We start from the raw sequence: 72,089 nt of genomic DNA on the forward strand, positions 1-72,089 counted from the left end.
TCTCTGTTGAGTTTTTGCCGAGTTGATCTATCTAGTGGGAGAGTTGTGTGTTAAAATCCCCAACAATTAATGTCTTTGGATCTATGTGGGATTTGACGGATAGTAGTTTTTCTTGGATAAATTTGGGTGCTCCATTTTTTGGCGAATAGATATTTAGAATTGTAATATCCTACTGAAGGACAGATCCCTTAATTAGTATGTAGCAACCTTCTTTATCTCTACTCACAAATTTTAATTTGAAGTCTATTTTATCTGATACTAGGATTGCAACTCCCGCCTGTTTATAGGGGCTGTTTGCTTGGTAGATTTTGTTCCAGCCTTTAACATTGAAAATGTGTTTGTTTTTACGGGCAAGATGTGACTCCTGAAAGCAGCAGATAGAAGGATCTTGTTTTTTAATCCAGCTAGACAGTCCATGTCGCTTAATTGGAGAGTTAAGTCCGTTAATGTTGATAGATAGGACTGAGAGGTATTTGGGAGTTCCTGTCATGTTATCCACCTTCCTGAGGGCTGTGAAAACTGGGTTCTTCCTATGGTTCTTGGATTCTCAGTTTGGGTGCAGTTTCTTGGCCTTTATTGTGGTCTTGTTGGTTTTCTATGTGTAGGATATCTTTAAGAATCTTTGGTAGGGCTGGTTTGGTGGAGATGTATTGTTTCAATTTTTCTTTGCTATGGAAGGTTTTTATTTGGCCTTCAGTTATAAAGGAGAGTTTAGCTGGGTACAGTGTTCTTGGTTGATAGTTGTTTGTTTTTAGGGCATGGCTTTTCTTGCTTTGATTGTCTCTGCTGAGAAATCTGAGGTGATTCTAATTGGTTTTCCTTTATAGGTGATTAATCTTTTCTCCTTGACAGCTTTAAGGATCTTTTCCTGGGTCTGAGTTGATCCTGTGTGGATTATAATGTGACTGTGGGATGTCCTATTCTGGTCTGATCTATTTGGAGTTCTAAAAGCTTCTTGTATCTGCATAGGCCTATCTTTTTGCATGTTTGGGAAGTTCTCTGCTAGGACCCTGTTAAACAAATTTCCTAGACCATTAACTTCTGTTTCTAGGTGCTCCTCTACACCCATTTTCTTTAGATTAGGCCTTCTGATGGAGTCTTCCAAGTTTTGGATAGATCAATCGTATTTTTTGGACTTGGATGTATGTTCTTTCTCTATAATAGCTAGGCTGTCTTCAATCCCTGAGGTTTGATCTTCTGCATGGTCTAACCTACTGCAAGACTTTCTACTTTGTTTTTTATTCCTTTTCTTTCTAATTGGTCATCTTTGATGGCTTCAAATTCTTTATTGAAGCTTTGTTTTAGATCTTGTATGAACTTCTTTACTTCCTTAATTTGGTGTTCAGTGTTTATTCTCAAATCACTTATTTGATTGGTTATGGTTTCCTTGGACTGCCATTCCTTCTGTTGGGTTCCAGTCAGCATTCCCTTTGTGTTCACCCTGACTTCCTTCAGCTCTTTGTTAATAGATCTCATGGATGTCTTTAGTGATCTTTGTGTATTCTCATCCTGCTCTCTCATTTCCTGTATTACTCTTTGCTTAGCTTCCTCCTGCTCTCGTTCATGCGATTCCTGTAGTTCTCTTTGAGTGTTCTCAGCCTGCTCATGCCATTCCTGCCTTTCTCTTTGAGTATTCTCAAGCTGCTCATGCAAATCCTGTATCAGTTTTTGAGTAGCTTCCTCATGCTCATGATATTCCTGTATAAACTTTTGGATTGTCTCCTCTCTCTGCCTATCACGCACATACAGAGTCCTTTGTATGTTTTCAATCTTTTCATTTATCATGTTTGCCGGCAGTGTTTGTAGAGCTATTTGGGAACTCTTCTCTGGACTATTCATTATCTGTTCTGTCCCCTGATTATCATGAGTGGGAGTTGAGATACCCGGACTTGCCATTTTTTTGTGTTTTTCTGGCTTACTCTGCCCTTTTGGGATGAAAATAACACCAGTTTTGTGCTAGAACACTATTGGAATGCAAGAATCAACCAAAGTCTGTATTTGCACAGTCAATAGTCTGCAGATACAATCTAGGTCAACAGATACATCTATTCAACATCAAACAACTATATATTAATGGGCTACGAACTGCAAAGAAAAATTTGGTAAACCAGAAATTATTATGTTTAGGGAAGAAGGAATACAGTGATGTGGGAAGGCACGGGGAGAGTTAACTTAACTAATTCCTAATCTCAAAGCAGGAAATAGGTTGGATAGGATGACAGTAGTGAGAGAGAAAAAAATAAGAAAGAGAAAGGGGAAAAAAGAGACCAGAAAAAAAAGAAAAGTGATAATTAAAAATATTATGCAGAAGCAAAAACAAACTATTCAGAGAAGAATGTTAATATAATGAGAGAAGGGGAGGGATAAAAAGGAGATGGGAAAAACTTAAAAATAAAAATACTTAAAATATTACATAGGTATAAAGAGGTGGTACTGCTATTAAGGAATTTAAGTCTCAGGGGTTTTGAATTGAGTAATAAATTTGTGGATTAAGTGTGTACACAATGGGGGATAGGGTCTAATAGTTAACTATGGGTGAATCTGAAGATGTGCAGAACAACAATTAAGTCACATAAAGGAGAACGAAAGAGAATAAAAGGTGAAAAGGATAAGAAAGAAAGAAAATAGGATCAGAAGTTCAGTAGAGCTAAACAAGAAACAAAAAGAACTTTTTAAAACAAAAAAAGAAAAAAAAGAAAGAAAAACGGACACACACATATACCCCTAAAATAAAAAGTATAAGAGGAAAAAAAAGTTATTTTAAAACAATTTTTTTCAAAAAAGGTAAAAATTAAAAATTAAAAAAAATTTTAGAAAAGAAATATTTTTTTTTTTTAGTTTAAATTTTATTTTATTTTATTTGAGAACCTACTGTACAGAGGGGTTACAATTACATGGGCAGGATAATGCATACATTTGTTACCAAGCATTGCAGCTTCCTCCTTTGTTTACCCTTCACATCCCTTCCCAGCCTCCCCCCTCCCCCCCACCCAATCATACCCCCTCTACCAACCCCACCGACATTGTAAAGCTGGTTTTGACATGACATTTTGTACTTCTCATTGTTGCAACAGGTCCACCTGAATCCTTAAACGACTTGTTTGTCCCCATCTCCTCCACATGTTATACTGACATCAAATATAGTGAAAGCGGGGGTTACACTGTGGGGGAGGGACATACAAAGCAACAAAGAAATAATCTTATAAATGCGTTAGAAACACATGCATGAAAGAAACAAAAACATTAAAATACATATTTGAGGGTTCGTTTTCCTAACATCACATTATCTGACCTTTTCCGCTTGACTCATACCTATACTAGATATTGCAAATAAGGGAAACCATGGGACCTATGTTTCTTTGGGCCTGGCTTACTTCACTTAATATAATATTTTCCAAGCCTTTCCATTTCCTAACAAATGGGGAACTCAACACCAGAAATATTTTTTTTAAAATAAAACACACTAAGAAAAAGAAAAAACAGTTCTTTGATTTTTTGGAAGAGGTGGGAAAAATCCGTTATCTCCCTTGTGTCCGTAACCAGCCTCTTGTTGGAGTCTCTGGTCTGCTTGTGGTGTTTGATTTTCTGGGGCTTGGTTGGTTTCTGAAGTCTGTTTGTTTGAACAGGCAGAAAAATGCTCTGCTTTACCCTGGATTTTGCAATCGTCCTCCCAAGTCAGTTAAATGGGAGGGAGATCTGCTTTCAGTATCACAAAAGAGGGAGATGGCTTTTTCTTCAAGTTTGGAGATGCTGTGATGAGGCTAGGTTCTGGGTAGAGTTGAGGCCTTTCAGCAAACAGTAGCTTTTCCCGGGGGCTAGTTTGTGAGAAATTCACAGAGCCCAGCCTGGAGCCATTCTCAGGGTTTATGTTTACTGAATTTCAATTGATTGTCCAGGCTGCTAAAGGGAGGGGTAGCTTCTGGCTCTCATTACCCAGTGAAGAAAGCCACTCCTGGGCTGGCACCCGAGCTGGGTGACTTTTCCCTGGGTGGAGCTGAGTCTGGCAGGTCAGTTTAGGTTCTTGTGACCTGCTAAATGACTCTAGTTTTCTTCCAAGACCTGAGTTGGAGCCAGCAGCTCCGCTGAGCTTTGTCGGTATCCAAGATGGAGATCTCCGGTACTGGGGAGGGGAAGGGTATCCTTCCCTCCTCTGCTCCCTGGGAAGGAGTGAGGACGTTAGGCTTCTACTCACGCCAAGTCTTGGTTCCTGGGTCGTCTCTGGTTTGTGAACTGCAGGATGAAGATTTCTGCTCCTTGTCGGTTCTTGCTGATGTTGAGTAGAATCCCCTCGCACGCCCGTCTGGCTCCTTCGTCCCGGACTCTCTGTGATTCAGATATGGCGGCTGCAGTCACCACCACCACCACTGCCACTGCCGCGCCAGCTGCTGGCAAGTGCTCAGGGCTGTCTCCTTGCCTGTATGTTTTCTCTCTGGCCTAACTCTCTGTCCTGTGAAGACACACTTGGTGTGATTCTCTGGCTTAGGACTGTTCACTGGAACTCTAAAACTGCTTTCTATGCGAGAGCTTGTTTAGCCTCCAGCTTCTCCTCCGCCATCTTCCTGGAACTCCCTCTTATTTTTTTCTTTCTCTAAATTTAGGTCTTAGCTTTCTTCTGCCTGTTCCTTTCCTTCAATGCATCCCTCTACTCTTATTTTCTCCTACTCCATTTTACATTATATCTCTCAATCTTCTAATTCACCTCAACTTCCTTTTCCTTTATTTCTGGTCCTTCACTACTTATTCCTTTGCTTTAGTCCACTGATTCCTATTTGATGGTTGTTGATCTAGACCCTATCTGTATCCATTTGGACAGTGTCAAAGTGGATTATTGTGTCATCCTTTTGGTTCAGATGCTTTAAAGCTCATGACAGATTTGTTCACTGATTTCAACTATATAGATATAGATGTAGATATATTTCATACTTTGGAAGAACAATACCCCTCCCATAACAAAGAAAAGGAGAGGTCAATAGGAGAATACCTATCTCCTATTTCAAACCTCTAAAATCTGTGCAAATATAGGGACTGGGTTGTTTTTTTTTTGTCTTAAAAGTGTGTTTTGTGGTGGTACTGAAATTGCTTTCACATCCTAAAAGGAATGATACAGTTAAAATACCTGCCTATGATTGTTAACCCTTAAAGTCTGTGCAGCTATAGGTTCTGGGTTGGTTGTTGTCTTAAAAATGTTTCCTGGTATGGTAGTGGATTTGCTCTCATTTCTAAATAGGCAGAACTATCCATAGAAACACAAGAAAAATGGCAAGTCAAGGAACCTCAACTCCTACTCAAAATAAATAGGCAACAGAGCAATCCATACAAAACCTAGAGGACAGTTCTCAAGCTCTACAAACACTACTTGTAAACATGCTGAATGAAAAGACTGAAAGCCTGCATGAGGCTATACTTGAGCATGATGAAGCTAATCAAAGATTAATTAAGAGGAATTCATGGAATCCACAAACAAAAAGCAGTATTAATTCCAACCAAAGGGGCCGGGAAGGTGGCTCAATGATAGGGTCCTTGTGTAGCATGCATGAGGCCCTGAGTTCAATTCCTCAGCACTGCATAAGGAAAAAGAAACAAGCTGCAAGTGGTGCTGTGCCTCAAGTGGTAGAGCGTTAACCTTGAGCTGAAGAACTGAGGGTCAGCGTCCAGCCCAGAGTTCTGGCCCCATGCCCCCCCAAAAATGAAAAAACCAAAAGACAAAACATAATTCCAACCAAAGGAAAGCAATGAAAAATACATCAGATTCATTTCAGAATCATAGCAGAGAAATTCCTGAACATCCAAATGATAGGTCCATTCAGATAAAAGAACTCTTTGGAACCCCAAACAGACAAAACCAGAGTTGGACATCCCACCACCACACTGTGACCTGTACAGGATTTATAAAGAACAAGCTTAAGCTGGGGTTTGAACTCAGGGCCTGGGTACTGTCCCTGAGCTTCTTTTGCTCAAGGCTAGTGCTCTACCACTTGAGCCACAGTGTCACTTCTGGCTTTTTCTGTGTATGTGGTACTGAGGAATCAAACCCAGGGCTTCATGCATGCTAGGCAAGTACTCTACCACTGAGCCACCCTCCCAGACCAGAAAATACTTTCTTTATGCCAACAATTATATTTTAAGCAACAAAACCCCAGAAAAACTTTGTTGGAGACACACTTTTACACACACACACACAGATACACACAGACACACAGACACACACACACACAGACACAGACACACACACACACAGAAAGGCACATTCAGTAAGACTTCAAAACGTCAATGTTGTAAAATTGCAGCATATCTGAATCTGAGTAACTTGTTTTGTGCTCAATCCCCACAACTCCACTCTAGGTCCTTTGGTGGTCAATTTGATATTCTAGTCTCATGGATGTTCCTGCCTGGGCTAGCTTTTAACCTGTATCCTCAGATGTTAGCATTCTGAAAATTAGAATGATAGACCTGAGACACTGTCTCCAGGCCACTGTGGTGTTTCTGTCATCCTACAAACAGCAAGGATGAAGTGAGCAGAGTTGGATCACCACCATGGTCTGGTCTTCACTTCCTCTTACAATGGATCATTCTTGGTATAACAGGAGTGAGTGATCCATCGTGAAACCATTCTGTTATTCTTCATGAGCAAAAATGGGCAGAGGGTGGGGTAGCTGAAGGACAACATCACAAGCACACCCTTGGATTTGTTCAATTTCTCCAGCGTGTACAAGGAATACATAGTCACGATGTTGTTGGAGCAATGGAAGAACAAGAAGCAGCTGACCAGCAGTAGGATGGTGTGGGTGGCTTTGTTCTCAGGTGCTGGCTGGGAGGCAAGGCTGGGACTGTGGAGGTGCCGGGCTCTGCGGTGGTGTTGGTAGAGGAGTGTCACCATGTAGAGGCTGGGGGCCACCATGAGGACTAGGGACAGAGCATCTCGCAGCACAATGGAGCTGATAATGGGCGTTTGAGTGTCCCTTCCAAACTTCGTTTGACAGTAGGGATGAGAAAATCCCCGGGTCATGACAGTGGAATTGCAATTGGATTCCACAGTTTTGATAATGTGGAAATAGATGATGGAATTCAAGATCCAGAAAGAAAACAGTGAGGGGAGGATGCAGAAGGAGGATTGGCTTTTCAGCCAAGCACACTGGGCCGGGGTGCGGCTGATGGTGAGGGCCTGGAAGGTGCTCAGGAAGGTCGTAGTGCAGGCAGACAGTCCCCGCGTGACCCTGAACAGGAACAGCACCGCCTTACACATGGCATCATCCCAGAAACACCGGACTCCATACGAGGAGACGATGAAGGGCATGGACTCAAAAATGATGGTCAAGGCGTTGACCAGGGTCAGGTGCATGAAAACTATGGCAATGGGCTTCTGGAGATGAGGTTTGCACACGGAGTTGTATGTGTACAACAGGAAGAGGACACAGTTCCCCAGGATGCCCAGACATACCTTAGACACAAAGAAGAGCCTGAACACAGTTTCTCCTGCCGTGTGTATCATGGTGTGTGTGTTTCAGAGAGAGAGAGATAGAGAGAGAGAGAGAGAGAGAGTGAGAGAGAATGAGACATAGAGAGTGAGAGAGAGAGAAAGAGAGTTTGTATGTGTGTGTTGCTGAGAATCAAAGCAAGAGTGCTGCCCAGGCATGAAGGTGAGAAAGCTCTAGACAACAGTGTGAGTCCCGCAGGCGGTAATCTTCATGGTGCTCCATTTCTTTATCACGTAAGCCAGCCTTAGAATGAATGCCAAAAGTTAGAGTGTTAAACATTGATTTAAAAATAGTTTCTTTTTTGGGTTTTTTTCATACTGCTTATGAAATAGTAACTCAGGGCCTGGGTACTGTTCCTGAGCTTTTTTACTCAAAGCTGGTGCTATCCCAGGTAAACCACAGCTCCATTTCTGGCTTGTTGGTGGATCACTGGAGATCAGTGTCTCAAGGACTTCCCTTTCTGGCCTGACTTTGATCCTGTATCCTCAGATCTTTGCCTCCTGAGTTGTTGGGATTACAGGGGTGAGCCACCAGGGTCTGGCCCATTCAATTGTTTTAAGTGGAGTCTGGGAAAAATGTTCCATTTGCCAGTTCTGGAGGGTTGAAAGTGTTCTGACCTCGGTATTTCAGACATGAATGTTCTGTGACCATTGAATCTGAGATGTAGGGCCTGGAAGGACCTGGGGAGACACATGTTAGAATCTGGAGGGAATTCAAGGGCACCACACTGGGCTGGGGTGTTAGGAAGGAAGATCACTGGCTGTCTCTTCTGTGGTCCCTGGGGCTCCATCATAGTCGGCAGTGGATGGTACAAGGCCCACCGGGAGCCCGTGCATCTGAGTGACTTCACTTTTTGTAAAATCTTCATTTTTTGAACACCTGTTGCACAAATAGCACATCCATGTAAAATCCCTGTGGTGATGGCTACAACATGACTTTTGGTTTTTTGTTGGTCATGGGATGAACTCTGTGCCTGGGTGCTGTCTCCACTCATCAGCTCAAGGTGAACACTCTACCACTTGAGCCACAGAGCCACTTCTGGTTTTCTGTGGTTCATTGGAGATGAAACTCTCACGGACTTTCCTGCCCGGGTTGGCTTTGAACCTCAATCCTTAGATCTCAGCCTCCTGAATAGCAAGGATTCCAGGTGTCAGCCAACGGTTCGCAGTACAATATGACTTTTTTCATGGTGTATAGAGATACTAGAAGGTAAATATCTAACCAATATTTTGTGTACATATTTTTCTGTCAGTCATGGGTTTGAACTCAGGGCCTGGGTGCTGTCCCTGAGCATCTCAGCTCAAGGCAAGCGCTCTACTGCTTGAGCCACAGCACCACTTCCGGTTTTGTAGTGGTTTCTTGGAGATATGAGTCTCCCGGACTCTTCTGCCTAGGATGGCTTTGAACTGTGACCCTCTGATCTCAGCCTATGAGGAGCTGGGATTACAGTTGTGAGCCACCAGTGCCTGGCTTATTTTCTGTACGTTTGAGAGTTTTTCCCCTGTACCTTTCTCACTCATTACTGTTCTTGTGTTTTCTCTCTCATCACATAGAATCCTTTGTTCCTTAATAAACTTGCACTGAATTAAATTAGTATCCCATTTTTCCTGACCAACTCTTTAAGAACATTGTTCAACCCATTCTTCTGAACAATCTCCTGCACAACAACGATTCACTCTGGCCCTCTTTGCTGCTGCACGGAAGTATTCTCACCATTTCTGGCCAGAAGCAACAGCCAAATTGTTGAGCATGACAACTCTGTGTGTTGCCCTCCTCAGCATCCATTGTGCCTTCCAGAGACAGTTTAACTTTCATAAATTAGAATTCTGAGGAATTATGATATTGGCTATGGTTCACAAATGTTCATCATATTCTCATATTGCAATATGTGTTATATTTCTTATGTAATCAGGATCTTTCCAGATTGTCTTTTTCTACATGTGTCGGTCGTGGGGCTTTATTCTGGGTCTGAGCATGGTCCCTGAAAAATTTTCCTCAAGACCAGTACTCTATGAATTGAGCCACAGCTTTGTGTCTGGCTTTTTGGTGTATAATTGGAGATCAGTGTGTCATGGACTATCTTGCGTAGGCTGTCTTTGAACTGTCATCCTCAGATCTCAGTTTCCTGAGTAGCTAGAATTACAGGCATAAACCACACACCCAAATCACCTTTTAAGAAGTGCTTGCCTTTTCTCTTCTGCTATCTCTAAACTTTTCAATTTAAATAGCATGACCTCTAGAACTTTCTTTCTTTTCTTTTCTTTTTTTTAGGTCCCGTCGTGGGGCTTGAAGTCTGGGCCTGGGATCTGTCCCTCAGCTCTTCAGCTCAAGGCAAACGCTCTACCACTTGACCCACAGTGCCACTTTTGGGTTTTTTCTTTTTGCTTATGTGGTGTTGAGGAATCAAACCCAGGGCCTCAGGCATGCAATGCAAACACTCTACCACTGAACCACCTTCTCAGCCCCACTGTAGAACTTTCTAGTGAAGCTTGTTATTTTATATTTTCCCTTCTTATTGGACAGAAGAGCAGTGTGAAGTAAGAGTATAAAATGCAGCTCACTAACAAAGAACTGACTTGGGCTGTGTATTTTCCATAAGGCTCTCTGCTCTGATTCTCATTCGATGCCCCACTGGGCAATTTTAGGACTCACATTACTAGGATCAACCATTGCAATGCATTATTTTACACAAAGACTTTAGTAATTAGCAGAAATAACAGGGGGAAAAATGAAAGATAGAAATGATATAAATAATCTTGATAAAGGCAGTTCATATTCTTGAGCACTGTGCCATAAGAAACCGCACATCCAGCCTTTCGTAAATGCCATCTTTCATCCAGTCAGAATAAAATTCCATTTATTCTCTCTTAGACACTGTTGAAGCCAATCCACTGCTCTGAGAAGCCACAAGGGTGCAGAATTGTTTCAGCTGAACAACATTTCCCAACACAATTATTGTGCTATACAAATGGAATGAAAACAGCCCCAGAAAAACGATATCTCCACACATTGAAAGATAAAAATCTGAAAGATAAAAATCTATGAAAACTTGCTGCTTTGAAGATGCACTATGAAATTTCTGCCACAGAAATCAAAGAGATGGTTCAGACAAAAAGATCAAGAGAACAGTGTCAGAAAGTATCCCCAACATTACAGACAGGGTCCTGGGATGAGGACAAGGAGAGCAGACAGCCCTTATGTGAGAAAACACAGAACAAGTCAGCTCCTTGTGAACAAGCCCACGTTTAACATATCCAACACTCAATGTCCCATCAGATGGGGAAATGTTCATCATGAAAGTAGTATCTGGCAAGCTAATTTAAGATGGGAATTTTAGAGATAGCAATAGAGAAAACACAAGCCCTTGTGGAAAGAAGATTTTTTGGCTCACCTGTTATTCAGGTGGCTGATATCTAAAGATATCTGAGGATCCCAGTTCTAAGCCAGCTCAAGCAAGGAAAGTTTGTGAGATTTGTGTCTCCACAGAATCACCAAAAGCTGGAAGGGGAGCTAGAGCTCACATGGTACAGTGTTAGCCTTGAGCAAAAGTATTTAGTGACAGAGATCTAGCCCCAGGACTGGCACATAATCACACACACACACACACACACACACACACACACACACACACACTTACACACACAGACCATGATGTTGTGAGTTCCTTTGTAAATACATTTGAAAGTACTCCTAATATGCCTAGAAGATGGAACTTACCACAGGTGAGTTGGCAGTTGTACAGGACTCATCTTGAGGGAACCTAGCAGTGATGTGCCACAGCGGCTGAAGTGTGAAAACGGGAAAGAATCAAAAGCAAGCAAATGCCTGAACGAAAAGCGTGGCATTGAGGGAAACAAGAAAGATGTGTATTCCACCGCAAACACAAGTGAGAGAAATGAAGATGGGCCAGTGATGCACACTTGAAATTCTAGCTACTCTGGAATCTGAGATGTGAGGATTGGGGATTAAAGCCAGGGAGAGCAGGAAAAGTCCAGGTGATGCTTATCTTTACAAAAACTAAATAAGTAAAAAAACCCCCAAAATTGGAGCTGTGGCTCAAGTGGTAGAGAACTAATCTTGGGCAAAACAGCTAAAAAAACATATGTGAGCACCAAGGCTTGTCTTCAAGCCCTAGGACTGGCACCAAAACGGAGAGAGAAGTGAATCTGCAAACCACAGCTCATCCTGGGATGGGCAATGTTGGGCTTTCACCCCACCCCTGGCTCTGAACCAAGGTTCAGAGTTGCAAAATCCTTCCTCTGGCTGTCTGGACTGCAGACACACAGAGTGTCTTTATAAGCCTGGCTTGATCATGTATGCCCATATTAACTAGAGGAGGACGAGGTGGGGGGAAGGTGTCCCCACGGTGTTTGCTCACTTTGTCCCCTGTTGCAGTCACTCTGACCCTGTTTATTTCTTGTCATCATGATGGACCAGAGCAGTCAGGTGCCCTGTCCCACGTGCACAGCATGTCTCCTGATGCAGGTCTGTCTGTGCTCCCAGTCCCAGTGGTGTCAAGGAAGTCAAATGGAGACGCTAAGCACTCATTCAAAGTTACTTCTCACACCACTGGTAGGAAATAACCTGAGCACTGCAGGGCAGAGTTCAGAGAGCACTGTGCCCTCCACTGGGAAGCACTGAGCCCCCAGCATTCATGGCTTGGCACTGAGCTCCATGGGGTCTCTGTCTTGGCTCACTGATTGATCACCCAAAATTGGGATGTCGTGATCACAATGCGTCCTTCTTTGTATAAAATGGTGAGCAACACAGAAAGATAGAAAACGGGGGCTGGGAAGGTGGCTCGGAGTAGGGTGCTTGCCTTGTGTGCATGAGGCCCTGGGTTCGATCCCTCAGCACCACATAAGCACAAAGACAAAAGCCAGAAGTGGTGTTGTGGCTCAAGTGGTAGAGTACTAGCCTTGAGCTGGAGAGCTGAGGGATAGTGCCCAGGCCCAGAGTTCAGGCCCCATGACCTGAACCCCTCACCTCTCCAAAATAGAAAGAAAGATAGAAAATGAACTAGAATTGTGTTAAGTGTTAACTTATCCCTGGAAGACGCTGTCTTTAAGGAGAAATGAAATTGCGGGTCGCCAGTGGCTCACGCCTCTCATCCTAGCTACTGAGGAGGTTGAGATCTGAGGATCTTCGTGCAAAGCCAGCCCGGGGAGGAAAATCCATGAGACTCTTTTCTCCAGTAAAACACCAGAAAACCGGAAATGGTGCTGTGGCTCAAGTGGTACAGTGCTTTCCTTGAGCTGAAGAGCTGAGGGACAGTGCCCAGGCTCAGAGTTCAAGCCCCATGGCTGACAAGAGAGAAAGAGAGAGAGAGAGAGACAATGAGAGAGAGAGAGAGAAATGAAATTAACATGCATTTGTACTAAACCCATGTGTGTGTGTGTGTGTGTGTGTGTGTGTGTGTGTGTGTGTGATTGCTGAGGCTTCAACTCACGGCCTGGGTGCTGTCTGTAAGTATTTGTGCTCAAAGCTGGTTCCCTACCACTTGAGCAACAGTTCCAATTCTGGCTTTTGGGTTGCTTATTGGATATAAGACTGCATAGGCTGCCTTCAAACCTTGATTCTTAGATCTTAGAAACCTGAATATCTAGGATGACTAGTGTGAGCCACTGGCATGGGGCTCATGATTAGTATATCAGCTTGGAGAGCAGTTTCAGTGAGATTGTTATAATCACTGCTACTCAGAGTGTTTGTTTTTGTGCATAGAAAAGCTTCCAATAAGTATATATTTAGCTTTTTGCGTGCTGCTTTGCCATTAGAGTTCATGTAGCCCAAAAGCGTCATTCAATTGGAGTTTTTCCTGTTTTATGTACAGGATCATAGTATCTCCAAATAGGATTAATTGCTCTTTTGAGTCTATTTTGGTCCTTTTGGTTTTTTTTTTTTTAAATTTTATTTTATTTTATTTGAGAACATACTATACAGAGGGGTTACAATTACATGGGCAGGATAATGCATACATTTCTTACCAAGCATTGCAGCCTCCTCCTTTGTTTACCCTTCACCTCCCTTCCCAGCCTCCCCGCTCCCCCCCACCCAATCATACCCCTCCACCCTCCCCCACACCGACATTGTAAAGCTGGTTTTGACATGACATTTTGTACTTCTCATTGTTGCAACAGGTCCACCTGAATCCTTAAACGACTTGTTTGTCCCCGTCTCCTCCACATGTTATATGACATCAAATATAGTGAAAGCGGGGGTTACACTGTGGGGGAGGGACATACAAAGCAACAAAGAAATAATCTTATAAATGCGTTAGAAACACATGCATGAAAGAAACAAAAACATTAAAATATATATTTGAGGGTTCGTTTTCCTAACATCACATTCTCTGACTTTTTCCGCTTGACTCATACCTATACTAGATATTGCAAATAAGGGAAACCATGGGACCTATGTTTCTTTGAGCCTGACTTACTTCACTTAATATAATTTTTTCCAAGCCTTTCCATTTCCTAACAAATGGGGAAATGTCATTCTTTCTGATAGAAGCATAGAATTCCACTGTGTATATATACCACATTTTCTTGATCCATTCATCTACTGAGGGGCATCTGGGTTGGTTCCATATCTTAGCTATGGTAAATAATGCTGCAATAAACATAGTTGTGCTGGTAGCTTTAGTGTGGTCTTGTTTGTAAACATTAGGGTAAATGCCCAAAAGTGGGATTGCTGGGTCATAGGGGAGCTCTATGTGAAGTCTTTTGAGGAACCTCCATACTGCTTTCCAAAGTGGTTGAACAAGTTTACATTCCCACCAACAATGAAGTAAGGTTCCTTTCTGTCCACATCCCCTCCACCATCTGTTGTTGTTAGAGTTCTTGATTTTTGCTGTTCTAACTGGAGTGAGGTGAGATCTCAGTGTTGTTTTGATTTGCATTTCTTTTATGGCTAGGGATGTTGAACATTTCTTCATGTGTCTATTGGCCATCCTTCTTTCTTCTTCAGAGAAGCTTCTCTTTAAGTCTTTCACCCACTTACTTATTGGGCAGTTGTTTCTTTGAGGATTTGTTGTTGGGTGGTTTAATTTTTTGAGTTCCAAGTATATTTTACATATGAGACCCTTGTCCGTTGTATGGCTAGTAAAGATCTTCTCCCAATCCGTGGGCTTTCTATTGATCTTGCTAGCTATGTCATTTGCCCTGCAGAAGCTCTGCAACCTTATGCAATCCCATTTGTCCAACCTTTCTTTGATTTGTTGTGTTTCTGGGTCTCTATTCAGAAAATTTCGGCCTGAGCCAAGGAGACCCAGGGTTTCTCCTATTCCATCCTGTAATGTTTTCAGAGTGCCTGCTTTGACTTCAAGGTCTTTGATCCATTTGGAGTTGATTCTGGTGCAGGGTGATATATAAGGATCTAGCTTTAGTTTTCTACATGTAGTTAACTAGTTTTGCCAGCACCATTTACTGAAGAGGCTGTCTGTCTTCCATTCTATTGTTTTAGCTCCCTTATGGAAGATTAGATGGCTATAGGTCTGTAGGTTCATTTCTGGGTTTTCAATTCTATTCCATTGGTCCTGAGGTCTGTTCTTATGCCAATACCAAGCTGTTTTGATTACTATGGCTTTATAGTAGAGTTTGAAATTTGGTATTGATATTCCTCCAGCAGTGTTCTTTCCGTTGAGGAGCGTTTTTGCTATTCGGGGTCTTTTATTGTTCCATATGAATTTTTGGATTGCCTCTTCTATTTCCTTGAAGAATGAGGGTGGAATTTTGATAGGTATTGCGTTGAATTTGTAGATAGCCTTGGGAAGTATTGCCATTTTCACAATGTTAATCTTTCCAATCCAGGAGCATGGGAGTTTTTGCCATTTTTTAAGTTCTGTGTTGATTTCCTTTTTCAAGATTTTAAAGTTTTCATCATAGAGGTCCTTCACTTCTTTAGTTATGTTAATTCCTAGGTATTTTATTTTTTGTGGGGCTATTACAAATGGAGTTGCTTTCCTAATTTCAGCCACACTTTTCTCATTGTTGGCATACAGAAAAGCCATTGATTTTTGGGGGTTAATTTTATAACCTGCTACATTGCTAAAGTTTTGAATCAGCTTGAGTAATTTGGGAGTGGAGTCTATGTGATTCTTTAAATACAAGATCATGTCATCTGCAAAGAGGGAGAGTTTTATTTCTTCTTTCCCTATTTGGATCCCCTTTATGTCTGCATCTTGTCTTATTGCTGTAGCTAGGCATTCTAATACTAGATTGAAGAGAAGTGGAGAGAGTGGGCATCCTTGTCTTGTTCCTGAGTTAAGAGGAAATGGCTTTAGTTTTTCACCATTGAGTATAATGCTGGCTGTAGGTTTGTCATATACAGCCTTTATTGTATTGAGGAATGTTCCATGGATTCCTAATTTTTCCAAAACCTTCATCATAAAGGGGTGTTGGATCTTGTCGAATCCTTTTTCTGCGTCTATTGAGATAACCATGTGGTTCTTATTCTTGCTCCTGTTGATGTGATGAATAATATTAATTGATTTGCGTATATTGAACCAGCTTTGCATCCCTGAAATGAATCCTGTTTGATCGTGGTGTATGATTTTTTGGATGAATTGTTGAAGTCGGTTGGCCAAAATTTTGTTGAGAAGTTTTGCATCAATGTTCATCAAAGAAATGGGTCTATAGTTCTCTTTCTTTGATGAGTCCCTGCCTGGTTTTGGGATGAGGGTTATGATGGCTTCATACAATGTGTTGGGTAGTGAGCTTTCTCTTTCAATTTCATTGAAGAGTTGGAGGAGCATTGGTGTGAGCTCTGCTTTGAAAGTCTTGTAAAATTCCTCTGTAAAACCATCTGGGAGGTCTCTTATTGCTGTTTCTATTTCAATGCTTGATATGGGCCTGTTAAGATAGTTTAACTCATCTTGATTTAATTTTGGCATGTCAATATTTGCTAGGAAGAGGTCCATTTCTGTCAAGTTCTCAAACTTATTAGCATAAAGTTTTGAGAAGTATTCCCTAATAATGTTCTGAATCTTGGTTGTTTCCATGGTGATGTTTCCATTCTCATCTCTGAGTTTATTAATTTGGGTGTGTTCTCTTCTTTTTCTGATAAGATTTGCTAAGGGTCTCTCAATTTTGTTAAGTTTTTCGAAGAACCAATTCTTTGTTTTGTTGATTCTTTCTATAGTTTTTTTTGGATTCTAATTCATTTAATTCTGATTTAATTTTGATTATTTCTTTCCGTCTACTGGATTGGGGTTTATCTTGCTGCTCTTTTTCAAGGAGGTTTAGATGTGTCATTAAATTGTTAGTTTCAGATCTCTCCAATTTGTTGATGTAGGAGCTCAGAGCTATAAACTTGCCTCTGAGTACTGCCTTTGCTGTGTCCCAGAGGAGCTGGTAATTTGTGTGTTCTTTTTTGTTCAATAGCATGAACATTTGAATTTCCTTTCTAATCTCTTCCATGACCCACTCATGATTCAGCAGTGTGTTGTTTTGCCTCCATGTGATACCGGACTTTCTTTGGTGGCTTTTGGTGTTGAGTTCTAATTTTATTCCCTTGTGATCAGAGAGATTGCAAGGTATAACTTCAATGTTTCTGAATTGAGACAAGTTTGCTTTGTGGCCTAAAATGTGGTCTATTTTAGAAAACGTTCCATGTGCTGCTGAGAAAAACGCGTATTCTGATGCTGCTGGGTGAAATGTTCGGTAGATGTCTGTTAAGTCTAGTTGATCTATGCAGCTGTTTAGATCTGCGGTTTCTCTGTTGAGTTTTTGCCGAGTTGATCTATCTAGTGGGGAGAGTGGTGTGTTAAAATCCCCAACAATTAATGTCTTAGGATCTATATGGGATTTGAGGGAAAGTAGTGTTTCTTGGATAAATTTGGGTGCTCCATTGTTTGGCGAATAGATATTTAGAATTGTAATATCCTCCTGAAGGAGAGATCCTTTAATTAGTATGTAGCGACCTTCTTTATCTCTTCTCACGAATTTTAATTTGAAGTCTATTTTATCTGATATTAGGATTGCAACTCCCGCCCTTTATGGGGTCCGATTGCTTGGTAGATTTTGTTCCAGCCTTTAACATTGAAAATGTGTTTGTTTTTGCGGGCAAGATGTGACTCCTGCAGGCAGCAGATAGAAGGGTCTTGTTTTTTAATCCAACTAGACAGTCTATGTCGCTTAATTGGAGAGTTCAGTCCGTTAACATTAAGAGATAGGACTGAGAGGTATTTGGGAGTTCCTGCCATGTTATCTACCTTCTTGGGGGCTGCGAAAACTGGGTTCTTCCTATGGTTCTTGGATTGTCAGTTCGGGTGCAGTTTCTTGGCCTTTATTGCGGTCTTGTTGGTTTTCTATGTGTAGGACATCTTTAAGAATCTTTTGTAGGAGAGTTCTGGGAAGATGCCGGAGGAGAACCTGGAATCTGAATAAGCTCTTGCATAGAAAACAGTTTCAGAGTTCCAGTGAGCAGTCCCAAGCCAGAGAATCACACCAAGTGTGCCATCACAGGACAGAGAGTTAGTCAAGAGAGGGGAAGCCAAGCAGACACAACTGAGCGCCTGCCAGCAGCTGCCGCTACGGCGGCAGGGTAGCGGCGGCGACCACCGCCGCGGGGGCATACCTGAGACACAGTCCTGGACGAAGGAGCCAGATGCAGCGGACGAGCGGATTCTGCTCAACACCAGCAAGGACCGAAAAGGAGCAGAAAACTTCATCCTGCACTTTGCAGACCAGAGACGACCCAGGATCCAAGACTCGGCGTGAGTAGAAGCCTGACTTCCTCACTCCTTCTCAGGGAGCAGAGGAGGGAAGGCCACCCCTCCCCCCCCCAGCACCGGTGATCTCCATCTTGGATACCGACAAAGCTCGGAGGAGCGGCTAGCTCCAGCTCAGGCCTTGGAATAAAACGAGTCATTTAGCAGGTCACAAGAACTTAACGGCGAAGTGACCTCACAGACTCAGTTCCATTCAGGGAAAAGTCACCCAGAATAGAGACCCAGAAACACAACAAATCAAAGAAAGGTTGGACAAATGGGATTGCATAAGGTTGCAGAGCTTCTGCAGGGCAAATGACATAGCTAGCAAGATCAATAGAAAGCCCACGGATTGGGAGAAGATCTTTACTAGCCATACAACGGACAAGGGTCTCATATGTAAAATATACTTGGAACTCAAAAAATTAAACCACCCAACAACAAATCCTCAAAGAAACAACTGCCCAATAAGTAAGTGGGCGAAAGACTTAAAGAGAAGCTTCTCTGAAGAAGAAAGAAGGATGGCCAATAGACACATGAAGAAATGTTCAACATCCCTAGCCATAAAAGAAATGCAAATCAAAACAACACTGAGATCTCACCTCACTCCAGTTAGAACAGCAAAAATCAAGAACTCTAACAACAACAGATGGTGGAGGGGATGTGGACAGAAAGGAACCTTACTTCATTGTTGGTGGGAATGTAAACTTGTTCAACCACTTTGGAAAGCAGTATGGAGGTTCCTCAAAAGACTTCACATAGAGCTCCCCTATGACCCAGCAATCCCACTTTTGGGCATTTACCCTAATGTTTACAAACAAGACCACACTAAAGCTACCAGCACAACTATGTTTATTGCAGCATTATTTACCATAGCTAAGATATGGAACCAACCCAGATGCCCCTCAGTAGATGAATGGATCAAGAAAATGTGGTATATATACACAGTGGAATTCTATGCTTCTATCAGAAAGAATGACATTTCCCCATTTGTTAGGAAATGGAAAGGCTTGGAAAAAATTATATTAAGTGAAGTAAGTCAGGCTCAAAGAAACATAGGTCCCATGGTTTCCCTTATTTGCAATATCTAGTATAGGTATGAGTCAAGCGGAAAAAGTCAGAGAATGTGATGTTAGGAAAACGAACCCTCAAATATATATTTTAATGTTTTTGTTTCTTTCATGCATGTGTTTCTAACGCATTTATAAGATTATTTCTTTGTTGCTTTGTATGTCCCTCCCCCACAGTGTAACCCCCGCTTTCACTATATTTGATGTCATATAACATGTGGAGGAGACGGGGACAAAGAAGTCGCTTAAGGATTCAGGTGGACCTGTTGCAACAATGAGAAGTACAAAATGTCATGTCAAAACCAGCTTTACAATGTCGGTGTAGGGGGGGTTGGGGGGGTATGATTGGGTTGGGGGGGGCGGGGAGGCTGGGAAGGGAGGTGAAGGGTAAACAAAGGAGGAGGCTGCAATGCTTGGTAAGAAATGTATGCATTATCCTGCCCATGTAATTGTAACCCCTCTGTACAGTATGTTCTCAAATAAAATAAAATAAAACTTAAAAAAAAAAAAAGAAAAAATCAAAGAATCTTCTGTAGGGCTGGTTGGTGGAGATGTATTGTTTCAATTTTTCTTTGCTATGGAAGTTTTTATTTGGCCTTCAGTTATGAAGGAGAGTTTAGCTGGGTACAGTATTCTTGGTTGATAGTTGTTTGTTTTTTGGGCATGGCATACATCATTCCAGGCTCTTCTTGCTTTGATTGTGTCTGCTGAGAAATCTGAGGTGATTCTAATTGGTTTCCCTTTATAGGTGATTACCCTTTTCTCCTTGATAGCTTTAAGGATCTTTTCCTTGTTCTGAGTTGATCCTGTGTGGATTATAATGTGGCGGTGGGATGTCCTATTCTGGTCTGGTCTATTTGAGTTCTAAAGGCTTCTTGTATCTGGACAGGCCTATCTTTTTGCATGTTTGGGAAGTTCTCTGCTAGGATCCTGTTAAACAAATTTCCTAGACCATTAACTTCTGTTTCTAGGTGCTCCTCTACACCCATTATCCTTAGATTAGGCCTTTTGATGGTGTCTTCCAGGTGTTGGATAGATCTATCATATTTCTTGGACTTGTCTTGGATGGTTGTATTTTCTTTCTGTATAATATCTAGGCTGTCCTCAATCCCTGAGATTCGATCTTCTGCATGGTCTAACCTGCTGTCAAGACTCTCTACTTTGTTTTTTATCTCTTTTCCTTCTAGTTGGTCAGCTTTGATGGCTTCAAGTTCTTTGTTGATGCTCTGTTTTAGGTCTTGTATGAATTTCTTTACTTCCTTAATTTGGTGTTCAGTGTTTGTCCTCAAATCACTTAGTTGATTGGTTATGGTTTCTTTGGGCTCCCATTCCTTCTGTTGGGTTCCATTCAGCATTCCCTTTGTGGTCTCCCTGACTTCCTTCAGCTCTTTGTTAATGGATTCCATGAATGTCTTTAGCGATCTTTGTGTGTTCTCTACCTGGTCTCTCAATTCCTGTATTACTCTTTGATTAGCTTCCTCCCGTTGGTGGGATTCCTGCAGATCTCTTTGAGTGTTCTCAGCCTGCTCACGTCATTCCTCCCTTTCTCTTTGAGTATTCTCAAGTTATTCACGCAAATCCTGTATCAGTTTTTGAGTAGCTTCCTCACGCTTATGATATTCCTGTATAAATTCTGGGATGCCTCCTCTCTCTCCCTATCACGCTCATACAGAGTCCTTTGTACGTTGTCAAACTTCTCATTTATCATTTTTGCCAGCAGTGTTTGTAGAGCTATTTGGGAACTCTCCTCTGGATTATTCATTATCTGTTCTAACCCCTGATTATCAAGATTGGGAATTGAGATACCCGGATTTGCCATTTTTCTTGTGTTTTTCCGGCTTACTCTGCCCATTTGAGATGAAGATAGCACCAGTTTTGTGTTAGAACACTATTTTAAGGCAACCATCTACCAAAGTTTGCATTTGTACAGTCAATAGTCTACAGATACAATCTAGTTCAACAGATACATCTATTCGACATCAAACAACTATATGTTAAAGGACTTCGAACCGCAGAGAAGAATTTGGAAAACTAGAAATTATTAGGGTTAGGGAGAGATGTGGGTAAAAAATAGGAATAGATTGGTGTGGGGAGGCACAGGGAGAGTTAACTATGTCCTAATCACAATGCAGGAAATAGATTGGGTAGGATGCAAGTAGAGAGAGATAGAAAAAAAGAAAGGGAAAGGGCAATGAAAAGAGACCAGAAAAAAAATAGAAACGTAAAAATTAATATTATTATGGAGATTAAAAGACCATCTATTTAGAGAGGAATGTGAATATGTTGAGAGAAAGGGAGGGACATAGAGGAGATGTGAAAAACTTTAAAAAAATGCTTAAAATATTATATAGGTATAAAGAGGTAGTACTGCTATTAATGAATTTAAGTCTCAGAGGTTTTGAATTGAGTAATAAGTTTGTGGATTAAGTGTGTACACAATGGGGGATATTGTCTACTAGTTAACTACGGGTTTATCTGAGGATGTGCAGGACAAGAGTTAAGTCACATAAAGAAGAACAAAAGAGGAAAAGGTGGAAAGGACAGGAAAGTGAGAAGAAAAGATCAGAAGTTCAGTAGAGCTAGACAAAAAACAAAAAGATAATTAAGAATGAAAGAAAAAGAGAAAGAAGACAAGAAAAGAAAGGAAAACACACATTCACGTATTCCTAAAATAAAAATTATAAGAGGAGAAAAAAAAAAGTTACTGGAAAACAATTATTTTTTCAGAAGAGGCAAAAATTAAAGATTAATAAATGTTTTAGAAAAGGAAAATTTTTTTTTATATATATAAGGTAACAAAAAACGAAAAAAAAAACAAAACAAAAAAAAGAAAAAAAGAAATGAAGAAGAAGGAAGAAAAAGTTCTTTTTTTGGGGGGGGGGAGGGGGGAGAGGTGGGAAGAGTCCTGTATCTCCCTTTTGTCTGTAACCAGAGTCTGGTTAGAGTCTCTGGTCAGCTTGAGGTCCTGTGGCTTGATTGGTTTCTTAAGTCAGTTTGTTGGAACAGGCAGAAAAATGCTCTGCTTTACCCAAGATTTTGAGATCCCCCTCCCAGGTTAGTATACTGGGAGGGTGATCTGCTTTGAGAATCACAAAAGAGGGGGATGCAGTGATGAGGCTAGGTTCTGGGTAGAGTTGAGGCCTTTCAACAAACAGTAGCTTTTCCCTGGGGCTATTTTGTGAACAAAACTCACAGCACCCAGCCTGGAGCCATTCTCAGGGTTTCTGTTTTTCAATTGATTGTGGTGGCTGCTAGAGGGAGGGGCAGCCTCTGGCTCTGGTTACCCGGTGAGGAGAGCCACTCCAATGGCTGGCGCCTGAGCTGGGTGACTTTTCCCTGGATGGAACTGAGTCTGTGAGGTCACTTCGCCGTTAAGTTCTTGTGACCTGCTAAATGACTCGTTTTATTCCAAGGCCTGAGCTGGAGCTAGCCGCTCCTCCGAGCTTTGTCGGTATCCAAGATGGAGATCACCGGTGCTGGGGGGGGGGGGAGGGGTGGCCTTCCCTCCTCTGCTCCCTGAGAAGGAGTGAGGAAGTCGGGATTCTACTCACGCCGAGTCTTGGATCCTGGGTCGTCTCTGGTCTGCAAAGTGCAGGATGAATTTGTCTGCTCCTTGTCGGTTCTTGCTGGTGTTGAGTAGAATCCGCTCGTCCGCTTCAGCTGGCTCCTTCGTGCCGGACTCTGTCTCAGGTATGCCCCCCCATTTTGGTTTTTTTGACATTGCTTTGGTTAAAGGTCCAGGCAGTAAGTAAATGGCATCAGAGATGGAGAGCCTACATGGCCTCCTTTCTCCCTTATGCAGACGTTTTCAGGTTTCCTCATTTAGTACAGGGTGAAGTATAGATGATCACACAGAGCCTTTGTGATGTGGAAACGCGCCCTCCTTTCTCTTTGTAGTTACTTTGGCGCTTTTATTATGAAGTGATGGTGACTTTTCTCCCAGGGGTTTTGTGCATGCATTGATATAATCATGTTATTTGTGTTCTCTTTTATAAATGGTTTTTAAGGGGTGCAGTTGATGTTAGTTTGATTTCAGACTCTGTCTCTTTAATAGCTATATTATTGATTTGTGTATATTTATTTTGTTGTATCTTATTTATTTTTTAACCCTTAAGTGGTTGTGCAGAGGAATTGTTCAAAAAAGTTTTACATGGCCGAGCGCCAGTTGCTCAGGCCTGTAATCCCAGCTACTCAGGAGGCTGAGATCTGAGTAACATGGTTCAAAGCCTGCCATAGAAGGAAAGTCATGAAACTCTTTTCTCCAGTTAACGACCAGAAAACCTGAAGTGGCACAGTGGCTCAAGTGGTAGAGTGCTCCCTTTGAGCGGAAAAGCTGAAGGAGAGCACCCAGGTCCTGTGTTCAAGACCCACGACCAACCAAACAAAAATTGTACATGATGACAATGAGTCTTGAAGCTTCTCACTAGTTGTACAGTTCATTTTCCACCTAGCAGTGAATCTCACTGCTGCTTTTATTCACAATTCATCCTGCATTTTGGGAAGACTATCAGTACCTCTGTCTTCTCATACATTACACTTCTGCATAAGTCACTTGTATACTCCTTGCTATTTTTGGTAGATTCTAGTATGTCCACAAAATTTATTGAAGCTGGACACTGATGACTCATGCCTGCAGTCCCAGATACTTTGAAGGATGAAATAGGAGGATCACAGTTCAAAGCCATCCTTGGCATGAAAGACAGTGAGATTCTCCACTCCAATTAACCAGCAAAAATCCCAGATAAGGAGCTGTGGCTCGAACGATGGCAACAACAGTTCAGGAAAAGCATCCATGTCCTGAGTTCAAGCCCCAGAACCAGCACAAAACCAAAGAAACAAAAGCAACAACAACTAAAAACAAATCCTTAGTGAAAATGCTCCTCCAACAATTTCATAAAAGAGAGTGAAGTCTTGAGAACTCAGCCTATAGAAGCAAAACATGCTACCAAAACGTGTTAAGGCCACTCTCAGTATCAAGGAACTCAGAAAATGATTAATAAATGTACTTGAGATAACACACATACAAAAGGCTCAGAAATGCGTGTGATAACGTATTAGAAAGTTCACACATGATGAGCAAGTTGATTTCACTGCAAGGGTGCTAATGGCTCAACATACACAAACAGGAAATATAGAAGTCCATGAAGACAACTAAGTGTTGAAAAATACTCACAGGGGAGCCAAGGGAATATACAGACTTATAAACAGGAAAATAATAGGGGAAATAGACTTCAAACAAGGTCCAAGGTCCAGTGGTAGGACAGAAGGCTTGAGGAACATCAACCAGTGAGCAAAAGGGTCTGTTGCTGAGTTAGTTATATTCTCTGACCAAAATACAGAATAAAATAGCCAGTCCCTAGTGGTCTCCAGGCTAGAAAGGGCCCCTGTTCCTTAGGATACTTCTACAGAAAGGGGGTATAACTGTACACTCAGGTGCTTACTCTCTCCACAGCACAACCCTGGAAGGTCCAGTTTGTTCTCTGAATCAGAAGCACTGATCTTCCCAATTGTGTTCCAGTGTTCCGCTGCCTGTCACAGGGTAGCCTCCCCCGGAAATGGTAGGACCTAAGAGTATTGGCTATAATATCCTGCTTTGCCATTTGTTGAATCCTTTTCCATTGATTATATCCTGCTTTGCCATTGGCTGCATTCTTCTTCATTCACTAAATTTTGCTTTGTCATTGGTTGTATCCGTTGACTTTTTTTTTTTTTTTTGGCCAGTCCTGGGGCTTAAAATCTGGGCCGGCGCAGTGTTCCTGAGTATCTTTTGCTCAAGACTAGCATTCTACCACTTGATCCACAGCACTACTCCTGGTATTTTCTGTGACTAATTGGAGATTAGACTCTCACACACTTTCCTGACCTGGCTGGCTTTGAATTTCAATCCTCAAATCTCACCCTCCTGAGTAGCTAGGATTTCAGATATGAGCCACCATTGCCTAGCTCTGGCTGTATCCTTTGCCACTGGATACCTCCTGTTTGTCATAGGTCACATTCTGCTTCCTTATTGGCTGAATCCTGGTTTGTCAATGGATGACTAGCATTCATAGGGTGATCTACTAAAATTCCTTATAACAAACAGCACTGTTAGTAGAAATAGAATGCAAGGAAGAAATGGATTGTTCAGCAGCTGTCTTTATAAAAACAAAAACAAGTCATGTTTAGAAGTGTACAAAAAATGTTTTTCATCCCTACAATAATATTTTAAATAAACATTATAAAACCTTTGTGTATGCGTGCACGCGCGCGCGCGCACACACACACACACACACACACATATGGAAACGTGCATCAAGTAAGACTTCAAAGCTTCAATGTATTAAAATTCAGGCATATCGCTGGGAATGTGGCTTAGTGGTAGAATGCTCCCCTAGCATGCATGAAGCCTTGGGTTTGATTCCTCACTACCACATAAAGAGAAGAAGCTGGAAGTGGTGCTATGGCTCAAGTGGTAGAGTGGTAGCCTTGAGCAAAAGGGACAGTTCCTAGGCCCTGAGTTCAAGCCCCAGGATTGTCAAAAACAAAAACAAAAAAAATCTGGCATATCTGCATTCAAACTACACTTCAAGTGCTCAATACTCACACAATTTTTTCCCCATATACAGTACCAGAATCTTCTCTGCTTTTAAACAAAGATTTTGGCTGTCTAATCAGCCACTGAATGCTTTCCGACAACTGGTAATTGTCATCAATGAGAGGAAGGTGCTACATTAGAAAGAATTTTATTATACTTCATAAAGAAACAAGGGGACAAAATTGGGCAGCATGATAAAATACAAATGATCATGTCCAACGTTGGTGTTTTCTCTACTGTGTAAAAGAAAAAACATTCACGATGTTGTTGGAGCAACAGAAACACGTGAAGCAGCTGACGAGCGGCAGGGTGATGTGGGTGGCTTTGGCTAGGCTAGGTAGCGAAGGCTAGGTGATGGCTAGGTAGCGATGCTGGGACTGTAAAGGTACATAGCTCTCTTGGGGTGTTGGGAGAGGGGTGTCAACATGTGGAGGCGGGTGGTGAGCATGAAGATTACAAACATAAGGTCTCAGAATAAGAAGATGCCATGATCTATTTTCTTCTCTCTGTCAAGTATGACAATATGCATTGGAAAACCCAGAACCAACAACAGTAAAATGACTGGGCTTTCAGAGCCTTAATGACTGGGACCTACAGGAGCATAGTGGCAACCCAGAAGAAGGGAAAGGAAGGGGAAATCCACACTGAAGATTTAGATTTAAGCCACACGCACTGGACACAGCTGGAGCTGATGGTGTTGGCTTGAAATGCACTGAGGAGCGAGGTGGTACAGATGGAAAGCGCCTAGGTGACTCTGAAGAGGTACACCACCACCTTGCAGCCCACATCATCCAGAAAGTGCTAGACTGTGAAGGACACCATGATATCTGGCACCATTGTGAACATGGTGTTAGGCAAGTTGATCATAGTCAGATGCATCAAGATGGCATTGCTGGGCTTCTTTAGATGACGTTGGAATAAAAACATGTACAGATAGAGCATGGAGGGCAGGGAGTTCCCCATGACACCTATGTACAGCTGGGCTATGAAGAAAAGCTTCATATTGATTCACCCGAGAACATCACTGATAGTTTTTGTGATGTTTTGATATATAGACCAGCCAGACAGTTGATACAGGAGAGAAATATCAGTGCACTGGTTATGGATCCATTCCAAATTGAGCTTCAGGGAGAATGTGCAGAAGATGAAGTTCTCTTTCAGGCCCAGGGGTGACACTACAGGAACAGGATCCCAAGACTTCCACAGGATCTTAGGGGACAGTAACGTCTGCGATTATGGCAACGTGTTGTTCATGATATACTTCCTAGTTCCTCAGTGAGGAGGAACTGTGGGCTTGTGTGACAAATTTGCATGTTAAAAGGAGTTTCCTTTGTTCTTCGGATTGGTGTGTGTGCCGCCTGTGTGTGCGTGTGTGTGTGTGTGTGTGTGTGTGTGTGTGTCTGTGTGAAATCCTGGGGCTTGATTTTAGGGCCTAAGTTTTATCCATGAACTCTTTTTTTTGTATTGTTCAGTGCTAATAGCTACATTTCCATCTTTATGCTGGTTCTTTGGAGATAAGTCTCACAGACTCTTCTGAATGGGCTGGCTTTGAATCCTGATCTTCAAATCTCAATTTTTTTTTTGTCAGTCATGGGGCTTGAAGTCTGGGACTGGGCACTGTCACTCAGCTCCTTTGCTCAAGGTGAGCGCTCTACCACTTGAGCCACAGCAGGATTTCTGGTTTTTGTGGTGGTTAATTGGAAATATGAGTCTTACGGACATTCAGGCCTGGATTTGCTTTGAACCATGATCCTCAGATCTCAGCCTCCTGAGTACCTAGGATTACAGGCATGAGCCTCTAGTGCACAGACAGAGACTCTCATTTTTAAAACACATCTTATCTCGAATACAAAGCAAAGCAAAGGAACAAGTCCTGAGTCCAAGCTCCAGCACTAGGAACAAAATTTATAGCACCCTAGGAATGTTTCGAAGTGCAATAGTTCCTATGGTAAAATTCCACAGTGGGGGAAATTACTGGGTAAGGAATCAAAATCTGCTTCAAAGGAGGAGTGTGCCAAACACTCCAGAGGTGGAAATGCCTTCCTGCTTTTCTGAAAAACTCTGTGGAGCCTTGTATTGACTCTGCTTTTATTTTAGCCTTGCCTTGATAGAAAATGCAATCAGAATAACACAACCAAAATGACAGGAGACAAATCTATTTGTAGAGGTAAAAGACAAAACCAAAATCGCCACTAAGTCAATGTAAAAATGAATCTCCCACTATGATAAAACACTAAGGCAACAGAACAGGAGATTAAGATTCAAACTAGGGATGGGCCCAGCATGCTCTTGTGGGCCAAAGAGAGCCAGCCTGGTGACTCATCTCACCACCCCACCTCTTGGCGGCTCCCAGGCTACCTCATCCACAAGCTCGCCACCTGGCCTGTGGGGACCACTGGGAAGGCGAGGACAAGGACGTCAAAGGTAACTGGAATGATGATGATGATGATGATGATGATGATGACTATGATGAAGAAGAGGAATCAAAAGAAGCAGCAGAAGTAAAACCAGAAATAAAAAATTCAGGAAAGAAAGAAAAATAGAGTAGAAAATAAAAGAAAAAAGAACGACAACAGAAGAAAAGGCAAGAAGATATGAAAAGGAGATGAGAAGAACCTGAAGAACCTCAAGTGCTAACACCAGAAGAACAATTAGCAGATAAACTGCGGCTACAGAAACTACAGGAAGAGTCAGATCTTGTACTGGCAAAAGAAAGGTTTTGTGTGAATGATACAGTTTGTGGGATAGATGCTATGAACCCATCTTCAAGAGATGATCTCACAGAATTCGGGAAGTTACTAAAAGATAAAATTATACAGGATGAAAAGTCATTCTATTATGCCAGGCTCTTGAAAGCCTTAGTTCGAGATATGTGAATTTCGTTGGAAATTCATGACTTGGCAAAGATGACCAAATCATTGACTGTGCTTTATGGTGAGAACACAGAAGCAAGAAATGCAAAGCAAAGACAAAAAGAAGAAGATAGGCGTGCTTCCTGGAGGGGGTTAAAGGCCATCTTGGAAGATGATCTGGCAGATGCTGGGGTTTTGATGGAGGATATGTACAAGACAATGAAGACTTCATGTGACAGTTTCTCTCTCCTACTGTCTTCTTTCTGTTGCCCACAATCCCTTCAACATGTAGCACAACTTCTTTTCCTTTCACTTCTGCCAAATGGGACAATCAGAAGTGCCCTATCTTTGGTGCTGGTTATTTAACCCCTTGACTGTTAGTTGCTAATATGCCAATAAGGAAACTTGGATCTTACTGCCCAGGGGTTAAAATTGGGAACTTAAGTTGCTACTAAATCATAGTTTAAAAACAAAACAAACCTAATAATGTTGTCATTTTTGCTGTCTAATCCCATAGCAGCAGTCACTAAATTGGAAACAAAGGTTGCAACATGATAAAAAATTGTGTGATATTTACCAGCACAGTTCAGTAATACAGCTTTAACCATACCTCCTTGAAGGACTTCATACTTGTCAAGAAAAGCAGTTTGCAGCCAGGGCATGTGGTGTGCATCTGGTATTCAAATTGCATTGTCTAAGAATTGAGCGTGAGGATATTAAGTTCATTGTGAAGAAGATTATCTCAGAGTGAAGATACTGTGGCTGAAAAGTACTGGTTTGATACTTAAAATTTTAATGACCAAAACCACCTCTGAAGCTGAAGAAGGTAAACCTCTCCGTTATCACAGGACAAGTTATGGAATCTCAGTGTACAGACTAAATTTTTATTTATCAGACGATTTCTATGAGGGAGGGAAACTACCTGTTTTTATTTGCTTGATTCAAGTGTCTGAGAAACAAATCTCTTGTCTCCTAGACTGCAATGAAATAACCTTTTTGTTTTGGTCGGTGGTGGGGCTTGGGTGCTGTCCTTGCGCTCTTCAGCTCAAGGTGCATGCTCTACCGCTTGAGCCACAGCACCACTTCTGGTTTTCTGGTGATTAATTGGAGATAAGAGTCTCATGGACTTTTCTGCCTGGGCTAGCTTTGAATTGTGATCCACAGATCTCAGCCTCCTCAATAGCTAGGATTACAGGTGTGAGCCATCCACACCCTACTTGAAATAACTTTTAACAGGGTTTTCGTATTTCTTTGTCTTTATAAAACATGTTCAGCAAGCTGCGTGTTAGGTAAATTGTTATTTAACAATTATGACATCTGCAATGTTTTATACAGTAACTAATTTAATAAAATTACTACTGTGAGGATGTAAAAAAGGAAAATTCAAGCTAGGCATAACATCACCCATTTCCCATATTCAGTGATGACAAGAATAAAAGTGAGGAACATGCCAGAGTCCCTCAACAGATCCAGAAAATTGATCATGCGATAGGTTCAGTAGGTGTAAGTGATGAACATTTTTATCATGAAGAAATGGCAAGGTTATCCTTGCCATGATAAAGAAAATATCTATGATTTCCAGACATATTAGGTCTCTGGGTAAGAATGTCAGGTAACTACTGAAAAACTTCCATTGTGGTTGGATGAGTACAATGACTTTCTGTTTGGACAGTGTGATTGTCCATTATGAAAATTAAAATGTGAACAAATATAACAGTGGTACTCAGTAGACTCTGTGGATAATGCAATATGAAATTTGTGGGTGGTAATGGGATGAATAAACTTGGAGGAAAGGGATAACATTGTCAAAAAATAAATATACTGATTACCTGAGTTGTGAAATGGTAACCTGTCTGTACATTACATTTATAATGACAATAAAAAATAATAATGAAGCTTGACACCAGTGGCTCATGCCTGTAATCCTACTCAGGGGACTGAGATGTGAAGAGCGAGGTTCAAAGGCAGCTTGGGCATGAAAATCTGTAAGACTCTTATCTCCAAGAAACTACTCAGAAAACCAGAAGTGGCCTGTGGCTCAAGTGGTAGAGTGCTTGCCTTGAGCTGAGGGACAGCACCCAGGCCCAGAGTTCAAGACTCATAACTGACTATATATATATATATATATATATATATATAAATGATAATTACAATGATAAAAATTGGGAAGAATGCAATACTAATTTATATCATTCACAGAACCCATAAGTTATAGGACAGACATCTGATATGGAGCTGGGTGTGGGTGGCTCAAACACCGGAGATTCTAGTTATTCAGGAGGGTGAGAGCTGGGGATCATGGTTGGAAGCCAAACTTGGTAGTGAAGACTGTGAGACTCTTATCTCTAATAAACTATAACACAAGCTGGAAGTAGAACTGGGGCTCATGTCATAGAATCCAAGCTTTGAGCATGACAGCACGGGGACAGCACCCAGGCCCTGACTTCAAGGGCCAGCACCAGAATAAACAAACAAACAAATGACATCTGTAGATCACTCTCTATGTTATGAGTAAAGTATTTTTAGGGCTTTCCTGGGTCACTGCAGAAAGTCAGTCCCAGTTAGGTTTCTGTGTTCCCAGATGAAAGCATTTGTGTAACTTCATTTCAAATCACAACACCTATAGCAGACAATAGCCAGGGGAAATGGAATAATGAAAAGTTTTCTGACCTCTTCCTACCTCATGGTCTTCTCAGGGCTGAGAGCTGGCTCACAAGGCCCAGCTTCCTTGAGGCATTCTGGCATCCTGGAAAGGCTGAGTCTGGCCAGGCTGGACTATAGAGAAGGCTTGGGATAAGGAGGCTTCTCGTCATTGATATCTGGACGTCAATCAGCGTCACCTGCTGCCTGGCTGGCATTGTTTAGTGGGCATCCACCATGTCTTCCCACAGGAGCTGCAAACCACTCTCCCAGGGGTCAAGGAGCAAGCACTAAATTTATTAATTAGATGAACACATTTGCCATTTGAAGACGTGTTTTTTTTTTTTTAATCTAAGTCATACTCATCGGAAAGTAAACTTCAGGGTGCAGTTGGTTATTAAACTTTGACTCTCAGAGCCCTGGACCCAGAGTAACAAGTATCGATGGGCTCAATTGCTCAACCAAAGGATAGAGAGCTGCAGATGGATCAAAAACAAAAGACTCAAGGGCTGGGAAGGTGGCTCAGTGGTACAGTGCTTGCCTTGCATGCATGAGGCCCTGGGTTTGATTCCTCAGCACCACATAAACAGAAGAAAAAAAAGGTGGAGAGCGGGGAACCAAACTCAACCATTTGTTGTCTCGCAGAAACTCATTTAGCAGACAAAGAAAACTACAACTTCAGTGTGCAAGTACAGAAAAAGATCCTTCATGGGGCTGGGAAGTTGGCTCAGTGGTAGAATGTTGTCTTGCATGCATGAGGCCCTGGGTTCGATTCCTTAGAACCACATAAACAGAAAAAGCCAGAAGTGGTGCTGTGGCTCAAGTGGTAGAGCGCTTGCCTTGAGTTGAAGAGCTGAGAGTCAGTGCCTAGGCCCAGAGTTCAGGTCCACGACTGGCAAAAACAAAAAAAGAAAAAGAAAAAGATCCTTCATGAAACTGAATTTTCTTCAACACTAACATTCTACCACAGAACCACTTAGAGTTTTTTTCTGTGAGTAATTGAGCTTCGAGTCTCACTGACTTTCCTGCCCAGAGTGGTTTAGAATGATGGTCCTCAGAGCTCAGAGCTGTGAGACTCCTATCTCCAGTTAACTACCAGGACACCTGAAGTGGCGCTGTAGCTCAAGTAGTAGAGTGCTTGCTTTGAGCGGAGGAGCTTAGAGACAGTGCCCAAGCCCAGAGTTCAAGCCCCATGACTGACAAAAAAAAAGAAAAGAAAAGAAAAGAAAAAAAACCATCTGTAAATTGCCATCAGTGGCTCTCTCCTATATCCTAGGTACTCAGGAAGCTAGATATGAGGATTATGATATGAAGCCAACAGACTTCAAAATCTGTGACACTCTTATATCTCATGAATTACCAAAGAAGCTGGAAGTGAAGCTGTGGCTTATGTAACAGAGTCCTAGCCTTGAGCACAAAAACTCAGGGACAGTGTCCAGGCCCTGATTCAAGCCACAAGACAGGCAATTGATAATCAAATAAACATACATGCATGCATACATACATAAATCACATCTGTAGCTCAATCAATACCTTATAAATAAAAAAAAGTTTACCCTTTCCTGGGTTATTGTAGATGAAGTCAATCAAGAAAACATTGAAGTTTATACGTTCCATTCAGGAAACATTATTGCAGCCCGGTTTCAAATCTCAACATGTATAGCAGGCTATGTTATAAGGTATGGGTAAGAGGATAATGAAGTCTTCTTACTTTTTCCTACCTCATGTTCTTCTCAAGGCTGAGAGCTTTGCAATGCTCATTCACAGGGCACAGCTTCCTGGAGGCAGTCTGGCATTGTGGATAGGCTGCCTGTGCCCAGCCTCAACTATGTACCATATCGGGGTGATGAGGCTTCTCCCAGTGGACGTCAATCAGTGTCACCTGCTGTCTGGACGGCCTTGTTTACTGGAGGTCTATCTGATGTTCCTACAGGAGAGCCAATCAGTCTCTCAGGAGGTGAAGGAATCGCTTAGAGAACACATTATGTTTATGGATTAGAATAATACAAGTCAAACTCATCAGAAAGCAAACTTCAGGATGTAGCTGGTTATTAAAAGTTGGTTCCTACAGCTGTGAGTGTATCCTGAGCTTGGAGCAGAACTGAGAATGCTCTCTGCCTTTCCAACTGGGCTTTGCCACCATGGGTGACCCTGTGCCCTGGTTCTGCAGAGTACAGCATCTGGTGCACCAGGGCTGGGGGATTCCAGGACCCCACAGCACAGGGGTCATAAGCTAGCACATAAGATATGCTAGAAAATTTTCTTTTCTCAAAGTCACTGGATACACATTGAAAAACTAGGTAACAAAAAAAGAACAGAAAATATCTCCTGTCTCAACAAACAGAATCACACCCACCTAACAGAGACTTGTAGAATTTGTAGCAGTCAGGATCCCAGAAGAATATCTCTAGACACATCAAAGTGAAACCTTTGCACTTCAAGAACAAGAAACTATTTTTAAGTGAAGAAGAAACAATGAAAATGAAAACACATCACATCAGGGCCTTAAGGATACTACAAAGTCAATATTGAGAGGAAACTTCATAGCACAAATTGTTCAAATAAAGAACAGAGAAACATTACAAATGAATGACCTCATGATGCAACTAATGGTGCTTAAAAAACAGGAACATACCAAACACCAAACTACCAGATGGAGAGAGACAATAAAGAATAGGGGTTTGGGAAGGTGGCTCAGTGATAGAGTGCTTGCCTTGCTTGCATGAGGCCCTGGGTTTGATTCTCAGCACCATATAAGCAGAAAAAGCCAAAAGTGGTGCTGTGGCTCAAGTGATAGAGCCCAAACCTTGAGCTGAAAAGCTGAAGGACAGCACCCAGACCCAGAGTTCAGACCCTATGATAAAAATATAGGGGAGAAATAAATAAACTAAAGATTAAAAGAACTGTACATATGGGCTGGGAATGTCACTTAGAGGTGGAGTGCTTGCCTAGCATGCATAAATCCTGGATTCAGTTCCTCAGCACCACATATACAAACAAAGTGGGAAGTGATGCTTTGGCTCAAGTGGTAGAGTGCTATCGTTGAGCAAAAGAAGCTTACGGACAGCCCTCAGGCCCTGAGTTAAGCCCCAGGACTGGCAAAAAAAAGAACTCTTGCATAAAATCAACAAACCAAAAGGTGGCATTTGAAAAAAAAAACAATAAACTTAACAGACCAATACCTAAATCAGTGAAGACGAGTCTCAAATTAACCAAATTAGAAATGCTAATAGAAACATTGCAAAAAACACCCAAGAAATCCAAAAGATTATGAGGAAATACGTCAAAACCTATATTCAAATAAGATGGAAAATCAAGTAAAAATGTATACAAGTTGCTAAAGCTGCACCAGGAAATTATAAACCAGTCAAACAGGCCAATAATATACAATGAAACTCAAGAAATAATCAGCAATTTTCCAAAAAGGAAAAGCTCAGGAATGAGGGGATTCATGTCTGAATTCTGCAAGACTTTTCAAGTTTAATACTGGTACTCATCAAACTTCTCAGTGAAATAGAGGGAGAAAGAGCAAGTCCATATTCATAGCATCAGAGAGTGGAGATCGTTGAGTTCCCTCACCTTCCTTCCTTATGCAGACTTCTTTCAATTTTCCTCATTTAGGACCGTGTGAACTATAGATTTATCGTACATAAGCTTTGTGAAGTTGAGGCATGTCCCACTGTCTTCCTAATCCCTTCAGAGGTTTTTAAACGAAATCTTGCTGGGCTGGGAAGGTGGCTCAGTGGTAGAGTGCTTGCCTCACATATATGAGGCCCTGGTGTTTGATTCCTCAGCACTACAAAAGGAGAAAAAGCTGGCAGTGGCAGTATGGCTCAAGTCTTAGGGCACTAGCCTTGAGCTGAAGAGCTGAGGGACAGAGACCTGGGCTAGAGTTCAGCCCCATGATGACAAAAAAAAATGAAGTTTTGTTAAAGGTTTTTTGTGCATGTATTGATATGATCATGTTCCTTCTGTTCTTTTTCAAAAGTGTTTTTGGTATTGTTGATTTGTACATATTTGCTTTATTTATTTAATTTTTTTAATCTTTAAGTAGTTGTACAGAGGAGTTGCCTTTCCACCAAGCAGTATAAGAATACGGTGACTCTTGATCAATGTCATCTTTCTTCCCCTTGTGTAGTAACATACTTGTCGAGGTGGTCCCCTTTGTAGTCTGAGAAGCATTGATGTTTGTTCCTTCTGAAAGCTTGGACTGTCTTCAATTATGAATGTGTCTGGCTTTGGTTTTTTTTTTTTTATGTGAAAGACTATTTTATTACTTTTAAAATTTTTGCCTATCCTAGGTCTTGAACTCAGGGCCTGGGCACTGTCTCCAAGCCTCTGTATGGCCAAGGCTAGAGCTCTACTACTTGAGTCACAGTGCCCCTTGCAGCTTTTTCTGTGTATGTGGTACTGAGGAATGGAACCCAGGGCTTTATGCATGCCAGGCAAGCACTCTATCACTAAGCCACATTCCCAGCCTGTTTATTTTATTTTTTAAGTGACTATAATTTCAAATAATTATCACAACAATGCTCAAAAAGAAATTTACTCATTACCTTACTCATGTAACCGTAACCCCTGTGTACTACCCCAGGTCCAGCACAACGACAAAGAAAACTCAATCAAAACCCTCAAACCCTTAATGAAGAGGCTCCTCCAACAATTTCATAACAGAGAGGGGACTCTTGAGAACTCAGGTGATGAAAACAGAATTTCCCTGCTATCAAAGCATGGTAAGAACACTGTCAGTGTCAAGTAAAATAGAAAACAGTAAGGAAATGTAAAGCTCACACATGATAATCATATGTATTTCACTCCAAAGATGCAAATTGGCTAAACACACACAAACAGTAAATATTAAGGTCTAAACTATAATCAAAGATTAATACATACTATCAGGACAGCCAACTGTGTATAACGACCATGAACAGGAAGGATAATAGGTGGAGTAGACTTCAAACTAGGTTGAGTGTCCAGGGGCGTGATAGGGGACTTGTGGAGCATCAGATAATGACTGAAAGCATCACATACTGAGTTCCAGTCCTGGTCTCTGACCAAAAAAATAGAATAGAATAAAATACCCAATGTCCAGTGGGCTCCAGACTGAACAGCACCCCTCTTCCTCATGACATTTCCCCAGAAAGTCCAGTGGTGATGGACGACGGGACCTGCAGGGACTTACTCTCTCCAAAGGCCTATCTTGGAAGGTTTCCTGTGTTGTCTAAATCAGAACACTGATCTCCATTGTGCCTTTGCCACACGCCTTGTCACAGAGTACAGTCATGGAGTGTTGGGTCTTCGTCCTTCTTTGGAGGGACAGGGTCAGAGGAGAGGTAAGTGTGAAGTGCGGCCGCTTGCCCATTCCCCAGCCTCCCTTAGCCCAGGAGACAATGAGACCAAGCAGGGACTCATTTATTAACAGGGAGCATCCCCTTTTTAAAGCAAAAGACTGTGTGGGCGGGGAGGAAATGGAACCAACCAATCACGGAAAGGCCACACCTTATCATACACCTAAGCTTCCATGAGTTGTTTATACACTGAACCTAAACAAATCTGGCTCTGCCCACTCAACTTCCTCTCAGGGCCATCTTTGTTACCTGTGTTCCCCACAGATTTCCCCACATATTCACCCTTTTTGTTTTAATGGCAGATCCACCTCCCAGTTAGTTATCTTTTTCCCCTCCTCTGTAAAGGTTATTTTAACAGGATTACATTTGGCCATGCAGGGGGTTGGAGGCAAGTCTGGGGGGAAGGAGGGGCCTTGTGCATAAGAGCCCGTCCCAGTTACCTCTCATCCCCACCTAGCACAATAATAAACATCAGCCCCACCACAGTTAGAGTTAGAAATGTCCCAAGCCGTAAAATTTAAAACAAACTGTGCAGATATAGCAAAGCAATCCCGGGCACCTGGTGTCTTTCAAGTAAGCCAGTTCCTTGTACGTGCCTTCAAGCGAGCACAGGGGTCAAGATGACCTTTAAGCTTTACTGTCAGCTCCCAACACCCCGTCTTTGTTTAAAGAAGCAAACCCGCCTGTCTTGGGTTGGGTAGATCGCCTTGTCTGTCTTACCCATCATCGGGAACTTCTTCAGAGCAAAGCTGAAGGCCCTGTCTTAGGTTGGTCAGACTGGCACCCCCTCTTACCCGTCTCTGGCTGCGGTTCCTCTCGGGGGAAATTTATTCACTTGGAGCTTGATCTTATGTAACTGGCTGGCTCATAAGAGTTTTGCAGTGCACGTATAATGCAAGGAAGGCATAGAAAAACCATCAGCAAAAGCATTCCCAGGCCAACAATGTCATTAGCCCTTTAACATTAGTCAGGGATGGGATAGTAGTCTTTGCCCCTTTAGAGTCCAGAGATGGGGCTTATTCTAGAGCAGGTTTTAGACATTTACAGGACGCATAACAAAAGGTGGTTGTACAAGCAATTAGTAAAAGAACAATTAGAGCAGGTAACATTAAAATAGATAGCTCCTACAAAAATATGTTTTAAACAGTCCATACGTAATGACATAGGGTGGTGATCAAAATGAAGGTCAGGCCACCAGGTCGAAAGGACAGCTTCTCTTGTGGTGCTATTGATGATTTCTGCATTGCCAGTGCTGATCACTGCCCAGGTCACCCGTTGAGGTTGATGTGGATTCCGTAGCCATTGCTGGGACTGGGAGGGTCAGGACAGCCATCAGCTAGAGTATCACCATCTGCAATTGTTAAAGAACACAAGAGCTTCTCAAGGGCTGGTTGCCCTTGGGAGATGGTTAGTTCATCCTTAGGCATCCTCCTGTATAGAGGAAATGGATAAAAACTTAAGGTTCCTGACAGGAATCCAACTGGGGGCTGTCTCCCCTATGGGAAAAATGCATCCAAATCCCCTGCCCATGGTAACTAGGGGGTCAGGTCCTCTCCATTGTTGTGTCAGGGGGTCCTTCCACCTGACTTTCACTCGGGGCTTAGGGTTTAGTTGTCCCCAGTCAGTTGCCCCTTTTGAAAAATTGAAAATGTTAACTGTATATAGGGGGCTAACTCCCCCTTTTTGTTTTATTTGCTCCTTAAGACATTGGTGATTTCTTTTTATAATTGCTTGACCTTGGGGATTATAGGGAATTCCTGTAGTATGATTAATATGCCATTTGTCAAAAAACTCTGACATTGCTTTACTGACAAAACAGGGTCCATTATAGGTTTTAACTTGTGCTAGTAGACCCAAGGTGGCAAAGCATTGAAGAAAATGTGCTTGTGAATGTTTAGTCCTTTCTCCTGTATGTGTTGTGGCCCAGGGAGAGTTTGGGCCATCCTCCGCCACCGCCTGGTGGAGCTCTTTAAGATCCTTAGCTTTCCATGGATACCATTCCAAGGGCCTGTTAGCCCTTGGTGCCACATTGACCAGATACGCTTGGGGAAGCGAATCCTGTGGCCGAGAGTGTGGGCTCTTGGGTGGCCCTTCCTTTCCAGAGGAAGTCTCCGAGTAGGTTACTTTCCCAGCCCTTGGCCCCTCCATGGGGTAGGGGTCTGGGTCCTGCAAGTCCCTCTCGCAGGTCTCTTAGGGCACCGTACCTCCCTTCCAATCAGGGGAATAGGGAAGGGGCCTAGGACCCTCAGGGGAACCTAAGTAGCTGCCTCTGCCCCTGCATGCACAGATAGTGCGTTCCTGGTTGAATTTGACCTGTTCCTTTTTCTTCTCACTTTTCAAGTCCTCCTGTACCTTTTTAGGCCTAATGTTGCCTCCTCCTCCTTCTTTTGTGATATAGCATTACCCATACTTAGGGTTTCACTTACCCTGAAAGACCGCTTAGCCTCGGCTGGTATCTTTTCCTTTTGTGCCCCACGTTGGGCGCCAGATGTTGGGTCTTCATCCGTCTTTGGATGGACGGGGATGGGGTCCGAGGAGAGGTAAGTGGGAACCGCTAGCCCATTCCCCAGCCTCCCTTAGCCCAGGAGACAATTAGATGCAGCGGGGAGTCAAACCAAGCAGGAACTCCTTTATTAACAGGGAGCATCCCCTTTTTAAAGCAAAAGACTGCGTGGGAGGGGAGGAAATGGAACCAACCAATCACTGAAAGGCCACACCTTATCATGCACCTAAGCTTCCATGAGTTGTTTACACACTGAGCCTAAACAAATCCGGCTCTGCCCACTCAACTTCTTCTCAGGGCCATCTTTGCTACCTGTGTTCCCCACAGATTTCCCCACAATGGAGATCACAAGATGGAAGAATATGTGTCATGGTGAATTCACATCTCTGCGTTGACAGCATCCTGATTGTCATTGGTTGCATCCTGCTTTGTCACTGGCTACAATTTTCTTTGTCATTGGCTGCAAGATCCACTTTTTTCTTTGCCTGACCTGGGGCTTGAACTCAGGGCCTGGGCACTGTTCCTGGGCTTCGTTTGCTCAAGGCTAGCACTCTACCACTTGAGCCCTAGTACTACTTCTGGCTTTTCTTGTGATTAGTAGAAGTAAGGGTTCACTAAGTTTTCTTCCCAGGGTGCCTGAGAACCGAGGTGGCTTCTGACTCGCTAGGATTATGGGCATGAGCCACCTGTGCCTGGCTCTCGCTGTGTCCTTTGGCCACATGCTGTTTCCTCTGTGGCTAAATGCTGTCATTGGAGAACCAGCATTCTTAGAGTGATTTAATAAAATTCCATATAACAAACAGCACTGTTATTAGGAAGGGAAAGCAAGTTGAAATACACTGTCTAGCTGCTGTCTTTATTAAAAATCAGAAATTATTTTTAACTTTTATACTGTACAGGAAATGTATTTCTTATATCCCACCAATAACCTTTTTTTGGAGGAGGGCCAGTTCTGGGTCTTGAACTCAGGGCCTGGACACTGTTCCTAAGCTCTTTAGCTCCCAGCAAGCACTCTACCACTTGAGCCACAGCCCCACTTATGATTTTCTGAGTGGTTTATTGGAGATGAGACTCATAGAGTTTCCTGCCTGGACTGGCTTTGACTTTGGATCCTTAGATCTCAGGCTCCTGAGTAGGAAGGATTATAGGCATGAGCCAGCGATGCCTGGCTTGTTCCTGAGCTTCTTTGGCTCAAGGCTAGCACTCTACCACTTGAGCCACTATACTACTTCTGGCTTTTTCTGTGTATGTGGTTCTGAGGAATTGAGCCCAGGGCTTCATGCATGCTAGGCAAGCACTGTACCACTAAGCCACATTTCCAGTCCCCCACCAATAATAGTTTAAGTAACTAAGCAATATGAAACATTTTTTTTGAGCAGGGCACTGGTGGCTCATCCCTGTAACCCTAGCTACTCAGGAGGCTGAGATCTGAGGATCAAGGTTCAAAGCCAGCCCAGGTAGGAAAGGCTGTGAGACTCTAATCTCCAATTAACCACCAGAAAACCAGACGTAGCCCTGTGGCTCAAGTGGTAGAGTGCTCTTCTTGAGCTGAAGAGCTGAGGGCCAGCGTCCAGGGTCAGAGATCAAGCCCCATGAAATGACAAAAACGAGAAAAAAAAACTTAAAAAAATTATTGTCAATGACTCGGGACGAGGCTTAGTTGTAGAGTGCTTGCCTTGCATGCATGAGGTCCAGAGTTTGATTCCTCAGCACCACATAAGCAGAAAAATCAGGAAGTGGCACTGTGGTTCAAGTAGTAGAGCGCTATCCTTGAGGTGAACAGCTGAGGGACAACGCCCAGGCCCAGAGTTCTGGCCTCACCACCGACAAAAAAAACAACACATATATTTTTTCAAGATAATGTACAGAGGGGTTACAGTTACATCAGTAAGGTAATAAATACATTTTTTGACAAACTTGTTATACTTTCCCTCCTTTTTCTCCTACTTTCTATCCCCCTCTCTCCTACCTCCTCATCCCCCCAAATTTGTACAGATCATTTCCAACACATTGTCTTCTATATATGGCTGTTGCATTGGCTCAGCCCATGTCTTTTATCTCACCATTCTTTTGTTCCCCTTCCCTTCCCTAATTCAAATAAATGTATATGCAATACTATTGCACCAAACTCAAATACAGCAACAACAGGGGATATCCATATAAAATGAGGAAACATACTCCCTCGATGTTTAAGAATTACAGCATGTCTGAAGTTGAATAAGACTTCAAGTGCTCAATACACACAATTTATACACACAGTTTTATTTCCCATGTACATTAGTAGGAACTTCAGTGCTTTTGAGCAAAAATTTTGGCTGTCTAATTAGTCATTGAATGCTTTATGACAATTAGTACTTTCCATAAATGTAAGGGAGAGTGTACATTTGGAAAGACTTTTATTATTCTTCGTAAGGAAAAAAAGGACATGGCTAGGTAGCCTGATGATAAAATACAAATGATCACTTCCAGTGTTGGAATTTTCACTGCTGTGTAAAAGTAATAAAAGTCCATGATGTTGTTGGAGCAATAGAAGAACACGAAACAGCTGACCAACAGCAAGATGATGTGTGTGGCTTTGTTCTTGGGTGCTGGCTGTGAGACATGCATGGGACTTTGGAGGTGCTGGCTGTCTTGTGGTGTCAGTACAGGAGGGTCACCTTATAGAGGCTGGTAATGATCATGAGAATTACAAAAACAAGATCTCAAAATAAGAAGATAGAGATGCAATACCATAATCTATTGTCTTCTATCTGCTGAGTATGACAATATACATTGGAAAATCCAGAACTTGCAAGAGTAAAATTGCTTTTGGCTTTCATAACTTTAATGACCAGGACATAGATGAGTGTTATTGACAACCCAGAATAAGAGGAAAGAAGGGAAAATCCACACTGAAGACTTAGATTTAAGCCACACACACTGGAGCAAGGTGGTGCTGATGGAAAGTGCCTGGGTGACTCTGAAGAGGTACACCACCGCCTTGCAGCCCACATCATCAGAAAATGATGAATTCGGAAGGATGCCATGATGTCTCGCCACATTGAGAAGGTGAGGTTCAGGATGTTGACCACAGTCAGGTGCATGAAGATAGCATCTATGAGCTTCTTCAGATGACGTTGGAAGCAAAACATGTACAGATAGAGCATGGAGAGCAGGGAATTCCCCATGATACCAATGCACAGCTGGGCTATGAGGAAAAGCCCCCATATTGATTCACCCGAGAACATTGTGAATGGCATTGTAATGTCTGATGCACAGAGCAGCCAGACAGTTGATACCAGATGAAAAATCAGTGCATTCGATTATTGATCTGTTGTAAATTGTTCTTCAGGAAGAATATGAGGAAGATGTAAATCAGTTTCAGTCCCAGGGTTGGCTCTTGTGGAATGGAATCCCAAGGGCTCCTGAGGAGTTTAGAGGACAGAAATGGATGAGATTATAGAAGGGAAATCCTGGCTCACACCATGGGTCCTAGTGCCTTTGCTGGGAGAACTGTGGGCCTGTGTTACACTGAAATTTGCACAGTATAAGGAGTTTTCTAGGTCATCAGATTGTCGTGTGTGTGTGTGTGTGTGTGTGTGTGTGTGTGTGTGTGTGTGTTCATGAATCCCTGGGGCTTCATCTCACATCCTAAAAGCTATCCCTGAGGTTTCTTGTTGTTCAAGATTAACAGCTCTACCTCCATCTTCATGATGATTTATTTGAGAATTAAGTCTTGCAGACTTTTCTGCCATCTCTTGCTTTAATTGCCATCCTCAGATCTCAAATTCCTAGTAGGTAGGACTGCAGACATGAGCCAACAGTTCTCAGTACAAAAATAATATTTCAAAACACATTTTATCCTTAGTTCGCTAGAAATGTAAGGTAATTCAAACTCCAGTACCAGAAAAAATTTCCTTAGCACCATATTAAGTGTTCAATTTCAACTCTTCTGGGAAAGAAATTCCAAAGAGGGGGAAATTACTGAGTAAAGAATCAAAATAAGCTACAATGGAGGAGTGTGGCAAATATATAAGTTGTGAAAATGTTTTCACACACATCCTACAAACTCGATTAAGCATTGTATTTAGCCTGTGATTATCTTAGCATGGCTTTGAAATCAAATGGGATCAATACAGTGTGATCAAAAGAATGGAATACAAGTGTATTTAATGGGGGCAAATAAAAAAGCGACACAAAATTACTGCAGAAATGAATCTTGCACTAGGATAAAACACTGGGGCAATGGAACAGGAGACTAAGATTCAAAAGAGGCTTTGTATCACCCATTTCCCCTATGCAGTGATCACAGGAGTAGAAGTGAGGAAAATACAGGAGCACTTCAATAGACCCAGGAACTCCACTATGCAACAGATTCAGTATAAGTAAATGATGAATGTTTTTATCATGGAGAAATTTTAAAGCAACCATTACCATGTTCAAAATGTATCTCTGGTGTCCAGAGCATCATATCTGGCAGTACTGAAACTTTTCCATTGAGGTTGGATGAACAAAATCATCTGCTGTCTGGACAGTTTGTCAATTATGACAATTATGGGATGAACCAATGCAGCAGTGGTACATAGTAGACACTATGTGGATAGGAACCATACAACTTATGTGTGATAACAGGATGAGAAAACTGGGAAAGACAAGGGGTGACGTTGTATTCAAAGAAATATATTGAAGGAAGTGGTGCTGTGGAAGAACTGGTAGAGTACCACCCTTGAGCCCCACATCTCAGGACAGAACCTAGGCCCTAAAACCTCATAAGTGACACAGCAAAAGTATACACATGGCCTAACTTATGCAATGGTATCCTCAATATATCACCTCTATCACAACAATGAAGATTATAATGGCAATTAAAATAATGACAGGGAAGACTGCAACACTAACTCCTGTCATTTCAAAAAACTGATAGGCTATAAGATATGGAACCAACCCAGATGCCCCTCAGTAGATGAATGCATCCAGAAAATATGGTATATACACAAAATGGAATTCTATGCCTCCATCAGAAAGAATGACATTGTCCCATTTGTTAGGAAATGGGAAGACTTGGGAAAAATTATATGAAGTGAAGTAAGCCAGGCCCAAAGAAACATAGGTCCCATGGTTTCCCTTATTTGCAATAACTAGTGTATGTCTGAGACAAGCAGAAAAGTTCAGATAAGTTGATGTTAGGTGAAATAAACCCTAAGATAATCTTCAAATGTTTTTTTCATGCAATTGTTTCTAACATATTTATAAGATGATTTCTTTGTTGCTTGTATGTCCCTCCCCCACGGTATAATCCCTGCTTTTACTGTATTTGATGTTGCTATAATCTGTGGAGGGGAAGGGGAAAAACAAGTCGTTTAAATAGGGATACAGGTGGACCCGTTGCAACAATGAGAAGTACAAGTTGTCATGTTGAAAAGGAACTTTACAACTTTGGTGGCGGGAGGAGGATTGGATGGGGGGGGTGGTGGGAGGCTGGGAAGGGGAAACAAAGGAGGAGGCTACAATGCTTGATAAAAAATGTACTCATTATCTTGCCCATGTAATTGTTACAACTCTGTACAGTATTTTCATAATAAAAACTAAAAATTAAAAAAAAAAGAATTTTACAACTGTGGTGGGGGAGGGGGGCAGGTGTGTGTGACGTGGGGAGATGGGAGATCGGAAAGGATGGGAAGGCGAAACAAAGGAGGAGGCAACAATGCTTGATAAGAAATTTACTCATTATCTTGCCCACTTAATTGTAACCCCTCTATACGGTATTTTCACAATTAAAAAAAAATCTAAATAAAAATCTCTCAATTGTCTTCCCAAAAAAAACAAAAAAAAAAAAACAAAAAAGACATCTGTAGGTTGTTCCAGTGGTTCTCACTTACCATCCTATCTACTCAGGAAGCTACTCCCAAGCATGATTAGGTTCAGTATCCAACCTGAGTAGGAAAGTATATGAGATTTTAATATTTTATTTCTATTTCTATTTATTTTTACTTTTGGGTCCGGTTTTGGGGCTGAACTCTGGGCCTGGGGGCTGTCTCTCAGATCTTAAGCTCAAGGCTAGCACCGTACCATTTGAGCCACAGCGCCACTTGTGGGTTTTTTTCTTTTTGCTTATGTGGTGCTGAGGAATGGAACCCAGGGCCTCATACATGCAAGGCATGCGCTGTACCACTGAGCCACCTTCTCAGCACCAGTATATGAGATTTTTATCTCTCATAAACTACCCAAAAAGGTGGAAGTAGAGTTTGGCTCATGACATAGAGTCCTACCTTGGGTATAAATGATCAGGGACAATGGCCTGGCCTTGATTCAAGCCACAGGACAGACAAAAGTAAATAGATAAATAAAAGATATCTGTAGATCTCTCTCTAAATTATCAGTAAAAAATGTTCGGGTAGCTGGGTGCTGGTGGCTCACGCCTGTAATCCTAGCTACTCAGAAGAGTCATCGTTCAAAGCCAGTCCAGGCAGGAAAGGCTATGAGACTCTCATCTCCAATGAACCACTAGAAAACCAGAAGTGGCATTGTGGCTCAAGTGGTAGAGCACTAGCTTGAGTTAAAGAGCTGATGGACAGTGCCCAAGCGCAGAGTCCAAGCCTCATGACCAAACAAAAAAAAGTGTTAGGGGTTTTAAGGTTATTGTAGATAAAGTCATTCTAGGAAACATTTAGGTTTCTATGTTCCCTGCTGAAAGCATTGTTGCAACCGCATTTCAAATCACAGCATGTGTAGCAGGAAATACTGTAAAGCTGGGGTAAAGAGGATAATGAATCCTTCCGACCTCTTCTTACCTCACCTGCTTGTCAAGGTTGAGAGCTTTGTAATCCTGCTTACAGGGAACAGTTACCAGAGGCAGTCTGGCATCTTGGATAGGCTGCCAGTGCCCAGCCACCAATGTATAGCAGGCATTGGGTGACAATGCTCTTCAGCTCAAGGCTAGTGCTCTACCATTTGAGCCACAGCGTCACTTCCAGTTTTCTGAGTGGCTTATTGGACTTTCCTGCCTGGGCTGGCTTTGAACCTCAATCCTCAGATCTCAGCCTCCTGAGTAGCTAGGATTACAGGCATGAGCCACCAGTGCCCCGATTGTGTACTAGTTCTTGTTTTATTTTTAATTTAATTTAATTTTATTTGTGAACATACTGTACAGAGGGGTTACAATTACATGGGCAGGATAATGCGTACATTTCTTACCAAGCATTGCAGCCTCCTCCTTTGTTTACCCTTCACCTCCCTTCACAGCCTCCCCCCTCCCCCCCAATCCCAATCCTTCTCCTTCCCCCCCCTTCTCCCCCTCCCCTTGCACTGACGTTGTAAAGCTTGTTTTGGACATGACAACTTGTACTTCTCATTGTTGCAACAGGTCCACCTGTATCCTTAAACAACTGGTTTTTCCCCATCTCCTCCACAAGTTATACTGACATCAAATATAGTGAAAGCAGGGGTTATACTGTGGGGGAGGGACATACAAAGCAACAAAGAGATAATCTTATACATGCTTTAGAAACACGTGCATGAAAGAAGAAAACATTGATTTTTGGGGGTTAATTTTATACCCTGCTACTTTGCCAAAGTTTTGAATCAGCTTGAGTAATTTGGGAGTGTAGTCTATGGGATTCTTTAAATACAAGATCATGTCGTCTGCACAGAGGGAGAGTTTTATTTCTTCTTTCCCTATTTGGATCCCCTTTATGTCTGCATCTTGTCTTATTGCTGTAGCTAGGCATTCTAATACTAGATTGAAGAGAAGTGGAGAGTGTGGACATCTGAGTCTTTTCCCTGAGTTAAGAGGAAATGGCTTTAGTTTTTCACCATTAAGTATAATGCTGGCTGTAGGTTTGTCATATACAGCCTTTATTGTATTGAGGAATGTTCCATGGATTCCTAATTTTTCCAAAACCTTCATCATCAAGGGGTGTTGGATCTTGTCAAATGCTTTTTCTGCGTCTATTGAGATAACCATGTGGTTCTTATTCTTGCTCCTGTTGATGTGATGAATAATATTAATTGATTTGCGTATATTGAACCAGCTTTGCATCCCTGAAATGAATCCTGTTTGATCATGGTGTATGATTTTTTGGATGAATTGTTGAAGTCGGTTGGCCAAAATTTTGTTGAGAAGTTTTGCATCAATGTTCATCAAAGAAATAGGTCTATGGTTCTCTTTCTTTGATGAGTCCCTGCCTGGTTTTGGGATGAGGGTTATGATGGCTTCATAGAATGTGTTGGGTAGTGAACTTTCTCTTTCAATTTCATTGAAGAGTTGGAGGAGTATTGGTGTGAGCTCTGCTTTGAAGGCCTTGTAGTATTCCCCTGTAAAACCATCTGGTCCTGAACTTTTCTTCGCTGGAAGGTCTCTTATTGCTGTTTCTATTTCAAGGCTTGATATGGGCCTGTTAAGTGGTTTAACTCATCTTGGTTTAGTTTTGGCATGTCAATATTTGCTAGGAAAAAGTCCATTTCTGTCAAGTTCTCAAACTTATTAGCATAAAGTTTTGAGACGTATTCCCTTATAATGTTTTGAATCTTGGTTGTTTCCGTGGTGATGTTTCCCTTCTCGTCTGCACGTTTATTTATTTGTGTGTGTTCTCTTCTTTTTTTGATAAGATTTGCTAAGGGTCTGTCAATTTTATTAAGTTTTTCGAAGAACCAACTCTTTGTTTTGTTGATTCTTTCTATAGTTTTTTGGATTCTAATTCATTTAATTCTGATTTAATTTTGATTATTTCTTTCCATCTACTGGATTGTGGTTTAGCTTGCTGCTCTTTTTCAAGGAGGTTTAGATGTGTCATTAGATTGTTGGTTTCAGATCACTCCAATTTGTTGATGTAGGCACTCAGAGCTATAAACTTGCCTCTGAGTACTGCTTTTGCTGTGTCCCAGAGGAGCTGGTAATTTGTGTGTTCATTTTTGTTGAGTAGCATGAACATTTGAATTTCCTTTCTAATCTCTTCCATGACCCACTGGTGATTCAGCAGTGTGTTGTTCAGCCTCCGTGTGATACCAGACTTTCTTTGGTGGCTTGTGTTGAGTTCTAATTTTCTTCCCTTGTGGTCAGAGAGAATGCAAGGTATAACTTCAATGTGTCTGAATTTGGACAAGTTTGCTTTGTGTCCTAAAATGCGGTCTATTTTAGAAAATGTTCCATGTGCTGCTGAGAAAAACGTGTATTATGATGCTGCTGGGTAAAATGTTCAGTAGATATCTGTTAAATCTAGTTGATCTATGCAGCTGTTTAGATCTGTAGTTTCTCTGTTGAGTTTTTGCTGAGTTGATCTATCTAGTGGGGAGAGTGGTGTGTTAAAATCCCCAACAATTAGTGTCTTTGGAGTTATATGGGATTTGAGGGAAAGTAGTGTTTCTTTGATAAATTTGGGTGCTCCATTGTTTGGCGAGTAGATATTTAGAATTGTAATATCCTCCTGAAAGAGAGATCCCTTAATTAGTATGTAGCGACCTTCTTTATCTCTTCTCACCAGTTTTAATTTGAAGTCTATTTTATCTCATATTAGGATTGCAACTCCCGCCTGTTTATGGGGTCCCTTTGCTTGGTAGATTTTGTTCCAACCTTTAACATTGAAAATGTGTTTGTTTTTACGGGCAAGATGTGACTCCTGAAGGCAGCAGATAGAAGGGTCTTGTTTTTTCATCCAACTAGACAGTCTATGTCGCTTAATTGGAGAGTTCAGTCCATTAACGTTAAGAGAAAGGACTGAGAGGTATTTGGGAGTTCCTGCCATGTTATCCACCTTCTTGGGGGTTGCGAAAACTGGGTTCTTCCTATGGTTCTTGGATTCTTAGTTTCTGTGCCGTTTATTGACCTTTATTGTGGTCTTGTTGGTTTTCTATATGTAGGAGATCTTTAAGAATCTTTTGTAGGGCTGGTTTGGTGGAGATGTATTGTTTCAATTTTTCTTTGCATTGGAAGGTTTTAAGTTGACCTTCAGTTATGAAGGAGAGTTTAGCTGGGTACAGTATTCTTGGTTGATAGTTGTTTGTTTTAAGGCATGACATACATCGTTCCAAGCTCTTCTTGCTTTGATTGTTTCTGCTGAGAAATCTGAGGTGATTCTAATTGGTTTTCCTTTATCGGTGATTAATCTTTTCTCCTTGACAGGTTTAAGGATCTTTTCCTTGGTCTGAGTTGATCCTGTGTGGATTATAATTTGACAGTGGGATGTCCTATTCTGGTCTGGTCTGTTTGGAGTTCTAAAAGCTTCTTGTATCTGAATAGGCCTATCTTTTTGTATGTTTGGGAAGTTCTCTGCTAGGATCCTGTTAAACAAATTTCCTAGACCATTAACTTCTATTTCTAGGTGTTCCTCTACACCCATTATCCTTAGATTAGGCCTTCTGATGGTGTCTTCGAGGTGTTGGATAGATCTATCATATTTCTTGGACTTGTCTTGGATGGTTGTATGTTCTTTCTCTATAATATGTAGGCTGCCTTCAATCCCTGAGATTCGATCTTTTGCATGGTGTAACCTGCTGTCAAGACTCTCTACTTTGTTTTTTATCTCTTTTCCTTCTAATTGGTCAGCTTTGATGGCTTCAAGTTCTTTGTTGAAGCTCTGTTTTAGGTTTTGTATGAATTTCTTTACTTCCTTAATTTGGTGTTCAATGTTTCTTCTCAAATCAGTTAGTTGATTGGTTATGGTTTCTTTGGACTCCCATTCCTTCTGTTGGGTTCCATTCAGCATTCCCTTTGTGGTCTCCCTGACTTCCTTCAGCTCTTTGTTAATGGATTCCATGAATGCCTTTAGTGACCTTTGTGTATTCTCTACCTGGTCTCTCAATTCCTGTATTACTCTTTGATTAGCTTCCTCCTGTTAGTGGGATTCCTGTAGTTCTCTTTCCTCCTGTTCGTTTGATTCCTGCAGTTTTCTTTGAGTGTTCTCAGCCTGCTCACGCCATTCTTCCCTTTCTCTTTGAGTATTCTCAAGTTGCTCACGCAAATCCTGTATCAGTTTTTGAGTAGCTTCCTCATGCTTATGATATTCCTGTATAAGCTTTTGGGATGCCTCCTTTCTCTCCCTTTCACGCTCATACAGAGTCCTTTGTAAGTTGTCAAACTTCTCATTTATCATGTTTGCCAGCAGTGTTTGTAGAGCTATTTGGGAATTCTCGTCTGGATTATTCATTATCTGTTCTGAACCCTGATTATCAAGATTAGGAATTGAGATACCCGAATTTGCCATTTTTCTTGTGTTTTTCCGGCTTACTCTGCCCATTTGAGATGAAGATAGCACCAGTTTTGTGCTAGAACACTATCTTAAGGCAACCATCAATCAAAGTTTGCATTTGTACAGTCAATAGTCTACAGATACAATCTAGTTCAACAGATACATCTATTCAGCGTCAAACAACTATATGTTAATGGGCTTCGAACCGCAGAGAAGAATTTGGAAAACCAGAAATTATTAGGGTTAGGGAGAGATGTGGGTAAAAAATAGGAATAGATTGGTGTGGGGAGGCACAGGGAGAGTTAACTATGTCCTAATCTCAATGCAGGAAATAGGTTGGGTAGGATGCAAGTAGAGAGAGAGAGAAAAAGAAGAAAGGGAAAGGGAAATGAAAAGAGACCAGAAAAAAATAGAAACGTAAAAATTAATATTATTATGGAGTATAAAAGACCATCTATTTAGAGAGGAATGTGAGTATATTAAGAGAAGGGAAGGGTCATAGAGGAGAAGTTAAAAACTTAAAAAAAATGCTTAAAATATTATATAGGTATAAAGAGGTAGTACTGCTATTAAGGAATTTAAGTCTCAGAGGTTTTGAATTGAGTAATAAATTTGTGGATTAAGTGTGAACACAATGGGGGATAGGGTCTACTTGTTAGCTACGGGTTTATCTGAGGATGTGCAGGACAAGAATTAAGTCACATAAAGAAGATCAAAAGAGAGGAAAAGGTGGAAAGGATGAGAAAGGGAGAAAAAAAGATCAGAAGTTCAGTAGAGCTAGACAAAAATCAAAAAGATAGTTAAGAAAGAAAGGAAAAGAGAAAGAAGATAAGAAAAGAGAGGAAAACGCACATTCACGTATTCCTAAAATAAAAATTATAAGAGGAAAAAAAAGTTACTGGAAAACAATTATTTTTTCAAAAAAGGCAAAAATTAACGATTAATAAAATTTTTAGAAAAGGAAAAAAAATTTTTTATATATATAAGGTACCAGAAAAAAAAAAAGAAATGAAGAAGAAGAAAAAAAAGTTCTTTGATTTTTTTTTTTGATTTTTTTGGGAGGGGTGGGAAGAATCCTGTATCTCCCTTTTGTCTGTAACCAGCCTCTTGTTGGAGTCTCTGGTCAGCTTGAGGTCCTGTGGCTTGATTGGTTTCTTAAGTCAGTTTGTTCGAACAGGCAGAAAAATGCTCTGCTTTACCCAAGAATTTGAGATCCCCCTCCCAGATTAGTTTAATGGGAGGGTGATCTGCTTTGAGAATAACAAAAGAGGGGGATGCAGTGGTGAGGCTAGGTTCTGGGTAGAGTTGAGGCCTTTCAACAATCAGTAGCTTTTCCCTGGGGCTATTTTGTGAAAAAACTCACAGAGCCCAGCCTGAAGCCATTCTCAGGGTTTCTGTTTTTCAATTGATTGTTGAGGCTGCTAAAGGGAGGGGCAGCCTCTGGCTCTGGTTACCCAGTGAGGAAAGCCACTCCAATGGCTGGCGCCTGAGCTGGGTGACTTTTCCCTGGATGGAGCTGAGTCTGGCAGGTCACTTGGCCGTTAAGTTCTTGTGACCTGCTAAATGACTCATTTTATTCCAAGGCCTGAGTTGGAGCTGGCAGCTCCTCCGAGCTTTGCTGGTATCCAAGATGGAGATCACCGGTGCTGGTGGGGGAGGGGTGGCCTTCCCTCCTCTGCTCCCTGAGAAGGAGTGAGGACGTTGGGCTTCTACTCACTCCGAGTCTTGGATCCTGGGTCGTCTCTGGTCTGCGAACTGCAGGATGAAGATGTCCGCTCTTTGTCGGTTCTTGCTGGTGTTGAGTAGAATCTGCTCGCCTGCTGTGTCTGGCTCCTTCGTCCCGGACTCTCTGTGTGAGCGCTCAGGTATGGCCCCGGCTGCAGTCTCTGCCGGGACCCTGCCGCAGCCACCGTGGAGGCTGCTGGCAAGCGCTCAGATGTGTCTTCTTGCCTTGGCTTTCCCTCTCTTGTCTAGCTCTCTGTCCTGTGATGGCACACTTGTGATTCTCTGGCTTAGGACTGTTCTCTGGAACTCTAAAACTGCTTTCTATGTGAGAGCTTGTTCAGATTCCAGCTTCTCCTCCGCCATCTTCCCGGAACCTTCGAAAATACTTTTTTTTTTGTTTCGTCGTGGAGCTTGAACTCTGGGCATGGGCATTGTCCCTCAGCTCTTCAACTCGAGGCGAGCACTGTACCACTTGAGCCATAGCTCCACTTCGGGCTTTTTCTGCTTATGAAGTGCTGAGGAATTGAACTAAGGGCCTCATGCATGCAAGGCAAGCACTCTACCACTGAGCCATCTTCCCAGACCAGAAAATACATTCTTTATCCCACCAATTATATTTTAAGCAACAGAACCCAAAAAAACTATGATGGAAACACCCTTCTACACACACACACACACACACACACACAGAGAGAGAAAGGCACATTCAGTAACACTTTAAAACATCAGTGTTTTAAATTGCATCATATCTGAATTTGAGTAAGTTGTCTAGTGCTCAATCCCCACAGCTCCACTCCAGGTCCTTTGGTGATCAATTTGATATTCTAGTCTCATGGACATTACTGCCTGGGCTAGCTTTGAACCTGTATCCTCAGATGTTAGCATCCTGAATAGTAGAATGATAGGCCTGAGACACTGTCTCCAGGCCTCTGGGGGTTTCTATCATCCAACAAACTTAGGATGAGGTGAGCAGAGTTGGATGACCACCATGGTCTGGTCTTCACTTCCTCTTACAATGGATCATTCTTGGTATAACATAAGTGAATGATCCATCGTGAAACCATTCTGTTATTTTTCATGAGCAAGAATGGGCAGAGTGTGGGGTAGCTGAAGGACAACATCAGAGGCACACCCTTGGATTTGTTCAATTTCTCCAGCGTGTACAAGGATTAGACAGTCACGATGTTGTTGGACCAATAGAAGAACACGAAGCAGCTGACCAGCAGCAGGATGGTGTGGGTGGCTGTGTTCTTGGGCGCTGTCTGGGAGGCAAGGCTGGGACTGTGGAGGTGCCTGGTCTGCGGCGGTGTCGGTAGAGGAGCCTCACCATGTAGAGGCTGGGGGCCACCATGAGGACCAAAGACAGAGCATCTCCCAGAACAATGGAGCTGATAATGGGGGATGGGGTGTGCCTTTCAACGTTCATTTGACAGTAGGGATGAGAAAATCCCCGGATGATGTCGGTGGAATTTCAATTGGATTCCACAGTTTTGATCATGTGGAAATAGTTGATGGAATTCAAGATCCAGAAGGAGAGCAGCAAGGGGAGGATGCAGGTGGAGGAACGGCTTTTCAGCTAAGCCTACTGTGCAGGGGTGTGGCTGATGGTGAGGGCCTGGAAGGCGCTCAGGAAGGTGGTAGTGCAGGCGGACAGTCCCCACGTGACCCTGAACAGGAACAGCATCGCCTTACACGTGGCATCATCCCAGAAACACAGGACTCCATACAAGGAGACGATGAAGGGCATGGACTCAAAAATGATGGTTAAGGCGTTGACCAGGGTCAGGTGCATTAAAACTATGGCAATGGGCTTCCGGAGGCGGTGTTTGCACACGGAGCTGTAGGAGTACAGCAGGAAGAAGACGCAGTTCCCCAGGATGCCCAGACATACCTTAGACACAAAGAGGAGCTTGAACACAGTTTCTCCTGCGGTGGCTGTCATGATGTGTGTGTGTGTGTGTGTGTGTGTGTGTGTGAGAGAGAGAGAGAGAGAGAGATAGAAAGAGAGAGAGAGAGAGTGTGTGTGTGTGTGTGTGTGTGTGTGTGTGTGTGTGTGTGAGAGAGAGAGAGAGAGAGAGAGAGAGAGAGAGAGAGAGAGAGAGTGTATGTGTGTGTTGCTGAGAATCAAAGCAAGAGTGTTGCCCAGCCAGGAAGGTGAGAAAGTTCTAGACAATACTCTGAGTCCTGTATGCGGAAATCTTCAGGGTGCTCCATTTCTTGATCAGATAAGCCAGACTGAGAATGAATGCCAAAAGATAGAGTGTTTAACAATGATTTATAAATACTTTCTGGCCCTGGGAAGGTGGCTCAGTGCTAGAGTGCTTGCCTCCCATGCATAAGGCCCTGAGTTCGAGTCCTCAGTACCATATAAGGAAAAAGAAAAAAGCCAGAAGTGGCGCTGTGGCAGAAGTGGTAGAGTGCTAGCCTTGAGCTGAAGAGATGAGGGACAGCGCCCAAGCCCTGAGTTCAGGCCCCATGAGTGGACCCCGAAAAATAGTTTCTTTTTTGGGGGGGGGTGGGTCATACCACTTATGAATTGGAAACTCAGGGCCCGGGTACTGACCCTGAGCTGTTTTACTCAAAGCTGGTGCTATCCCAGTTGAACCACAGCTCCATTTCTGGCTTGTTGGTGGATCACTGCAGATCAGAGTCTCAAGGACTTAACTTTCTGGTCTGACTTTGAACCTGGATCCTCAGATCTTTGCCTCCTGAACAATTGGGATTACAGGGGTGAGCCACCAGGGCCTGGCCCATACAATTGTTTTAAGTGGAGTCTGGGGAAAATGTTCCATTTGCCAGTTCTGGAGGGTTGGAAGTGTTCTGACCTCGGTATTTCAGACATGAATGTTCTGTGACCTTTGAATCTGGTATGTAGGGCCTGGAAGGACCTAGGGAGACACATGTTAGAATCAGGAGGGAATTCAAGGGCACCACACTGGGCTGGGGTGTTAGGAAGGAAGATCACTGGCTGTCTCTTCCTGTGGTCCCTGGGGCTCCATCATGGTCGGCAGTGGACAGTACAAGAAGTGCCGGGAGCCTGTGCATCTGATTGGCTTCACTTTTTGTAAAATCTTCATTTTTTGAACACCTGTTGCACAAATAGCACATCCATGTAAAATCCCTGTGGGGATGGCTACAACATGAATTTTGTTTTTCTGGTTGGTCATGGGACTTGAACTCTGGGCCTGGGTGTTGTCTCCATTCATCAGCTCAAGGCGAACACTCTACTACTTGAGCCACAGAGCCACTTCTGGTTTTCTGTGGTTCATTGGAGATGAAAGTCTCACGGACTTTCCTGCCCGGGTTGGCTTTGAATCTCAATCCTTAGATCTCAGCTTCCTGAATAGCTGGTATTATAGGCGTGAGTCACCAGTATGCAGTACAATATGACATTTCTCTTTTCTTTTCTTTTTTTTTTTTTTGAGTCCAGTTGTGGGGCCTGAACTCTGGACCTGGGTGCTGTTCCTCAGCTCTTCACTTCAAGGCTAGGGCTCTACCACTTGAGCCACAGTGACACTTCTGGCTTTTTTCTTTTTGCTTATATGGGGCTGAGGAATCGAACCCTGGGCCTCAGGCTTGCAAGCAAGCACTCTATCACTGAGCCACCTTCCCAGCCCCAATAGGACATTTTTCATGGTGTATAGAGATACTAGAAGGTAAATATATATCCCACATTTTCTGTACTTTTTTTCTCTCAGTCGTGGGGCTTGAACTCAGGGTCTGAGTGCTGTCCCTGAGGTATTCAGCTCAGGGCAAGCGCTCTACCGCATGAGCCACAGCATCACTTCCAGTTTTGTAGTGCTTTCATGGAGATAAGCGTCTCCCGGACTTTTCTCCCTTGGTTCGCTTCGAATCGTGACCCTCAGATCTCAGCCTCCTAAGTAGCTTGGATTACAAGTTTGAGCCACCAGCGCCTGGCTAATTTTCTGCATGTTTGAGATTTTTCCCCCTGTATCATTCTCACTCATTACTGTTCTTGTGTTTACTCTCACATCACATAGAATCCTTTGTTCCTCAATAAACTTGCACTGAATTAAATTAGTATCCCATTTTTCCTGACCAACTCTGTAAGAACATTGTTCAACCCATTCTCCTGAGCAATCTCCTGCACAACAAAGATTCACTCTGGCCCCCTTTGCTGCTGCACGGAAGTATTCTCACCATTTCTGGCCAGAAGCAACAGACAAATTGTTGAGCATGACAACTCTGTGTGTTGCCCTCCTCAGCATCCTTTGTGCCTTCCAGAGACAGTTTAACTTTTATGAATTAGAATTCTTAGGAATTGTGATATTGGCTATAGTACACAAATGTTCATCATATTCTCATATTGTAATATGTGTTATCTTTCCTATGTAATCAGGATCTTTCCAGATTGTCTTTTTCTATGTGTGTTGGTCGTGGGGCTTGATTCTGGGTCTGAGCATGGTCCCTGAAAAATTTTCCTCAAGACCAGTACTCTATGACTTGAGCCACAGCTCTGTGTCTGGCTTTTTGGTGCATAATTGGAGATCAGTGTCTTATGGACTTTCTTGCCCAGGCTGGCTTTGAACTGTCATCCTCAGATCTCAGTTTCCTGAGTAGTTAGGATTACAGGCATAAAACACACACACCAAAATTACCTTTTAACAAGTGCTTGCCTTTTCTCTTTTGCTATCTCTAAACTTTTTATGTTCTTTAGCATGACCTCTAGAACTTTCTAGTGAAGTTTGTTATTTTATATTTTCCCTTCTTATTGGACAGAAGAGCAGTGTGAAGTGAGAGTATTAAATGCAGCTCCCTCACAAAGAACTGAATTGGGCTGCGTATTTCCCATAAGACTCTCTGTTCTGATTCTCATTCCATGACCCACTGGGAAATTTAAGGACTCATGTTACTAGGACCAACCATTGTGATGCATTATTTTACACAAAGTCTTTAGTAATTAGCAGAAATAACAGGGGAAAAAAAGGAAAGATGGAAATGATATAAATAAATCTGATCAAGGCAGTTCATACACTTGACCAAAGTGCTGTGAGAAACTGAACACCCAGCCTTTCTTAAATGTCATCTTTCACCCAGTCAGTATAAATTCCATTTATTCTCTCTCAGACACTGATGAATCCAATCCACTGCTCTGAGAAGCCACAAGGGTGCAAAGTTGTTTCAGCTGAACAAGATTTCCCAACACAATTATTGTGCTTTACAAATGGAATGAAAACTGCCCCAGAAAAATGATACCTCCACACTCTTGAAACATAAAAATCTGCTGTAAAAACTTGCTAATATGAAGATGCACTATGAAATTTCTGCCACAGAAATCAAAGAGATGATTCAGACACAAAGATCAAGAGAACAATGTCAGAAAGGAGCCCCAACATTACAGACTGGGTCCTGGGATGAGGACAAGGAGAGCAGACAGCCCTTATGGGAGAAAACACAGAACAAGTCAGCTCCTTGTGAACAAGCCCACGTTTCACACAGCCACCACTCAGTGTCCAATAGGATGGGGAAACGTTCACCATTAAAGTAGTAGCTGGCAAAATAATTTAGGATGGGAATTTTAGAGATAGCAATAGAGAAAATGCAAGCCCTTGTGGAAAGAAGATTTTGTGCCTCACCTGCTACTCAGGTGGCTGATATCTGAGGATCCTAGTCTAAGCCAGCTCAAGCAAAAAAGTTTGTGAGATTTGTGTCTCCACAGAATTACCAAAGGCTGGAAGCGGAGGTAGTGCTCGCATGGTACAGTGTTAGCTTTGAGCAAAAGTTATTTAGTGACAGTGTCATTGCCCCAGGACTGGCACATAATCACACACACATACACACACACACACACACACACACACACATATGATATTGTAAGTCTGCCCCCCAAAAGAAAGATCCCGCCCCCCCCAAAAAAATTCCGCCCCCCCAAAAAGAAAGAAAGATAGAAAATGAACTAGAACTGTGTTAAGTGTTAACTTATCACTGGAAGATTCTATCTTTAAGGAGAAATGAGATTGCTGGGCGCCAGTGGTTCACGCCTGTCTTCCTAGCTACTCAGGAGGCTGAGATCTGAAGATCGTCGTGCAAAGCCATCTCCGGCAGGAAATCCGTGAGACTCTTATCTCCAATAAAACACCAGAAAACCGGAAGTGGTGCTGTGGCTCAAGTCCCTCAAGCTGAAGAGCTGAGGGACAGTGCCCAGGCCTAGAGTTCAAGTCCCATGACTGATTAAAAAAAAAAGAGACAGAGACAGAAATGAAATTAACATGCGTTTGTAGGAAACCTGTGTGTGTGTGTGTATGTGTGTGTTTCTTAAGGCTTCAACTCAGGGCCTGGGTGCTGTCTCTGAGTATTTGTGCTCAAAGCTGGTCCACTACCACTTGAGCAACAGTTCCAATTCTGGCTTTTTGGTGGCTTGTTGGCTATAAGCCTGCATAGGCTGCCTTTGAACCTTGATTTTTAGATCTCAGAAACCTGAATATCTAGGATGACTAGTGTGAGCCCCTGGCATGGGTCTGATGATTATGATATCAGCTTGGAGAGCAGTTTCAGTGAGATTGTTATAATCACTGTTACTCAGAGTGTTTGTTTTTGTGCATAGAAAAGCTTCCAATAATATATATTTAGCTTGTTTCCTGCTGTTTGCCATTAGACTTCATGTAGCACAAAAGCGTCATTCAACTGGAGTTTTTCATGTTTTATATACAGAATAATCGCATCTGCAAATAGGATTAATTTCTCTTTTTTTAAATTTGTTATTGTAAAGATACTATACAGTGAGTTACAGTTACATGAGCAAGGTAATGAGTACACTTCCTATTGAGCATTGTTATCCCTCCATTGTTTTCCCTCTACCATCCCTTTCCTCCCTACCTTCGCCTGAAGTTTTTTTTTTTTTTTTTTTTTTTTAAAATTGTGAACATACTGTACAGAGGGGTTACAATTAGATGGGCAAGACAATGAGTACATTTCCTATCAAGCATTGTAGCCTCCTCCTTTGTTTACACTTCACATCCCTTCCCAGCCTCCCCCTGCTCCCCACCCTATCCCCCCCTCACCAAAGTTGTCAATTTTTTTTCAACATGACAACTTGTATTTCTCATTGCTGCAATGGGTCCACCTTTATCCTTATTTAAACTACTTGTTTTTCCCATTCCCCTCCACAAATTATACCGACATCAAATACAGTGAAAGCCGGGGTTATACTGTGGGGCAGGGACATACAAAGCAACAAAGAAATAATCTTATAAATGCGTTAGAAACAAATGAATGAAAAAAAACATTTAAATACATATCTTAGGGTTCATTTTCCTAACATCACCTTATCTGACCTTTTCTGCTTGACTCATACATATACTAGATATTGTAAATAAGGGAAACCATGGGATCTATGTTTCTTTGGGCTTGGCTTACTTCACTTAAAATAATTTTTTCCAAGTGTTTCCATTTCCTAACAAATGGGGCAATGTCATTCTTTCTGATTGAGGCATAGAATTCAATTGTTTATATATACCACATTTTCTTGATCTATTCATCTACTGAGGGGCATCTGGGTTGGTTCCATATCTTAGCTATGGTAAATAATGCTGCAATAAACATAGTTGTGCTGGTAGCTTTAGTGTGGTCTTGTTTGTAAACATTTGGGTAAATGCCCAAAAGTGGGATTGCTGGGTCATAGGGGAGCTCTATGTGGAGTCTTTTAAGGAACCTCCATACTACTTTCTAAAGTGGTTGAACAAGTTTACACTCCCACCCACAATGAAGTAAGGTTCCCTTCTGTCCACATCCCCTCCAGCATCTGTTGTTATTAGAGTTCTTGATTTTTGCCATTCTAACTGGAGTGAGGTTGTATCTTAATGTTGTTTTGATTTTCATTTCTTTTATGGCTAGGGAGGTTGAGCATTTCTTCATGTGTCTATTGGCCATCCTTCTTTCTTCTTCAGAGAAATTTCTGTTTAAGTCTTTAGCTCACTTACTTATAAGCTGATTCAAAACTTTGGCAAAGTAGTATGGTATAAATTTAACCCCCAAAAATCAATGGCTTTTCTGTTTGCCAAATAATGAGGAAAGTGTGGCTGAAATTAGGAAAGCATCTCCATTTGTAATAGCTCCACAAAAAGTAAAATACCTAGGAATTAACTTAATGAAAGAAGTGAAAGACCTCTATGATGAAAACTTTAAAATCTTGAAAAAGGAAATCCAAACAGAACTTAGAAAACGGCAAATCCTCCCATGCTCCTGGATTGGAAAGATGAACATCGTGAAAATGGCAATACTTCCCAAGGCTATCTACAAATTCAATGCGATACCCATCAAAATTCCAACCACATTCTTCATGGAAATAGAAGAGGCAATCCAAAAATTCATATGGAACAATAAAAGACCCCGAATAGCAAAAACGCTCCTCAACGGAAAGAACGCTGCTAGAGGAATAGCAATACCAAATTTCAAACTCTACTATAAAGCTATAGTAATCAAAGCAGCTTGGTACTGGCACAAGAACAGACCTCAGGACCAATGGAATAGAATTGAAAACCCAGAAATGAACCTACATACCTATAGCCATCTAATCTTCGATAAGGGAACTAAAAAAATAGAATGGAAGAAAGACAGCCTCTTCAGTAAATGGTGCTGGCAAAATTGGTTAACTACTTGTAGAAAACTAAAGCTAGATCCTTATATATCACCCTGCACCAGAATCAACTCCAAATGGATCAATGACCTTGGAGTCAAAGCAGACACTCTGAAAACATTACAGGATGGAATAGGAGAAACTGTAGGTCTCCTTGGCGTAGGCTGAAATTTTCTTAATAGAGACTCGGAAACACAACAAATCAAAGAAAGGTTGGACAAATGGGAAAAGGACATAGCTAGCAAGATCAATAGAAAGCCTACGGATTGGGAGAAGATCTTCACTAGCCATACAATGGATAAGGGTCTCATATCTAAATATATTTAAAAATAGTGATTAAGTGATTACATAATTTCACAAATTTCACAGTATTGTGGAATAATGATGCTTATTTAAAGTCACAAGTTCATTCTAACTTTCCTGGAGCAAATTGTCTATCACAGTCTATAACATATAATGGTGTACACATATATACCATACATGTGATCAGCAACATGGGGACATTTAGTAGTGGTTCGACCAGATGAGTGGGAATTCTTTGTTTCTTAAGTCCTGTTAATTTTGTTGTACCACCTAACATTTTGGATTTAGCATCCATTTATCAGGGAGACCATGTACCTTTTGTCTCTTTGCTCTTGGCTTACCTAGCTCAACATGATTCCTTCTAGCTCCATCCATTTCCCTGCAAATGCCATTATTTTGTCATTTCTAATAGCTGCATAATATTCCATTGTGTATAGATACCACGATTTTTGGATCCATTCATCTGTGGTGGGGCATCTGAGTTGTTTCCATATCCTAGCTATTGTGAACAGTCCTGCAATAAACATGGAGGTGCATGTGTCCTTGTATATTGGTTCATGTTGTTCAGGGTAGATGCCTAGAAGTGGTATGACTGGGTCATAAGGGAGGTCAATCTTTAGCTTTCTAAGGACCCTCCAGACTGCTTTCCAAAGTGGTTGTATAAGTGTACATTCCCACCAGCAGTGTAATAGGGTTCCTCTTTCTCCACATCCCCTCCAGCATTTGTCGTTGGCTGATTTGTGGATGTGGGACATTCTGACTGGGGTAAGGTGGTATCTCAGGGTTGTCTTTATTTGCATTTCCTTCACCACCAGGGATGATGAACATTTCCTCATGTGTTTCATTGCCATTTTTATTTCTTCATCTGAGAAGTCCCTCTTTAGTTCCCTTGCCCATTTAGTAATTGGTTTGTTAGGTTTGGGAGGGATTATTTTCTTGAGTTCCCTGTATATACTGGATGTTAACCCCTTGTCTGATATATTGCTGATAAATATTTTTTCCCAATTAGTTAGTTGTCTTTCTAGCTTGGTTGCGATAGATTTAGCTGTGCAGAAGCTTTTTATTTTAAGGTAGTCCCATTTGTCGAGTCTCTCTCCAAGATGTTTGTGACCCTGGGATTCTGTTCAGAAAGTTCCTTCCTGTGCCTATTAGTTCAAGTGTCTCTCCTACTCTGTCCTGCAGTAGTTTCAGAGATTCAGGTTTAATGTTAAGGTCTTTAATCCATTTTGAGTTGATGTTGGTGCATGGTGATAGGCTGGGGTCCACTTTTAGTTTTCTGCATGTGGCTGCCCAGTTTTCCCAGCACCAGCGGTTGAAGAGGCTGTGTTTCTTCCATTGTATGTCTTTGGCTCCTTTGTCGAATATCAGCTGGCTGTAGGCCTGTGGATTTATTTCTGGATCTTCTATTCTGTTCCATTGTTCTTTGGGTCTGTTTTTGTGCCGTACCATACTGTCTTTGTTATTATAGCTCTGTAGTAGAGTTTGAAGTTCGGCGTGGATATCCCTCCCATGTTGTCTTTATTCCCTAGAATTGTTTTGGCTATTCTAGGTCTTTTATTGTTCCATATGAGTTTTTGGACTGTTTTCTGTATTTCAGTGATGTATGTCATTGGGATTTTTATTAAAATTGCATTGAATTTGTATATTAGTTTTGGAAGTATTACCATCTTTACTATATTAAGTCGGCCTATCCAAGAGCATGGGAGGTCTTTCCATTTCCTAGTGTCTTCTGCAATTTCTTTCTTTAACTTTTTATAGTTTTCATTAAATAGTTCTTTTACATCTTTGGTTAGGTTAATTCCTAAATATTTTATTTTTTGGGAGGTTATTGTGAATGGGGTTGCTCTCTTTATTTCCCTCTCTTCTTGTACATTGTCAGTGTACAGGAAGGCAACTGATTTTTGTGGGTTCATTTTGTATCCTGGTACTTTGCTGAAGTGATTTATGATTTCTAAGCATTTGGGGATGGAGTTTTTGGGATTGTGAATGTATAGTATCATGTCGTCTGCAAAAAGGGATAGTTTAACTTCTTCTTTCCCTATGTGGATGCCTTTAATGTTTTTTTCTTGCCTTCTTGCCCTGGCTAAGGGTTCCAGGACTATATTGAAGAGGAGTGGAGATAGTGGGCATCCTTGCCTTGTTCCTGATTTTAAAATAATTGGTTGTAGCTTGTCCCCATTAAGTATAATACTGGCTATTGGTCTGTCATAAATGGCTTTTATTGTTTTAAGAAACGTTCCTTCTATTCCTATTTTCTCCAGAGCTTTCAGCATGAATGAATGTTGAATTTTATCAAAGGCCTTTTCTGCATCTGTAGCGATGATCATGTGATTCTTGACCTTGGCTCTGTTGATGTGTTGGACTACATTTATTGACTTACGTATGTTAAACCATCCCTGCCTCTCTGGGATGAAGCCTACCTGGTCATAGTTTATGATTTTTTTTATGTGTTTCTGGATTCTGTTAGCTAGAATCTTGTTCAGGATCTTTGCATCTGTGTTCATCAAGGAAATTGGCCTGAAATTCTCCTTTTTGGTTGGGTCTTTGCCTGGTTTGGGGACGAGTGTGATATTGGTTTCGTAGAATGAGTTTGGGATAGCTCCCTCCTTCTTTGTTTCTCTGAAGAGCTTGAGGAGGATGGGTTTTAGTTATTCTTTAAAAGTCTTATAGAATTCTGCTGTGAATTCATCTGGGCCTGGGCTTTTTTTTGTTGGAAGACTTTTGATTGCCTCCTGTATCTAGTTATAGGATGTTGGCTTATTTAATTGGTTTACTTCTTCTTTACTCAGTTTGGGCAACTTGTATTTCTCTAAAAACGCATCCATTTCTGCCAGGTTTTCTTCCTTTAGAGAGTATAACTTTTGAAAGTAGTCCATTAGGATTGTTTGGATTTCTTGCGTACGTGTTGTGATTTTTCCCGTGGCATCTCTAATCCTGTTAATATGGGTTTCCTCTCTTCTTTTTTAAATTAATCTTGCCAACAGGCCATCAATTTTGTTTATTTTTTCAAAGAACCAGCTTTTTGTTTGGTTAATTTTGGCTATAAATTTCTGGTTTTCTAATTTGTTAACTCTGCTCTTAATTTGGTTATCTGGCTTTGTCTAGTAACTTTAGGTTCCACTTTTTCTTGTTTTTCTAGCTGTTTTAATTGCATAATGAGATTATTTTCTTGGTCTGTCTCCTTTCTCTTGATGTGGGCACTGAGGGCAATAAATTGGCCCCTGAGAACTGCTTTTGCTGTGTCCCACAAGTTTCTTTGTGAGGTGTTTTCACTTTCATTGAGTTGTAGGAAATATTTTATTTCTTCTCAGATCTCTTCTGTTACCCAAGCATTGTTAAGGAGTGTGCTGTTCAATTTCCATGTATTAGAGAACTTTCTGAGGTATGCTTTGTTATTGAGAACTAGCTTGATTCCACTGTGTTAAGATAAGATACAGGGGATTATGTCGATCCCTTTGTATTTGCTTAAGTTCCTTGCATGAACTATGATATGGTCTATTTTGGAGAAAGTTCCTTGAGCTGCTGAGAAGAATGTGTACTGTGTTGTTGTAGGGTGAAATACTGGGTAGATGTCAGTTAATTCCGCTTGAAGTATGGCCTCACTTAATTCGGTAGCTTCTTTGCCAATCCTCTGGTTGGTAGACCTGTCCTTTGGTGAGAGTGGTGTGTTAAAGTCTCCTAGTATTATGGTATTGGGATCTATTTTATTCTGTAAGTTTGAGAGTATTTGTTTAACAATCTGGGTGCACCAATATTTGGGGCATATAAGTTGATGATAGCAATATCCTCCTCTTGGATTGTTCCCTGTATTAATATGTAGTGTCTGTCCTTGTCTTTCTGTACTGATTTTAATGAAATGTTTATTTTGTCAGATATCAGGATAGCTACACCTGCTTTCTTACTGTGGGCATTTGATTGGTAGTTCCTTTTCCAACCCTTTACTATGAATTTGTTTGTATGTTTGGCTGAGAGGTGGGTCTCCTGAAGGCAACAGATGGATGGGTCATGTTTTCTGATCCAGCCTGTGGTTCTTTTTCCTTTGATTGGCAAATTAAGCCCATTAATATTAAGAAAAAGTGTAGAGAGATGCATTGTTGTCCCTGTCATTCCGTTTTCCTAAGTTTTTCTTCTTTCCTTTCCTCCTGTGCTTGCTCAGTTAGACTTTGATTAATGCCTGTCTGGGTGCAGGTCCCAGTTCCTGGTTGCTTTCTTCAGGTTGTATCCCCGGTCTTAGTATTCTTTGTAATGCTGCCTTAATGTTTATGTATTCATTTATTTTTTCTTTGCTATTAAAAATTTTCAGTTCTCCATCGAGTGTGAATGCTAGCTTTGCCAGGTATATCAGTCTGGGTTGGCAGTTATTGGCTCTCAGGGCTCATATGGTACTTTCCCATGCCTTTCTTGCATTCAGTGTTTGTGTGGAGAGATCTGCAGTGATTCTAATTTTTTTCCCATGGTAGTATAGCTCCTTCTTCATTTTTGCTGTGTGCAAGATTGTTTCCTTATTTTTCAGATCTATCATTTTTACTATAATGTGTCTAGAAGTGTTTCTCCTGGGCTCTTGCTTGTTGGGTGTTCTATATGCTTCTGTTATGTAGGTAAGATGTTCTTTTTTGAGGTGGGGAAAATTTTCACCGATTATCTTGTTGGATAGGTGTTGCATTTTCTTGCTCTGAAATTCCTCACCTTCGTCCACTCCAATTATACGAAGTTTAAATTTCTTGTCATTATCTGCTTGCTCTTGAATTTCCCTTTGGCCTAATTTGAGTGATTTTTCCATATCTGTCACTTTTTGGTCCAGTTGGTGTATTCTGTCTTCTGTATCTTACACTCTACATTCCATTTCGTTCACTCTGTTGACCATGGCTCCTATTGTGGTTTGCATGGAGGACATGGACTCCTTTATGGATTCGATGTTGGTTCTCAAAGTACTGATCTCACCTCTTAATGAGGTATGTACTGCCTCTAATTTGGCATTCATCTCATATCTTAGTGAGGTTTCTGCTGCCTCTATTTTTGCATGCATCTCTTGTTTGATATCCTGTATCTCCTTTGATAGCTCATCCTTGTGCTTTTTTTCAATTTCTGATCTATTTCTCGCTTTATTTCTTGAGTCTTGCTTTATTTCTCCAGCATCCCTTGGATGTGGCTTTTGTCTTCCATTCCTGCTTTGCTGCCACTCGGCCTCTCCCCTGCGTGGCTGTTGGCTATTGAGGATAGCTTGCTATCCTGGTTGATGATAAACCTTGTAAGTTTTCTCTGTGATTTTAGCATGGGGGGGTCGAGGATTATTGGAGACTAATCTGCAATTTTGTTTTGGTGTGTCTGTCTTTGCTTGGTTGCTAATTCTGTACTGGTAGAGAGAGTCTATGCCTGATCTGGGTTCTGTTGGAGGCCTACCTCCAGCTGATGGTCTGACCTACATAGGATTCTCGGCTGTCTGCTGTAGATTGCTGGCAATTCCTGCCTTTGGAAGCGTTGAGCAGTCTAGACTGATCGTATTTGTTCCTACGGGTGTTCTTGGCAAGATCGGATGCTCTGGATGCACTCTCCCAGATGCTGGAGTCTGATATGGGCTCCTGATGTTTTTTGTTTTTGTTTTTTAGGGGGGCCTGCTGTGGGCTTGAACTCTAGGTTTGTTTACTGTCCCTAAGCTCTTCAGCTCAAGGCTGGCACCCTACCATTTGAGCCACAGCACCACTTCTGACCCTTTCTGCTTATGTGAGGCTGAGGAATCAGATCCAGAGCCTCATGCACCTAAGACTATCACTCTACTGCTGAGTCACCTTACCAGCCTGAGCTCCTGCCTACTATCAGGTGTTGGCAACCTGTGTTGCCCAATTCCCAGCCTAGAGTATATGGGTCGGGTTTTGGTGGGGTTTGGGATTCTCTTGTCCTGAACCTCCAGGTCTTTTGTTGTCCTAGGCGTGCTTCCCAGGGGGTGCAGTTCCGTTTTTCTCCCCTCTGCTGAGGCGTATGCTCAGCTTTTGACTTCAGTTGGGAGGAGTTGGCTGTGTTGTTAAGGCGCTGGATCCCCTCGCCTGGTCCTGACCCCCACCTAGGGTGTGCCGGTTGGGCCTGTGCTGCTGTGTATACCACCTAGGTTATGCAGCCTGGGGTACACAGGTCAAATTTCTTCTACTGTTGGTTGTCTTGACCCAGGGCCCCTGTTCTAGGGGCGCTCTTGCTCTAGCCTGGCCAGCAGAGTGTGCTCCATGGGATGGTGGAGCTCTCAAACAGTTCCCAATTTAAGTGGGTCCTGTGGTCCGGGTGTTGGGGTAGGGAGTCTGGGTCAGGGTCTGGGATTCCCTCCAGCTCTTGTCTCCCTTGAGGGATACACTGTCCCCTGTGGGGTACTCACCCTGGAGCTAGTTGTTTCTGTGTGGTGTAGGTCGTCAGTTGTTGTTGCAATCCAAGTTCAGTTTGGGTGGTTGCGGGCTGGGCTGGGTGCTGGTGACTCTGTGTGATTCCCTCCTGTCTCTGCCTTTGTCAAAGCTGTAGGGTCCATAGTGTCCACACCGGGGGTGAGGGGCGGGGCTGGGCCTCCGTACAGGTTCTGAGTGCTGGGATTTGCACTCTCCGGATCAGCACCAGTTCCTTGTAGGTCTTTTGCTTTGCTGTTCTGTGGGCGTCCCGTGTAGCTCTGGGGGCTCCCGTCGTGGGGCCGAGTTCTGGGCTCAGTGGTTTCTCTGTGTCATAATCAGCGGGTCTGACAACGGTACCTCTGCGCTATCTGCGATACCAGCTTTTTTGCTATCTGCAGGCAGCTACCAGTGTTTCTGGGTCTCTGGCAGCCTCTGCTGGGCTGGCTGTCAGCGGCTGGGCAGCTTTGGCGGGATGGAGCCTCTCTGTTCGGATGGAGATTGAGGGGTTGGGGTAGGATCTTCGTGGAGACTCCCGGCTGGTAGGTTTCTCTGTTTGTGGTCATCAGTGGTCTGCAAACCGATACCTCAGGTGGCTTCTGCGCGGGTGATCTGCAAGCAGCCCTCTCTGTCTCTGGGACTCTGGTCGCCCCCGCCAGGCCGGCTGGCCACGGCTTGGTGTGCTGCCACACTGCCACTGAATATTGGGGGTGGGGTCTTTGCTCTTCTCTGTTCTGAAATCCTTTTTTCCTCTCTTTCTTTTTTTTTTATTTTCCACCTCCTGTTTTTCTCTGAGTGTTCGCCCTTTTGTTGGTGTCATCTCTTGGGGAGATTAAGCATTGGAACTCGAACTCTCTTTTTCGTTGGGGAGAGCTGTCGTGTTTCCCTACTGCCCCCTCACCATCTTGGTTCCCCCCGCCCTTCAATAAGGCTGATTTTATTCTAAGGATGCAAATAAGCTCAACACATATAAATAGTAAATATTAAGGTCCTGGGACGGACCAGCTCGGCTGGAGCACTGGGAACGACGGGACAGGGATCTTGGGATAGGTGGGCAAAGGAGTCGGCGATGTGACAAACAGACAGAGACTCAAAAGAGTTGCATCTGAGTGTATCTTTATTGAGGAGAATTAACATTTTTATACAGTGTGTGATTGTGACATAGATTCTTTGTTTATTTAAGCACGTAATCAATTTTTTTTAAAGGCAAAGCATTAATGAATTACATGAAAATTGATGACTATCCCACCAACTGTTTAAGCTAAGTGATGCAAAACAGGTCTAGCATATTGTTTAATAGAATACGTCATCTATTCAGTCTTATTTATGTTTAATAATTAACAAACCTAAGACAGGGCTGTACTTTTGCTCTTTTTAATTTTATTTTTATCCAACTAATTTCATCTTTTTAAGCTCCTGTATAAGGAAATGGTTCTTGGTTGGTTCAGGAAATATGTTACTAACTTTATATTTTGTGTGAAAACACCATCTATTCCTTATAACGTAAGTTGGAAGAAACTTAATCATAACTGTTGGGAGAATCTTTCTTTTTCTTTTATAATCAGAGGTCCCTTCTTTTTTAGAACTCTCCGAACTACTGGGATAAGTCTTTCTAACTTAGTTTAGTTCATTGATTTTGTCTGTTGGACATATCTGGAAATTTTAAGTCTCTATATTTACTATGCATGAGCTGCAAAACTGCCTGTGAAGTTGTAGGAGTTTCTGGAGGCAACGTCACATCAGATGATAGATTGATTGGGGCATCGCCCACATTTAATCTTTGGCCTTAGTCTTTATTACTTAGAGAAGCCGTTTCTATTGGACTGGAAAAATACAACATGCTCTGTTCGCGGATCAATAGAAAAATAGCCAAAACGAGAATAAAGGCAACGAATGTACAGCCAAGAAGAATATAGTAAGAATAAAGGTAGAGGCTATAAAGGTGCAGCCAAGTGTATGGGAAGCCTTGAACCAACACCTCCTTCCTGAGGGCATGCTTCCTTGAAGCTCTTTGTCCAACGTGATCTCTCACGCAGACTCCGCAGAAGGTGGCGTGACACCCACTGGTCACAGAAAGATGTCCACTCAGCTGGAAATTCCAGGAACCACTGGAAGTGCAGAAACTTAAGCATTTGACCTTGTTTCTCTGGCCAGAGACTATTCATTGAACTACAGTCCTTTATTCTGTTGTCGATTTCAAATCAGAAGCCATCTATCCACCACAGGCAGCTTTATGGAAGTGCTCCGCCCACCTGCGCCGGCCTCTCTTTGCTGAACCCAGCTAAGGACTCCTTGCAGACACATCTTCATGGCTGCTTTGCCTGCTGTGATCTCTGCTCCTTTCCAAACACTTGCTTCGGCAGCTTCCTCTCCATTGTGCCTCTCGGACTGGGTTCCCATGGTGGTTGGATACTGAGCTGCTTGTTAGAGGAGGAAACAAGGGTTGTTGTGTACAATGGCAGGCCTGAACTGGCGTGGAGGCAGGACAGACGCTCTCCCAGGTGGGACTTGTCAGGGGACAGGGCAGGCATCCTGCCACTGGGCCCTGGGTCACTGTGGTGAGCAGCAGTCACACTGGAACTTCTCTTTCTCAGAGAACAACGGGTTAAGTCTGACCAGATTGTCTTTTTTAGGGAATCCAGTTCTCCACCAACTCCTGGGGGATGCCTGGGGATTGAGTCTATGCCAGGTTCCACTCCTGTCCTGAACCTTTCATTCCAGAAGTTTCAACCAAGTGTATGTGGTGTGGCAAGGTCCAAAGTAAAATCGAGGACTAAAACACTATCAGGGTGCCAACTGTGTATAGAGATTGTGAACAGGAAGGATAACAGGGGGAGTAGACTTCAAACTAGGTTGAGTGTCCAGTGGAGGGATAGGGAACTTGTGGAGCAGCAGATGATGAGCAAAAGCATCAGATACCAAGTTCCAGTCCTGGTCTCTGACCAAAAAAATAGAATAGAATAAAATACCCAATGTCCAGTGGGCTCCAGGCTGAACAGCACCCCTTTTCCTCATGATACTTCTCCAGAAAGTACAGTGGTGATGGATGATGGGACCTGTAGGGACTTACTCTCTCCACGGATCTATCTTGGAAGGTTTCCTTTGTTGTCTAAATCAGAACACTGATCTCCATTGTGCCTTTGCCACACTGCTTGTCACAGAGTAGAGTCATGGAGATTACAATGGAAGAATATGTGTCATCGAGTATACACATCTCTGCATTGACTGCATCCTGATTGTCATTGGTTGCCTCCTGCCTCATCACTGGCTACAATTTTCTTTGTCATTGGCTGCAAGGTCCATTCTTTTTTCTTTTATGCCAGACCTGGGGCTTGAACTCAGGGCCTGGGCACTGTCCCTGGGCTTCTTTTGCTCAAGGCTAACACTCTTTCACTTGAGCTGTAGCACTACTTCTGGCTTTTCTTGTGATTAGTTGAAGTAAGGGTCTCACTAAGTTTTCTTCCCAGGGTGCCTGAGAACTGAGGTGCCTTCTGACTAGCTAGGATTATGGCCATGAGCCACCTGTGCCTGGCTCTGGCTATGTCCTTTGGCCACATGCTGTTTCTTCCGTGGCTAGATGTTACTCTTTCATTGGAGAACCAGCATTCTTAGAGTGATCTAATAGAATTCTTTATAACAAACAGCACAGATAGTAGGAAGAGAACACAAGGAAGAAATAGATTGTCTAGCAACTGTCTTATAAGAATAGAAAAGCTTTTAATTCTATAGTGTACAGAAAATGTATTTCATTTGTCCCATTAATAATCTGTTAAGCAACTAAGCAATATAACACTTTTGTGCAAAGACACAAAAGTACCTCAGCATTTAAGAATTACTGCATAGGGGCTGGGAAGGTGGCTCTGTGGTACAGCGCTTGCCTTGCATGCCTGAGGCTCTGGGTTAAAATTCAAAGCACCACATAAGCAAAGTGAAAATCCGGACGTGGCACTGTGGCTCAAGTGGTAGAGTGCTAGCCTTGAGCTGAAGACTGAGGGACAGCACCTAGGCCCAGAGTTCAGGCCCCACTACTGGACCCCAAAAAAAATTAAAAAAGAAAGAATTATAGCATCTCTGAACTGGAACAACACTTCACGTGTTCAAGATAATTTCTTCCTCAGATATATTTCTAGGAACTTAAGCACTTTGAAGAAAAGTTTTGGCTGTCCAATCAGCTGTTGAATGCTTTATGACAACCAGTACTTCCTATCATCGAGAGGGAGAGTGAATATTTAGAAAAAATTTTATTATTTTTCATTAAGAAAAAAGGACATACGGTTGGGTAGCATGATGACAAAATACAAATCAGCACATCCAGTGTTGGGATTTTCACTGGTGTGTAAAAGGAACAAAAAGTTGCGATGTTGTTGGAGCAATAGAAGAACACAAAACAGCTGACTAACAGTAAGATGGTGTGGGTGGCCTTGTTCTCAGGTGCCAACTGGGAAGCAAGCCTGGGACTGTGGAGGTGTCGGGCTCTCTTATGGTGTCGGTACAGGAAGGTCACCATATAGAAGCTGGTGGTGATCATGAGGAAAACAAACACGAGATCTCGAAATAATAAGATAGAGATGAAATACCATGATCTATTGTCTTCTATCTGCCGAGTCTCACAATATGCATTGGAAAACCCGGGACCAACCAAAGTGAAATTGCTTTTGGCTTTCATAGCTGTAATGACCGGGACATAGATGACCATATTGATGACCCAGAAGAAGAGGAAAGAAGGGAAAATCCACATGGAAGGCTTAGATTTAAGCCACACCAATTGAGC

At 42.2% G+C, this 72,089-nt stretch overlaps 2 protein-coding genes and 1 pseudogene across 2 annotated transcripts in view; 1 reads left to right on the forward strand and 2 right to left on the reverse strand.

The window, feature by feature from the left end:
• Positions 1-6,556: 6,556 nt before the first annotated feature.
• LOC122125624 (vomeronasal type-1 receptor 90-like) lies at positions 6,557-7,489 on the reverse strand. The gene has a single exon (XM_042700159.1). It carries the CDS (start codon positions 7,487-7,489, stop codon positions 6,557-6,559), a length of 933 nt encoding a protein of 310 aa, XP_042556093.1.
• An 18,599-nt stretch (positions 7,490-26,088) lies between these two features.
• On the forward strand, positions 26,089-28,915 carry LOC122125643 (annotated as a pseudogene).
• Positions 28,916-70,102: 41,187 nt separating this feature from the next.
• LOC122125656 (vomeronasal type-1 receptor 4-like) overlaps positions 70,103-72,089 on the reverse strand; it is a 2,272-nt gene continuing 285 nt past the window's right edge. Inside the window, exons 1-2 of the mRNA XM_042700199.1 lie at positions 71,719-72,089; positions 70,103-70,256 (exon numbers count right to left, since the gene is read on the reverse strand). The exon at positions 71,719-72,089 is cut by the window's right edge and continues 285 nt beyond it. Coding sequence (XP_042556133.1) covers positions 70,103-70,256; positions 71,719-72,089 — 525 coding nt within the window. The remainder of the gene's footprint in view (positions 70,257-71,718) is intronic.

This window comes from Dipodomys spectabilis, unplaced genomic scaffold (genome assembly GCF_019054845.1).
Source record: "Dipodomys spectabilis isolate Male_0828 unplaced genomic scaffold, ASM1905484v1 ptg000266l, whole genome shotgun sequence".
NCBI classification, from domain to species: domain Eukaryota; kingdom Metazoa; phylum Chordata; class Mammalia; order Rodentia; family Heteromyidae; genus Dipodomys; species Dipodomys spectabilis.

What these genes read in the sequence shown, in the direction of transcription:
- LOC122125624 (XM_042700159.1), bottom strand. Translation starts at nt 7,489, where the DNA reads ATGATACACACGGCAGGAGAAACTGTGTTCAGGCTCTTCTTTGTGTCT.